The 69,995-nt window shown below is 49.2% G+C and overlaps 3 protein-coding genes across 3 annotated transcripts in view; 1 reads left to right on the top strand and 2 right to left on the bottom strand.

The window, feature by feature from the left end:
- The window catches only part of Ywhag (tyrosine 3-monooxygenase/tryptophan 5-monooxygenase activation protein gamma), a 22,804-nt gene extending 3,175 nt beyond the window's left edge, over positions 1–19,629 (bottom strand). The window contains exons 1-2 of the mRNA XM_048368938.1: positions 19,380–19,629; positions 1–61 (exon numbers count right to left, since the gene is read on the bottom strand). The exon at positions 1–61 is cut by the window's left edge and continues 3,175 nt beyond it. Coding sequence (XP_048224895.1) covers positions 1–61; positions 19,380–19,466 — 148 coding nt within the window. The 5' untranslated portion in view covers positions 19,467–19,629. The remainder of the gene's footprint in view (positions 62–19,379) is intronic.
- A 19,547-nt stretch (positions 19,630–39,176) lies between these two features.
- On the bottom strand, positions 39,177–48,373 carry Ssc4d (scavenger receptor cysteine rich family member with 4 domains). Its single transcript, XM_048351221.1, has 10 exons — positions 48,190–48,373; positions 47,465–47,500; positions 46,927–47,232; positions 45,581–45,658; positions 44,187–44,501; positions 43,733–43,810; positions 42,814–42,888; positions 42,393–42,704; positions 41,516–41,593; positions 39,177–40,128 (listed from the first exon to the last, which is right to left on the bottom strand). Exons 1-10 carry the CDS (start codon positions 48,371–48,373, stop codon positions 39,812–39,814), a joined length of 1,779 nt encoding a protein of 592 aa, XP_048207178.1. The 3' UTR covers positions 39,177–39,811.
- A 7,743-nt stretch (positions 48,374–56,116) lies between these two features.
- On the top strand, positions 56,117–63,629 carry Zp3 (zona pellucida glycoprotein 3). Its single transcript, XM_048351210.1, has 8 exons — positions 56,117–56,407; positions 56,936–57,054; positions 58,353–58,456; positions 58,528–58,705; positions 58,804–58,921; positions 61,660–61,751; positions 61,839–61,975; positions 63,418–63,629. The coding sequence occupies exons 1-8, from the start codon at positions 56,117–56,119 to the stop codon at positions 63,627–63,629; spliced, it is 1,251 nt and encodes a 416-aa protein (XP_048207167.1).
- Positions 63,630–69,995: the final 6,366 nt, after the last annotated feature.

Below are 69,995 nucleotides of genomic sequence, written 5' to 3'. Positions count from 1 at the left end.
TGTAGGCCACAGAGAGGAGGTTTCGCTCCTCATTGGACAGCGGCTCATTCAGCTCAGTCACCTGCAGGAGGAGAAGACAACTTGTTACAGTGCTGATGAGGTCGCAGGCCCAACCACAGCCAACACACCACAATATATCTACCTGAGGATCCAAAGGATTCATAAGCAGAAAGAGAAGAGGCAGGTGAAAGAGTAATGGGAAAACATATCAAGTTCTATCTTAAGATGGCAAGTCAAGTTCGTCTTTACATTGCCAGGCCAACAGTTTTGTCTGGGAGATTCTATGGGACCCTTTAGTCTTTTAGCAACTTGGGGAGAAAATAAGCAATACAGAAGGGAGAGGTAAGCAGACTGTGAAAATCTGATAGCAGGGCCTGAACTCAAGGCCTCAAGCTTTTGCTTAGCTATTTGCTCAGGGCTGGAGCCTTACACTTGAGCCCTGCTCCCCTTCTGACTGGGACAAGAGCATGCTTACTTAGTTAAACTGGTAGTAGTCACTAATTTAATGGTTATATACATGGAGATAATTACACCAGAACACAAACACTTTTCTGTTTGTTGCAAGCAACGCATTTAAAGATTGCTTCGCTTATTACTTAATACCCAGAAAGTGGCATTTACATGAACATCACTTGCTGGTTCTAGTGAGCTAATTTTCCCTCAGCATCACAACTAGAGGAGAGTGAAGGAACTACATCAGCACCAGTGGGGAAAGGGAGTACCAGCACCTGGTGGAAATGCTATTGGGATGAGAGGCTCACTCCTCAGACCACAGCAGCCCTGCCACCTCAACAAGGATAAAGGGTGCCCACTTCTAAGTGTCTGTGGGCAAGCCCTCCCTTTCTCTGGTTCCTTTTTGTCAAATGTATTTCTGCCCCTTCCATGAGACTCTCCAGAGACCAATCCTGATGGGCTCTTGAGCCGGTACCAAGCAAGAGCAGAGGGCATGCTAGGTACTCTTCCCTCCATGCTTTCTTCTCCCCGCAGGGTTGTCTGTCTTACATTACAGTCTCCTAGCTCATCTTCCTGTATTACGTATCTCTTCTCTATTTCATCCTCTTCTCCAGCCTGGCTTGGCCCTCCCTGAGCTACCTCACACCACTGCCCACTGTGAGCCTGAGCCATGAGCACCAGCTGGCAAAGGCCAGGGCTGAGGACCCCTTGGCCCCCAGGCCCTAGTGGCTTCTGGTACAGCAGCTGAACCCTGGCCTGCAGCAGCACAACCTAAAGTCAGTCTGCAATGCCAGGAGAAACTTGCATGCCTGTGGCCACACATATCAAGTTCTGGCCTTTCCCCTAAATCCCACTGGCCTCACTCCAAGAGCCAGGGGCTATTTAAAGCCCCAGTGACCTCACCAGTGCACTACACACCAGGTCTCCTCTTGCAGAGGAGGAGGAGGAGGCTGGGCTCTGGAGACTGGAGGCTGCAGCTGCAAAATGGACATTATGAAACACCACTACCATCTTTAGACAAGGCAACTCAGCCACAGTTGGAACATACTTACATGTGCCCTGCCGGAGAAAAACTAAGCTAGAGGGGAAAACCTTTAGTTCTAAAAGGTCTGCCCAAAAGTAAGGAAGAGTTCCTTAAAACTTCCAACCAGAAGTTATACAACCCCCTTAGAGCTGGGCACTGGTGGCTCTCAACTGTAATAATAATGGCTATTCAGGTGGCTGAGATCTAAGGATTGTGGTTCAAAGCCAGACCAGGCAGGAAAATTCACAAGATTTGTATTTCCCAATTAACCAGCAAAAGCCAGAGTGGAACTGTGGCTTAAGTGGTAAGGCTGTTATTAGCCTTAAGAGAAGAAAAAAAGCTCAGGGCTGAGAATATGGTTTAATGGTAGAGTGCTTGCCTAGCATGCATAAGGCCCTGGGTTCGATTCCTCAGTACCATATACACAGAAAAAGCTGGAAGTGGCGCTATGGCTCAAGAGGTAGAGTGCTGGCCTTGAGCAAAAAGAAGCCAGGTACAGTGCTCAGGCCCGGAGTCCAAGCCCCAGAGAGAGAGGGAGGGAGAGGGAAGAAGGGAGAGAGAAAGAGAGAGAGGGGGGAGAGAGGGGGAGAGAGAGAGAGAGAGAGAGAGAGAGAGAGAGAGAGAGAGAGAGAACTCCTGAGAGCATGTACACACTCAGGGACAGTAACCAGTGCCCAAGCCCTGAGTTCAAGCCCAGGACCAACACACACATGCCCATAGCCACACATGTGAAAAAACAAAAGCATGTCCTTTAGGTCAGAACTGAGGCTGCAACTTAGTGGCAGAGGGCTTGCCTTGAGCTCAGGGACAATGCCCAGGCTGAGTTCAAGCTCCATGACTGACAAAAATAAATAAATAAATCTGGACTGGATGTAGCTCAGTGGCAAAAGCACTTGCCTAGCCAAGTGCAAGGTCCGGGGGTTCCGATCCCAAGCACCAAACAAAACAAAACAAAAACCCTCTAGTAGTATCCCCAAAAAGCTCAACCAAGACAGAAGACAAAAGGAAGAAAGCACCTATGTAACATTTGAGAAAGGAGCTCATGTTACTCATAGTTTCTAAGAATGCAACCTTGTAACCACATGGTCCCCTAATTTCCTATTTTACTACAGCCAAAGGAGAAAAGAAGCCTCTATGTAATTATCTTAGGGGCAAATTTAATTTACATTCGGAAAAGAGTTCTTGCTTAAGCAGGGGCTGGTGGCCCATAACTGTAATCCTAGCTACTCAGGAGGTTGAGACCTGAGGAGGTGGTTCAAACCCAGTACAGGAAAGTCTGTGAGAGTCTTATCTCCAATTAGCCAAAAAAAGGCCAGAAGTGGAACTGTATGTAGCTCAAGTGGTAGGGGGCAAGCATAGAGTGAAAAAGACAAGGAAGAGCTGGAGGCCCTGAGCTCAAGCCCCCAGTACAGCAGAGTTCCTGCTTTGACCAGCACATGAGTCCCTAGGTTCCATCCTCCCCAAGAGGAGATATTCTCCCTTTCTCTACTCTTACTAGTTTAAATGTCTAGTGATTGAAAAATCTCAAATACAAAAAGGATGAAAATGTGTAATTCTCACCAATTTCTTCTTTTTTGTTGTTGGTTGTGAGGCTTGAACTCAGGGCCTGGGTGCTGTCCCTGAGACTCTTTGTGCAAAGCTAGCAACCACTTCTGGTTTTTGAGTGGTTAATTGGAGATAAGAGTCTCCCTGGGACTTTTCTGCCCCAGCCAAGCTTGCAACCCTCAGATCTCCGCTTCCTGAGTAAAAGGCGTAAGCCGCTGGTGCCCAGCTTCACCAATTTCACAAGTAACTCTTCCCAAATCCCAGCTTAGACTAAAGAGTAAGACATTAATGTTATCAAGCTCTTCCCTAAAAGAAATCTTTCCTACCTTAGTAACTTAGAAGATTCTTAGAAAGCTACTATCTAACCTTGAGGCTTGGAATCAGGCTGTTCACAATTTCCTCAGATTTACCATCAAACCTCAAACTGCAATGAATGCATTGTTTAGCTGTTATTTTTTTTCTTTAAACCCAGATTCTAGATATAGTGTCCAGGCTGGCTTTAACTCGTGATCCTCTTGCCTCACATCCTGAGGGCCAAGATTACAAGAATGTACATGTGTGTGTGCGCACACGTGTGCACACACACGTGCAGGCGTGCTGGTCCTAAGGCTTGAAATCAAGACGTGGGCTCTGTCCCTGAGCTTTTTGCTCAAGGCCAGCACTCTACTAATTGAATCACTTCTGGCTTTTTTTTGTAGTTAACTGACTTTCTTGCCCTGGCTGGCTTTATACCACAGGCACCCCACCAGAGGTATTCTTTTCTGTTTTGATTCTTCTCAGTAGTGGGGCTTGAACTCTGGGCATGGGCACTGTCCCTGAGCTCTTCAGCACAAGGCTAGCACTCTATCACTTTAGCCACAGCACCACTTCTGGTATTCTGGAGGTTAACTGGAGATAAGAGTTTCACAGACTTTGCTGCTTAGGCTGGCTTTGAACCGTTATCCTCAGAGCTCAGCCTAAGTAGCTAGGATTACAGGTATGGGCCACCAGTGCACAGCTCAGAGAGGTATTCTTAAGAAAAATAGCAAAATTGCATGGGAAGCTTGGAGATTTTTAACTAGAAAGGCACCAATGGATAATGCTCTAATCCACAATATGTGGACCAAGGTCTTTGAGGAGACAGAAACTAGAGATTTCTTAACAGTGATTAAGTCTGATGTTCTTAACTATCTGACAAAGTGGTTGCTTACACTCACATTACAGATGTGACTCAGAAAATAAACTTGCTAAAGCAAGCATTCTACCAAGGAACCGCATCCTTTGTCCAGAGTGGACATTTTAGAGAAAAGTATACAGAAAAATGCCTGACTTCCTTCACTGTAAACACGGATTGTTCTATTGGACAACTTGCTACATAGTCCAGGCTGGATTCCAACTTGCAATCTCCTACCTTCACCTGCTGAGCACTGGGAGCCCACAGGAATGTACCACCACACCTGGCTTGGGAAACATAAGCTTTAGTGGACAACATGGGCCACTGCAAAAATCACAAATGCTCTTAGGTGGACCTGCATTCTGTGCTGTAGAACAGACTTGCTCCACTATTTCTATGTCTTTGCCTAACACCCTAAACGACATTCCATCTGGTAGCAGTTGGTTTACAGCATAGCTATACCACAGAACCCTACTTACTACTTATTTGTGTATTCATTAGAGTATTTCTAGAAGTCTGCAAGCAGATTGGCTGGGAGGTCGATTAAGGCTGAACTGCACTGGTAAGGGCAGAAGCCAGACAAGAAAACCTCTCCACAATTCACAGTTCACACCTATCATTCAAGTTTTCAACTAATTGTGAAAACCAGTTTTCAATCAAGCTCCAAAACAGTAGTTTTACATAAACAATCTTAGAGATATATACAGCTCAAAAGAGGGTATTTCTTTCTTTTTTTTTCTTTCCTGCCAGTTCTGGGGCGTTAACTCAGAGCCTGGGCACTGTCCCTGGCTTCTTTTTTTGCTCAAGGCTAGCACTCTACCACTTGGGACACAGTGCCACTTCTGGCCTATTCTATATATGTGGTGCTGAGGATCGAACCCAGGGCCTCGTGCATGCTAGGCAAGCACTCTACCGCTAAGCCACATTCCCAGCCACAAACAGGCTATTTCTGAGCTCATCAAATGAACAAATTATAATGACTAGTTTCTTTATAAATGTAGTTATGAAAAGAGCAGGGTTTTATAAAGAATGGTATCAGGTTCCATTTGTTTCAGACAAGGAAATTTTTATGGAAGGGTTGACATTGATGGAGATATCTTGTACTCACTGACTGCCATTATGTGGTCCACTCTGCCAGTGCCCAGATGTCAGGTGGGTCTGGGGCCTTAAGGCTCTATAGAAAACTACCCTTCTTGGCTAAGACTGCCATAGGCTGGGACACCTAGCACAGTGATATTTGCCCCAGAAGGTGAGTAGGCTGCTCCACTCTTTGGGACAGCAGTTTAACTGCTGTGCCTCTTGGCAGAGAGGTGGTAGGTGTCTGTTCTGAGCAGACAAGAGGCAGTACAACTTTAGTGTTCCTTTTTCTCTTCCAGCACTGGGATTTGAACTCAAGGTTTCCTTCCCACATGCTAGGCAGGCTTGACCACTTGAGCCACACTCCCAGCCCTTTTTGCTCTGGTTATTTTTTAGAGGCACCCACTATTCCCCTGGGGTTGGCCTGGACCATGGCACACCAGTTAAGCAAACCTGGCTTCACTGAGATGCATGCTATGGGGCTGAACACTCCACCCCACCCCTCCTACCCCCTCACTGCAAAGAGACAGCCATGACTAATCTGGCTAATAGGGAAGGCTACTAACTAGTGATCCATGCCTAGGTCACCATACTGCTACTCCCCCCCACCCCATTCGTTTTTTGGCAGTTGTGGGGCTTGAATTCTGGGTCTGGACACTGTCCCTGAGCTCTTCATCTCAAGGCTAGTGCTCTACCACTTGAGTCACAGCATCACTTCCAGTTTTCTGGTAGACTTTCCTGCCCTGCTGGCTTTGAACCAGAATCCTCAGATCTTAGCCATACGAGTAGCTAGAATTACAGGCATGAACCACTGGCACCTGGCTCTCCCCCTCCTGCCACCTTTTGCGGTGCCAGTCCTGGGGCTTGAACTCAGGCCCCAAGTGTTTTCTCTGAGCTTTTTGCTCAAGGCAGTGTTCTACCACTTAAGCCACAGCTCCACTCTCACACTTTTTTTTTTTTGCCCCAAGTGGCTTTGAATCTCAATCCTCAGATCTCAGCCTCCTTGAGTAACTAGGATTACAAGTGTGAGCTACCCTTCTTATCCATGCCTCTGGGTTTTCCTAGCAGCTTCACTGTGCCTACCCTATACTGCTCTCTCACTCCACCCAATGGAGCTTGGTGGTGAGTCACCAGTGACTCACCATGCTACTGTAAGGCACTTCTCAGTGTTTATCAAATGACAGCAATCTACAGGCGGATGTACATGGCCCACGTTGTTTGCAGAAACGTTCCTAACAATCCCTCCCAACCCTGTATGCACTTCCTTCCTTTCCCAGTGATCCTGCAGTTCGGCCCATCAAGATGGCAGATCTTTCTCTGCCTCTATGAGCTAAGTCTGGCCAAAAGCACCAGCTAAGGGAGCACTGGCAAGAAAAGGACAGAGGCTTGATAGGTGCTTATGCAGCCCAGGCTTGTGGCTGGAAATACCCCTTCCTTACCGTCCCCACCACAGGAAGAAGCCAGGGAGACCCAAGGCTCAACAGGGCAGGTCTGGAGCAATTGCTCAGCCAACCACACAACCATGATGATATGCTCATTTGGAGTAGTCTGAGAACAGGCACGCAAACTGAAATACATTCCACAGACCCAAACCGTAGCAACTTAGAGCATTTAAAGAAAAATAAGGGCAGTTTACTTGTCTAGATTCCCTTATTGCTCCAGCTTGTCTTATGAAAATATTTTCCACTTTTTTGAAAAAAAAAAAAAAAAGGGCTGGGAATATGGCCTCCTAGTGGTAGAGTGCTTGCCTCATATACATGAAGCCCTGAGATGGATTCTTCAGCACCACATATATAGAAAAGGCCAGAAGTGGCGCTGTGGCTCAAATGGTAGAGTGCTAGCCTTGAAGAGAAAGAAGCCAGGGACAGTGCCCAGGATGCCCAGGACTGGCCCCCCAAAAAAGTTACTCAGGCTCCAATTCAGGACCTCAGCATTTCTGCCTACAACTGGCCCACTACCACTTGAACTGCAGGAAGCCTGACAGGCATGTTGCCATCATAATCACCTGCACCTTTCCAAGCCTTTCCAAGGCCACATGCACTTGCCATGGATTGTTCCCCTGACTAGACCCCTGGGCCCACTTCCATTATCCCAAGGCTAGCCCCCAAACTGGTACACAATAATTAAGTGATACCAACTTTGACAATTTATCCCAAATGACACTTTCTTTAGGATCCTTTCCTTTAACTGGTTGTTGTTGTTGGTGGTGGTGGTGGTGGTGGTGGTGGTGTGTGTGTGTGTGTGTGTCTTTTTTGGTACTGGGCCTTGAACCCAGGATGTTGCACTTTGTGTTTTGCCAGTCCTGGGCCTTGAACTCAGGGCCTGAGCACTGTCCCTGGCTTCTTTTTGCTCAAGGCTAGCACTATGCCACTTGAGCCACAGCGCCTCTTCTGACCTTTTCTATGTATGTGGTGCTGAGGAATTGAACCCAGGGCCTCGTGCATGCTAGGCAAGCACTCTACCGCTAAGCCACATTCCCAGCCACAAACAGGATATTTCTGAGCTCAACAAATGAACAAATTATAATGACTAGTTTCTTCACAAATGTAGTTGTTATGAGAAGAGCAGGGCTTCATGTGTATGAGGCAAGCACTCTTGCCACTAGACCATATTCCTAGCCCCGGATGCTGCATTTTCTAGGCAAGTGCTTTGCCACTGAGCTACATTCCCAACCCCAGAATTTTTTGTTCTTGTTGGTTGCAGGGCTTGAACTCAGGGCCTGGGTGCTGTCCTTGAGCCACAGTACTCTACCACTTCTAGCCTGTTCTGTTTATGTGGTACTGAGGAACCAAACCCAGGGCTTCATGCATGCTAAGCCAGTACTCTACTACTAAGCCACATTTGCAGTGCCCCCAGAATCTTTTAAAGAGAGGGTTTTCCCATGTAGCCCAGGCTGGCCTTCTATCTCAGCCTTGGGATTCTGGGGTTATACATGTTCACTACCACACCTTGCTAGGAAACCTCCTTTGCTGTCCTATGTCTGTGTCTTCTGGCTCCACAGCATTGCGTCTACTTAGTTTTGTGTAATGAACACTCCCACAGATGCTAGCAATGCCCACTACATATCCACATCCTCCCTGATTTTGTGCTAACACCACTCCCCCTCCAGCCTGCTTAGATGCTCATAAAGCACAGTGTCTACAAAATCACTATCCAAGACCAAAAATATAAGCATCTTTTCATCCCTTTCACCTACCCCAAATTCCATTTTTTGAACTCCACACAAAAGCACATTTTGTTTTAATTTTGAAAACAGGGACCCACAACACTGTGCAGGCTGGCCTCAAACTCTTGGGCACACTCCCCCCGCTCAGCCTCGGAGTGGCTGGGATACAGGTCCTTGCTACCATGCCCAGCAAAGTCATACCATTTCTTCTGATGTAAAATGGTGGCAGCATGACTCAAATGGTCAAGCACCATCTAGCAAGCACAAAGCTTGCTCCCACCCCAATATCACAAAACACGTTCTGCCATCTTCCTCTCAAACTCTTACTTACCTCAAATGAAAGCTCAAGTTCTCCCTTGTTAAATGATACAACATACTAAATCATGTGAACAAATGCTGTAACACAAGAAACATTTGTTCTGCCCCATTTAAACCTAGACTACACATCAGTCTCAAAGTCAACTAAAAGAAATTAATATATATGCAGTCGCCAGAGGATTTCGTATGCTTCTGTAAAGAATATGTATTACAATTAATGAAAACAGACCAATAAGCTGGGAGCGGCAGCTAACACCTGTAACCCCAGCAACAGGGAGTCTGTTCAAAATTCAAGGCAAGCCTGGACCTCTCCCTTTTTGTTATTTTTGTGCAAGTCCTGGGGCTTGAACTCAGGGCCTGGGGGCTTTTTTCCCCCTCAAAGCTAGCACTCTACACTTGAGCCACAGCCCTACTTCCATTGGGATTTTTTTTGGGTGGGGGGGGGGTTAGTTTATTGGGGCTAAGAGTATCTCACAGACTTTCCTGCCTGGGCTGGCTTTAAACCATGCTCCTCAGATCTCAGCCTCCTGAGTAGCTTGGATTACCAGGCATGAGCGAATGGCACCTGGCTACAGCACTTCCTTGAGCCTGGGGGGAGACCTTTAAGCTCAAACTTTAGATAAGCATTTTCACATATAAACTGGTAAAAATAACAACTTTGGAAACTATTGGGAAATTAGAGAGGGAAAAGTATATTCCCAAGATGACAGTAAATGTCAAACTAAGGTCAGGCACTGTGACTCACACCTCTAATCCATATTTATATAGAATACTGTGGGATTTTGGGGGGGGGCCTGGACAGAAGCATGAGACTTGTGGTCACTTACGCCTATAATCGTGGCTACTCAGGAGGCTGAGATCTGAAGATCAAGGTTTGAAGCCAGCCTGGGCATTAAAGTCCATGAGACTTTTACCTCCAATTATCCAGAAAACCAGAAGTGGCACTGTGGCTCCTAGTGGCAGTGCTATCCTTGAGTGAAAGAAGCTCAGGGATAGTTCCCAGGCCCTGAGTTCAAGCCCCACAACTGACGAAAACAAACACATACCAAAACTACACTTCCTATGAATGCTAGGCATGTACTCTACCATGTAGTTCTTCTACAGTCAGCCCAATAGTGTCTAACTTAGGTCTTCTGTATTCCTAGGAAGATTTGAGTCAATGTAGAAATCTACAGACATAAATCCCCAACCAAATTTTACCTTTTTTTCTCACTAGTGTCCTGTGACTGGTCAAACTAAACATACAAGCTGAATTTTTTTTTCTTTTGCCAGTCCTGGGGCTTGAACTCAGGGCCTAGGCATTGTTGCTAAGCTGCTTTTGCTCAAAGCTAGCACTCTACCACTTTAGCCACAGCACTACTTCCAATTTTTTCTGTTTATGTGGTGCTGAGGAATCAAACCCAAGGCTTTATCAATGCCAGGCAAGCACTCTACCACTAAGCCACATTCCTAGGCCCAGGCTGAATTTTTACAGCTCCTATTATCATTGCTAGTTCTTAGTATACACATACATGTGTATAAACCCCCCCCCCACACACACACAAAGTGAACAAAGCTAAGATCAAATGTAAGGGCACTGTAAATCCAAGAGATAGTTATAATTCATTAAGCAAGAGCTTTGTAAGAGGGCTGAAGTCTGACACAGTTCAAAGCCAGCTGGGGCAGGAAGATCCACGAGACTCTTATCTCTAATTAACCATCAAAATTAGTTTGGAAGTGGAGCTGTAGTTCAAGTGGTAGCTCAGGGACAGTGCCCAGACCCTGATTTCATGCCCCAGTACTGGCATACAAAGAAAAAGTTTTGGAGAGTAAGTCAACAGAAATGTTTTATGGAATTTTTTTAAATGCAATGTCAGTGTACGAAATTTACTGTATTGTTTTTCCTTCCTTCCTCAGTAGGTGGATCTAGTTGTTATCCTGTAGAACTGTCAAAATGAATAAAAAAATAAATTGGCAGTTTCTCGGCTGCTGTGGTTATTTACTGAAAATATCACAGCTCGGCTATGTTTCTCTTGTTTTGCTACTGTGACAGGGTCTCAGGTGTGGCTGGCCTTGAACTCATGATCGTCCTGTCCCCACCACTTCATGCTGGGGACAAGATTGTACATCGCCAGGCCCAGTACCTTAACACTGGCAGAATGCTGCCCCACAGGTGTGGCACTACTACATCCACCACTCATGACCCACCCAGGCTTCCATTCTCCTGGGAGTACAGGCTGAAGGCACATAGCACTTGCATGTCCACTGAAGGCAGGGCACTGCTCTTAAAGCCAAGGAAAGCAGCAAATGATGTGCTATCTGAATTAAATGCCTTCATCAGAAACTGCATCTTGAGGGTGCCAAATGTGAATGCGAAGAGATTTTGCTGGTAATTGGAGCATCTGTGGTAAATAAGGGGTAATTTTGGCTATACAAAAAGCTATCTTCCAAAATGGTAAATAATCCCAAAGGAGCCAGAAGAGCAAAAACTGTATGTAGACACAGACTAACAACTGCTGTGCGGTGTGGAAGCTGGGACTCGAGGCTGATTAAACCACTCATCCTTGTTCAGTGTGCAAGTTTCCATTAAAGCAAAGAATGGCAGAGTCTTGGGCTGGGAATATGGCTTGCCTCATATACACGAAGCCCTGGGTTCGATTCCTCAGCACCACATATATAGAAAATGGCCAGAGGTGGTACTGTGGCTCAAGTGGCAGAGTGCTAGCTAGCCTTGAACAAAAAGAAGCCAGAGACTGCTCAGGCCCTGAGTCCAAGCCCAGGACTGGCCAAAAAAAAAAGAATGGCAGAGTCTTATAACAAGGGAAAGGGGGAGCTAAAGGGAGGAAAGGGAGAGAGCCTTGTCTCAGACAGGCCATCTACACTCGTACTCTGCTTCACCTTGTTTTCTTTCATGTAGAAAAGGTGCTACTTATTTTGGGGGGATATCAGTACTTGAACTCAGGGCCTTGCATAATGTATTCTCATTTGGCTTTTTTGCTCCCAGCTGACACTCTTTACCACTTGGACCATACCTCCAGTCTGACATTTTGCTGGCTGGAAATGGAATGACACATTTCTTCCTGGGCTCAGCTTTCTTGTTCACGGCTGATGCCATGCCACCTGAGTCACACCTCCAGCCTAGCCTCCAGGTCCCAGCCTCCTGAGAAAGTGTGAGTCACTGTTGACAACAGACTACTTTTTTCTTGTGCCAGTCCTGGGGCTCCAACTCAGAGCCTGGGTGCTATGCCTGAGCTTTTATGCTCTAGACTCAGAATCTCAGGAAAATAGCTTTAAAAATATATATAGGGCCAGGAGTTTGGCCTAGTGGTAGAGTTGCTTGCCTAACATTCACAAAGCCCTAGGTTCAATTCCTCGGTACCACATACACAGAAAAAGCTGGAAGTGGTGCTGTGGGTCAAGTGGTAGAGTGCTAGCCTTGAGCAAAAGCAGCTCAGCAACAGTGCCCAGGCCCTGAGTTCAAGCCCCAGGACTGCCCCCCCCCCTCAAAGAAATGTAACAGGCTTATGCCTGTAATCCTAGCCACTCAGGAAACAGATCTGTGGATCACAGTTCAAGGCTAGCCTGGGCAGAAAAGTCAGAAGTGGAGCTGTGACTCAACTGGTAATATGCCAGCCTTGAGTGAAAAAAATATGGGACAGTACACATCCAGACCCTGAGTTTAAACCTCAGGACTGGCACAATTGAAAAAATAATTAGCCAGGCATGGTGGTTTGTGTCTATACTTAGGAGGCTGAAACAGAAGAATCCTTGAGTGTAGGACTTGGAGGCCAGTCAGGGCAGCAGAACAAGATCCCAAATCCAAAAAATAGAGGGAGAAGAAGGTTTGAGGTGTCACTCAGTTGTACAACATGTGTTGGGCATGTGAGGTTCTAGGTTTAACCCTCAGCACCAGGAAAAAATTTAAGCCTATTTCTACATCATCTAAGTACCAACACCATGGGCATCTTTGTTTCCTAGAGCCAGGACATTTAAAACATGGTAGCTCAGGTGTCCTATTCACTAATTCCTTTTAGAAAGCTGCAGACATTGTAATGAGCTCTACTGCTTCTAATGAAACTTGCCTTCTACAGCCCTCCACGGGCTGCCTCTTGGCACTGCTGCAGCTGTTCCACACTAGGTAAGAGGGTGTGAGCCTGCCTCAGGCCTTCGGGGAGTATTTGGGGGCACTGCAGCCCCCAGTAGTAGTGGCAAAACAGGAGAAAAAAGCCAAGAATTCCCATACCCCTGGACATTGACGCTGTTTTCTCTCCAAAGATGAAGAGGTCAAGAACAATGAGTTTACTTGGGATTTTGTTTTTAACATTATGTTAAAGTCTATAGTGGGGCATTAGTGCCTCACACCTGTCTATAATCCTAGTGAGGATCCTGGTTTGAAGCCAGTCTGAGCAAGCAAATCCAAGAGACTCTTGTTTCAAATTCAAATGGCCTAAGTGGAAGTGTGGCTCAAGTTGTACAGTGCCAGTCTTTAGTGGAAAAGCAAAGCAAGAGCACCAGGCCCTAAGTTCAAGCCCCAGTACAGCACAAAATAGCAAAATGTTGCCAGGAGCCAGTGGCTTATGCCTATAATCATAGCTATTCCGGAGGGTGAGATCTGAGGATTGTGGTTCAAAGCCAGCCAGAGCAGGAAAGCCCATAAGACTTTTATCTCCAATTAATGGCCTAAAAGCTGGACGTGGGACTGTGGGTCAAGGGTATAGTGCTATCCTTAAGCAATACAAACTCAAGGACAGTACCCAAGCCCGAGTTCAAGCTCCAGGACTGGCATGAGCATGCACACACGCACACGCAGTTTTCAGATACACTCTTACAAGTGAAACCTTGCTGTCAATTTGGCTTCCCAGCCACTAGCTCTTGAAAAAGGAGAAAAAGTCATGTATATGTTCTGGGCAAAGTGACACACATCTACAATTCCAGATCTCAGCAGTCTGAGGGCAAGACAATATCAAGTTTGAGGCAAGACAGGGCTAACAAACAATGCAAGACCCTGTCTTTCAAAAGACAGGGGGCTGGGAATGTGGCTTAGTAGTAGAGTGCTTGCCTAGCATGCATAAAGCCCTGGGTTCCATTCCTCAGTACCATATACACAGAAAAAGCCAGAAGTGACATGTTCATTTGATCTGTGGAAGGGAAAGGGAATCACAGAAACAGCAGGACAAAGGATGAACTAATGCAACAATGATATTCACTTGACACTATGTTGTAAATGAACTATACAACTTGTGGGGGCTGGCAAGAGCAAATGAGGAAGCGGGTAACTGTTTAAAAAGAAATGTACTCATTACCTTACTTATGTAACTGTAACCCTGCTGTTCATCACTTTTGCAATAAAGACATTTAAAAAGCTTGTAACCAAAAAAAAGAAAAAGAGCCAGAAGTGATGCTGTGGCTCAAGTGGTAGTGTTAGCCTGCAGCACAAAGAGGCTCAGAGACAGTGCCCAGGCCCTGAAAGTTCAAGCCCCAGAAAGGATCCCTCCCCCACCAAAAAAAATCAAAAGAGCTGATACTGAAAATAGAATTTGAGGATGGTAATATAACAGAAAAAGTTATGAGTTGTTTACAGAAATGAAAAAAGTATGGGGCTGGGAATATGGCTTAGTGGTAGAGTGCTCGCCTAGCATGCATGAAACCCTGGGTTCAATTCCTTAGTACCACATACGCAGAAAAAGCCCGAAGTGGTGATGTGGCTCAAGTGGTAGAGTGCTAGACTTGAGTAAAAGAAGCTCAGGGACAGTGCCCAGGCTCTGAGTTCAAGCTCCAGGACTGGTAAAAAGAAAAGTGTGTGGCTCACACCTACAGTCCTACTCAGGAGGCTGAGATTTGAGGACTGAGGCTCAAAGCCAGCCCAGGCAGGGAAGTCCACAAGAGTATCTCCAATTAACCAACTGCAAACTGGAAGTGGAGCTGTGGCTCAAAGTGGTAGAGTACTAACTTTGATCAAAAGGGCTCAGAGACAGAACTCATGCCCTGAGTTCAAACTGCATAACCAAAAAGAAAAAGAAAATAAAAAGTGATTCCTCCCCCCCCCCCCTTAAAGTGGTCCTTGCCTTTACTTCCATGGCACATGGAGTGTTGTAGGAATACAGACTTATCAGATATTCTGCCAGACAGGTTTGCGGGATAGGTCAGGGCAGAATTCTCACTTGGTGCCTCAGGAGCACACTGGTACCCAATATGCACTTAATATCCATCACTGGATCCCCACCAGCTTTTAGAGCTAGGTGGAACAGCTCCCTCTCCTAGGACCAAAGAGGGGCAACCACCATACATGGGGCTGTCTGTGGCTGAAAATGAGCAAGAACACAGCAACATTTCTATGGACTGGAAGAGTTAATGGGTTCCGACTTCAGATCAATTGCTCTTGTTTGGGTGAACATCATGTGGCTTTAAAACTCTTTTGACTCTTTAAATGGCAGTATAATACAAGCCTGGCTAATTTATGCTGAAAAGGTTCAGATGCTGGAAAACAAAGAGGAAGGGATAACCAATTACCACTGGTATGAGCTGTGCTGGGCACTTCCCAGACACATTCCTGAATTGGTAATCACGTTCTAAAACGCAGCCAGTCATGGCCCAAGACCAGCATTATTTGTTTAAGACAGCATTTTCTTATTTTTTTGAACTAGATTGAGGTGAAAGATACACCCCAGTAGAACATACTAAACACCATTCAGTGGCCTGCATGCAATTTGTCATGTGACAGTGTTCAATAAAAACACTGTCTTCTCTACTCTTATGACAGAGTTCAGCTTAATAATAAATATGGCTTCCTCAAATACTGGAGACAAAGAAGCCCTACCAACACTGTTAACGAGAATGTGGATTGCATTTAACATCTTTTATCTAACAAAATTCAAGACATGGATGGAAGAGATTTTTTTTTTAACCAGAAAATAACAAAATATCCATCTGGGCATTATCCATTGTGATGGCTATCACCTGGAAAGTACCCCCAAAAGAGAACTATTCCAGATACAGGACAGGAATAACGGCTGGCAGGGCTCCACCTGAGAGCTAGAGGCATCATTACTCCATTAGTGATAATGGCTATTGATCCAGCCTCCTGGAAGAGCTGGCAGGAGACATGGAGTACTGCAGATAGGAAGGTTTTATTGTCTATTGATGCCCTGAAATTTGTTTATATACCTAATTATGATGGCCATTTGCCACCCATGCTCCCACTACCTAACTAGATTGATTCAAGCAAACTAGTGGTCTAGAACCTTCCTTCCCCACCATAGCAAGAACCAGTCCCATCTCAGGAGGCTGTCCAAAGGACAAGACAGTTCAGTGGGTAACCTTCCTTGCCAGAGGGACTTATGTTCAAGATCCCTAAAGGGGATGCCTGATACTGCAGACAGTCTCCATTTCCCTCTCCATTCATATGTACCTATGAAGTTTCATCTGTACATTAGACCCACTAAGACATTAGTAATAACTAATGATAGAACAATTCTAAGCCTGTGATAAGTGTTATTTAAAACTATCCCATTTCATATTTTGGACAATGGTTATCAAGGGTAACTGACATTGGAAGAAAAAAGAATTTTGTGTGCTGGTTAACAGGGCTTGAACTCAGGGCCTGGACACTCTTCTTTAGCTTCTTCACTGAAGGCCTACTGCTTGAGCCACTGTTAAGTGGAAACAGAAATGTCACAGAATTTCCTGCCCCAGCTGGCTTCAAACCAGGATCCTCAAATCTTTATAGGAATGAACCACTGGCATGGGCAAAAACAAGTGTGGATAAGGGGAACTAGTAATATTGTCTAACACATAGGAAGCATCTAGGTATTTATGCTTTCCCTAAGTCCAGAACTACCTATCTATATAATATTTATACCCTATTCACCACATAAAACTACCACTCTGCACATTCCAACACTGTCATTACCAGGATAATTCCCCTAAATGCAAATAAAATTTAACCTTCCTATCAAGATCCAGCCTTCCAAAAGAACTCAAGTGCTAAGACTCAACTTTTTTCTTCCTACTTTTCAAGAGGTATGGTTCAACTGGCTGAGCAAATGTCTAGTAAGCTTGAGACACCCTAGGCTCAACTTTTCCCTCCTGGTACTAAGGATTGGATTTGGCTCCTAGACTACACACCAGCCCTAATGACTTTTCTGAAATGGGTAGAAACAGCTGTGTAGTAGTTAGCATTTTTGAAGCACCTCCTATATTCCTTAATAATACTCAACTGTGCAAAAAAAATGAGGGCTAGAAGTAGCCTATTTCATGAACTCAGTTTGATAAAGATCTTTATCTTACAATGTTCTTCCCTCCATAATCAAGGAGCAAATACTAAAAGACAGAATTCCCAATTGCGATCTCAAAGCATATGGTAACAGGTTCCTATTCCCTAATGATACTGAAAAGGAACCAGTAGGAAACCATCATTTTTCATGGTTTTTATTAAAACCTGTCCAGTTAATTACTTGGAATCACCTAATTTATGTCCCACCCTGCACTATGGTCAAAAATATGTTACTGTTTAAAAATTCTTTTATTCCATAATTGCCCAACTTCAAGAACAAGGCATGTCTGAACATATGAAACTACCTTAGGAACTTTTGTTAAAAGACAATTGAGGGCTGGGAATGTGGCTTAGTGGTAGAGCACTTGCCTGGAGTGCAGGAAGCCCTGGGTTCAATTCCTTAGTACCACATAAACAGAAAAAGCCAAAGTGGTGCTGTGGCTCAAGTGGTAGAATGCTAGCCTTGAGCAAAAGAAGCTCAGGGACAGTGCCCAGGCCCTGAGTTCAAGCCCCAGGACTTGCAAAAAAAAAAAAAAAAAAGACAATTGAACATAAGGTAAATTAGGCGTACCTAGAGGTCATAGGGTGAATGAAATTTGAATTTTTTGGACCAATTTTTTTAACTGGTAGAAGATGAAGAACTTGATTTCACCTGACTTATCAGCTACTTTCTGCATTACCTTGGACAAATGCCATTTGCAAACTCCCTAGCAGCCCTTAGGTGCATTGCAGCCTCTGTGTCATTGTATGTGACATCACTGGGTTGTTATGGGCATAGGTGCGAGGGAGGTCACTCGCTTTCCTGTGAAACTAGAAATACGGAAAAAATTAGACTAAATAACATGAATTAAAAGCTATTTCCAATAGTGGATACCTACTAAAGGTCCAACTTGTATCATTTCAACATGAACACATGATAAAACAGCAACTGTAGCAATAGCAGTATTCTCAATTCAGAACCAATTCTTTTCGTTTAAGACAAAAAAAAATTGGTAGCTGGTTTAATTACGAACCCTTGCAAGAACTAATAAGGTTACTTAAGAATTAATCTGCAATATCTCTACTGCTTCATTTAGAGGATTTAACATGAAGGTACACATGCCAGCATTCACTTCACACTGGAAATGCATTTTTAAAATCTTTGTTACATAAGGCAGGAAGTTCGATATTAAGGTAATGGGAAGCCTAAATTTTTAAGTTTCATTTTATAATATTTTATTTTTCCTCTCTTAACATCTCACCATAAGAAAATGGTGCAACACTGGTAGAAATCTGCATCCCAGACAAAAACGTGGCAACTGGAGATTAACCTTATCAGCATGAGGATGCATTCGCTTAAAATTTTTTAGGGCCTCAGATGTATCTAAACAACAACAAAAAAAAATCCCCCACTTAAAGTAACTCCTCCCATCCTCCACCCAGTCTAGGCTCTCTGCAATATGACAAATGCAGAATCTTCTAGAAGGACTTGCTCCTGCCTCCCACTGCCGCTTTTGTTTGCAATATCAAATCCGACAAAATACATATATCTTTTTTCCTTCAACTTCAAGAGCTATTTTCGGCAGATGCGTGCCTGAATTCTAAAGAGAAACAGTATATGTACAAATTGAACCAGTCGGCTCACATTCACAAGCTTTATTTCAAAGGCAAGCAATACCTACCCTTTCTGACACAAAAACATTTAGGGAAAATGGAGATGACATGTGGAGATCGATCAACGAAAACGCCAGCGAGACAAATGTCCCCCTATCCTTCCTAAAAGCCAGTGGGGCTTTGGGGAATGGAGGGAAAAAAAAAGGAGTCTTTTGTTAAGAAAAACGTGAGAGCAAGGTTTCAATTTTGCACTCAGGTTTTCAAAGCGACCCTAAATTATTTCCCCCCCTCGGGGAGGTTCTTTAAAGCATCTGTCAGGGGAAGACAGTGGGGAGAAGATGGGGGGCGGTGGGGTAGAAAGCTGGGAGACCTGCTGAGTGAATGGGAAAGGCGCCGCCCAGACACCAGGGAGAGAAAGAGGAACCGCATCCATGCGGTCCCCCGCCCCCACGCCTGGGCTGGGAGGAGGGGAAGCGGGGCACAAAGGATGCGCACGGCCCCGGCTCAGGTCCCCGCTGGATCCGGAGGCGCCGAGACCCCCGACCCCGCTCCCACCCCCAAACCCCGCCCCGGCCCCAGCCCAAGCCGCCCAGGCCGCCCCACCCGACTCCAGGGACCCCGGAGTGTGGCCGCGTCACCACCCGGGCTCCGGCCGCTATTAGGGTCTTCCCCGGGCCCCCTCGCCGAGTGGCATGGAACGAAGCCCGGAAGAGCCTCCACCCCGCCCCGGTGGTCCCCGCCCGGGTCCGAGCCCTGGGAGAGGCCGGGACGCGGCGGGGGGAGGGGAGCAGACACTCACGTTCTTCATGGCCGCGGCCATGTCGTCGTAGCGCTCCGCCTGCTCGGCCAGCCGGGCTTTCTGCACCAGTTGCTCGCGGTCCACCATCTTTGCGAACTGGATCGGGCCGGAGGAAGGAGACCTGGAGGACGGCTGCGGCGGGGCTGGAAGTCGTGTGCCGGAGGGACCGACTCACGAAGCGAGGTGCTGAGGCGGCGAGAGCTGCGACCGCGGGACCGGGCGCGAGGCGGCTGCGACGGCTTTGCGTGCCGCGGGCGGACAACCCCCTGCGGTCCCGCCCACTCCGCGTGACGTCAGCTCCCGCCCCGCCCGCGCGCCCCGCCCCGCCCCGGGCTCGCCCGGCCCGCTCTGCCCGGGCTTCAGCTTCAGCACCCCAGTAGGCGCAGCTCGCCGGTGTTTTATCCGTGTCCCCTCCCCACGCACTTCTCCGCTGTTGTCCGACGCTTTTCTTTCTTTTTTCAACAGACCCTGGTTCTTTCGCCCCAGCCGCTTCTTCCCTGCCCCCCCACCACACACACACCCTGCCTGTCCTCTGGCACGTGGGCCCCTGGGAGTTGTAGTTCGTCCCGGCGCAGGTGGCCGCCTCGGGGAGACCAAGGACAAAGGGGCGGTCAGGACTACATTTCCCAGCGGGCGTGGCGCGCGGGCGGGGGAGGACCGGGCTGGGAAGGGATGGAGCCCCGCCACCGCCGCCAGGTTCCCCAGTCGGGCAGGCGGGCGCGCTGCGTCCTCCCGGCCAGTGCTGATTCACCGCCCAGCCCCGCCGCCTCCCGGCAGTAGCTAGCGGAAGGCCGGCTCTCAGCCCCGCACAGTATCACAGACTCTTTAACAGTCCTTGTTGGGGAAACGACATCCACCGTCATCCAGAGGGGTCCTGCCCGGGATGGGCGAATTGAAGGCCCAAGTCCTGGCGGATTGGCCGCGCCCCTCCCCCACAACAGAGCTCCAGTCCCCCACTACGCCTTGGTTTTCCTGGGTTTGCCCCTTCCTCCTCTCCGATGTGTTATACTAGAGATTCAGTGCAATGAGAGGCACCTGTGCACACACCCCATAGACAGCACATTTTATTTATCTCATCTATTCCGTTATCTGTTGGGCATCTACTATGTTCCGATTGCTGTTCTAAGCAGTGGGGTACAGTAGTAAGCAAAAAGATAAATCACCCTGCTTAAGAAAATAGGACCGGGCATGGCAGCACATTCCTGTACATTCATGAGACTGAAACAAGAGGATCTTCAGTTCAAGGCCAACTTGAACAATGAGACAAAGGGAGGGAGGGAAGAAGGTTGCTGGAGGCATGACAAACCTGTGGCCCTGAGTTCAAACCAATACTACAAACGAAGAAAACAGGCAAAATAAATTGGTGCAACCTAAAGAAATAAAGAGAAAATAGGCAAAATAAATTGGGAGCCAGGCACCAGCAGATCATGCTGTAATCCTAGCTAGTCAGAGGGCTCAGATCTGAGGGTCAAGTTCAAACCCAGCCTGGTCCGTGAGATTCTTATCTCCAATAAACTACTCAAAAAATGCCCAAAGTGGTGCTGTGGCCCAAGTAGTAGAGTCATGACCTTGAACAAAAGAAGCTCAGGGATACAGTCCAGGCCCAGAGTTCAAGCACTAGGACTGGCAAAATACATACATACACACATACATACATACATACATACATACATACATACATACATACGTGTGTATAAAATAAATTCTAGCAACCTAGGGTATAACTCAGTGATAGTGTGTGCTTAGTTTCCTTGAGGTCCTGGGCTTAATCCTCATCCCACCCCCCCCCAAAATAAGTGCAGACAAATAAATATGTAGAGAATAAGTAAAATCAAAAGAGGTAAAATAGGGGATATGAGTAAGTACAAGAACCTAGAATGAGTTTCAGTGAGAGAACATTCCAGATTCTAAGTGTTCTGTGCTAGAGGAACCCTGTGTTCAGATTAATGCAGAATTGTTAAATATTAAAACTTTTTAAAATATCAGACTCGATAGGAAAAGGACCTTGTAACATTTCTAACGGAATTCTTGAAAGATTATGCATAATACAGAGAATTAATGAAATAATAAGGAATGAATGGATGAATGCACTTTGGGGAAACTGCTCTGAGGAGTATAAAAGATGGGCTCTTCTCCCCCTCCTGTAACACAAGATCTGGCCTGGACTTTCTTACTACACTACCCAGAAAAATGTAGTCCTGCTGGTGAAAAAAAGCCCTCCTACTTCCTTCTGTCTCCTGCAGATGGCTTTCCCACGTCACTCCCTCTTCCTCTCTCATACTCCCTGAAGATCAGATCTTGTCCACTGGGTCCTGGTGCATTAGGAGTATGCAAGAGGGAGGAGTCCTTGCCTCCAGACATGTCAATGATATACCGAGGCACTAGGTATTAAGTCTAATGGTCTTTCTGGTACATTTTAAGTTCTCTCTCTGATCTCCCCACATCTCAGCTCCTTCCCCAACAAATCTACTGTGCTTGAAAAAATAACAAAGAAAGAAGGTCAAGCCAGATCTGCTTGAACAAAGTAAAGCAGACTCAAAGAAAAATTTGTATCAGAGCCAAGCAAGGATATCTTCTGCAGTCTGTATATGGAGGCTTCCTTCCAGTGGTGCAGAGGGAAAGCAAACCTTGCCTTCTTTGTCCTTTGGCGTGTGTGTGTGTGTGTGTGTGTGTGTGTCCATGCGCCCGTGCCTGTGTGCACACTATTACTGGCCCTTGAACTCAGAGCTTAAGAGCTGCTGTCCCTTTCTCAGTCAAGTCTAGCAATGTACCATTTGAGCCACACCTCTTCTTCCAGCTGTTTGCTGGTCAATTGGAAATGAGGGTCTCACTTTCCTGTTTCAAACCATTAGCCTCAGATCTCAGCCAGTGCCAGCTCCCTTTGACGTTCTAAGGCTCTGGGTTTCAAGCTCAAGCTGCCAGCCACCCCTGAGACCTTTCAGAAGGTTGCATCAGAAGCATGGGACATTTCACACAGCAAATGGCTTAATATCCTGCCTTCCAGCTTAATGTCCTGGCTTCTGATTTCACTGCCTAACATGGATTCTCTGGAGCCTCTGGATCTGGGGCCAAGCCAGTCCTCCCTTAGGGTCTCAGTTTTTTCCCCCGGTAAAATGAGATGGTAAACTACCAAAGGGCCAAGAGCCTCTCTGGGGAGCGCTGGGAGTTCTTCTGAGCTGAAACTATTGCCATTCTTTTTGTGTGTGCCAGTCTTAGGACTTCGATTCAGGACCTGGACACTGTTCCTGAGCTTCTTTTGCTCAAGGCTAGTAATGTGCTACCACCTGAGACACAGCTCCATTTCTGGCATTTTCAGTAGCATTTTTGTTTCTTTTGTTGTTGTTGTTTTTGTCAGTCCTAGGGCTTGAACTCGGGGCCTGGACACTATCCCTGAGCTTCTTTTGATCAATGTAAGCACTCTACCACTAAGCCACATTCCCAACCCCTAGGTTTTTTGTTTTGTTTTGAGCACAAAAGTTCAGGGTCAAGGGCTGGGGATATAGCCTAGTGGCAAGAGTGCCTGCCTCGGATACACGAGGCCCTAGGTTCGATTCCCCAGCACCACATATACAGAAAACGGCCAGAAGCGGCGCTGTGGCTCAAGAGGCAGAGTGCTAGCCTTGAGCGGGAAGAAGCCAGGGACAGTGCTCAGGCCCTGAGTCCAAGGCCCAGGACTGGCCAAAAAAAAAAAAAAAAAAAAAAGTTCAGGGTCAAGCTGAACATTGGTGGGCTGGTATTATGGCCTAGTGGCAAGAGTGCTTGCCTCATATACACGAAGCCCTGGGTTCGATTCCTCAGCACCACATATGTAGAAAATGGCCAGAAATGGCTCTGTGGCTCAAGTGGCAGAGTGTTAGCCTTGAGCAAAAAGAAGCCAGGGACAGTGCTCAGGCCCGCCGGAGTTCAAGGCCCAGGACTGGCCAAAAAAACAACAACAAAAAAGCTGAACATTGGTGGCCCATGCCTGTAATTCTAACTACTCAGGAGGCTAAGATTTGAGGATCAAAGTTTGAAACTAGCCAGGCAGGAAAAGTCCAGGAGACTCATATCTCCAAGTAACCACTAGAAAACCACAACTGGTGCTATGGCTCAAGGTGGTAGAGCACTAGCCTTGAAGAAAAAACAAAAACACCTCAAGGACAGGGCAGAGGCTCTGAGTTCAAGACCCATAAAAGACACACACACAGGGCTGGGGATATGGCCTAGTGGCAAGAGTGCTTGCCTTGTATACATGAGGCCCTGGGTTCAATTCCCCAGCACCACATATACAGAAAAGGGCCAGAAGTATCGCTGTGGCTCAAGTGGCAGAGTGCTAGCCTTGAGCAAAAAAGAAGCCAGGGACAGTGCTCAGGCCCTGAGTCCAAGGCCCAGGACTGGCAAAAAAAAAAAAAAAGACACACACACACACACACACACACACGTTCAGTAACAGTACCCAAACCCTGAATTCCAGACCTAGGACAGGCTAAAAAGAAAAAGAGATAAGCAAGCCTGAATTCAAATTCGATCAGGTCTCCTGAACTCCAAGGAGGAAAGTCACCCTTTCCTGTCCTGGTTTCAAGGCTTCACATCTCTTGACATGTATTCAGAAAAGGAAGGACTGACCAGACCTGGCACCAGGGCAACCGCCACCCCCTCTCCAGGGCTGGAGGACATGACCTTTTAAGTGCATCCTCTCTGGCTGAGTTGGCAGGCAAGCAAACCAGCCAGCGACTTGAGCGTCCTACTGTGTAATCATAAATCACCGCAGCCCCAGATCCCCGCTGCTGACTTTCTCCTGCAACTGGAAAGCTGCTGTCCCTGTAGACAGCAGCAAGCATCTTTCCAAGCCAGGCACTACCTTCTTGGGACACTCTCCTGGCATTGCTCTTCCAGGTTCCAGACTAGCCTGCAGTCAGAGGAGAGAATGCCATGAATTCAGCAGACAGGCATGATGGCCCAGGCAACAATCTCACTACTCAAAAGGTTGAAGAAGGGGGGCTGGGGATATGGCCTAGTGTCAAGAGTGCTTGCCTCGTATACATGAGGCCCTGGGTTCGATTCCCCAGCACCACATATACAGAAAACAGCCAGAAGTGTCGCTGTGGCTCAAGTGGCAGAGTGCTAGCCTTGAGCAAAAGGAAGCCAGGGACAGTGCTCAGGCCCTGAGTCCAAGGCCCAGGACTGGCCAAAAAAAAAAAAAAAGGTTGAAGAAGGAGGATCTCAAGATTCAAGTTTCTGCTTGAGTTACATAGCCACACCTTGCCTCAACATAGAAAAAAAAAAAAAGAGGGGGTGCCAATGACATACATCTATAATCCTAGTTACTCGGGAAGCTGAAATCTGAGAATCATGGTTGGAAGCCAGCCAGGCATGAAAGTTCCCAAGACTCTTATCTCCAATTAACCACCAGAAAACCAGAAGTGGAGCTGTGACTCAAATAATAGAGTATAAGCTCTTCAGCCAAAAGCTCAGGGACAGCACTAAGACCCTGAGTTCAAGCCCCAGGATTGGCGGGCACATATATACACACACATACACACACACACACACACACACACACACACACAGAGAGAACTATTTTGAGAGAAGACAGAACATATATTCACATAACTTTTACTATATATTGCTCCATTTTATTGTTCATTTGTTTAGGTGTTTTTGAGATAGGGTCTTGCTATGTAGCTCAAACTGTTCTCAAATTTATAATCTTCCAACCTTAGTCTTCTGAGGGCTAGGATTGTAAGTGTGCAGTACTATACTTACCTCTCTCTCTTTCTCGCTCTCTTTCTCTCTTTGTGACCATGGGTCTTGAACTTAATGCCTGGGCACTGTCCCTGAGCTTTTTCCCTCAGGGCTGGTGCTCTACCACTTGAACCACAGCTCCACTTCCAATTTTCTGATGGTTAATTGGAGATAAGAGTCTTTTTTTGTTTGTTTGTTTGTTTTGCCAGTCCTGGTGCTTGAACTCAGGGCCTGAGCACTGTCCCTGGCTTCTTTTTGCTCAAGGCTAGCACTCTGCCACTTGAGCCACAGCACCACTTCTGGCTTCTTTCTATATATGTGGTACTGAGGAATCGAACCCAGGGCTTCATGTATAGGAGATGACCATTCTTCCACTAGGCCATATTCCCAGCCCTGGAGATAAGAGTTTTATGGACTGTTTGGCCTGGGCTGACTTCAAACCATGATCCTCAGATCTCAGCCTCCTAAGTATCTAGGATTACAGGTGTGAGCCACTGGCACCTAGGTATTCTGGGAGGATCTTTTCTAGGATAGAATCTCAGATCAATCTAGAAAACTGGATCTGAATTTCCAGTAGTGGAGTCTGAGAATCAATAGGTTTTCAAAGCTCTCAGAGAGGGAGGGAGAATTGCTGAAGGAGGCTAGGCTGGGGTGACTGAAAAGGAAGTGGCTATGGAACACCTTCTGGAACTGGCTGGAAGGGCTAGGGAATCTGGCATCTGCTGGCGTTGGTCACTCTGCAGAGTCAGCCAGCACTAAGGCTTCGAGAGTACAAATCCCACTTGGTCACATAATGGGAATTGGCTGACACAGCAGGCAGACAGGAGCCCAGACTGACCAAGGGCTATAGGGAGGCCTGGCCTTCCCAGCGCCAGCTCCCTACTCTAGGGGATTCTGGGGACAGGAAAGGACAAGAGGCACCCTCTCCACCCCAGGTGAGTGCCGATGATCAGAGGCATGGAACCTGCCTTGTCTTCCTAGATCCTTAGTCAGCCTTGTGCCTTCCATGTCCTCCTGGGATCTGGACAGTGCACACAAGGGACAGTAGAGAGACTCAACAACCAGGACAAAAATTCCCCTGCCAGTCTTCACTGGTTTATGTCACCAGGAGTGACAGGAAATTTGTTGTTTTGTACCTCACTCCCCCCACCCTTTAGATGTCCTCAGAGCCTGCTGACCATGATTTTTGGTTCTAGCTTCTAGTATTACAAGAAAAAGGATAATCCAGTTGTATGCTGAAGGCTGAGTTTTGAAGATCACAGTTAGAAGACAACCCCATGTAGGAAAGTCTGTGAGACTCTTATCTCCAGCTAACCACCAAAAGGCTGGAAGTGGAGCTGTGCCTGAAATAGATTGCTAGCCTTGAACAGAAAAGGCTTTGAGTTCAAACCTCTCAATACCAGCAGAAAAATAAATAACTAAATAAATACTGTCCTTCTTTCTTCCCAGTGAGACCAGAACATATGGGAATGGAACCCAGGGCCTCACATGCTTTATTTATGTATTTATTTTTCTCAATCATGGGGCTCGAACTCAGAGCCTGGGCATTGGCCCTGAGCTCTTTTGCTCAAGGCCAATGCTCTACCACTTGAGACACAGCACCAGCCTGGGCTGGCTTTGAACCTTGATCCTTAAATCTTAGCCCTCTCCTGAGTAGCTAGGATTACCCCATTTTTCTCTACATTGGACAGTTTCCAGAAGAGAGAACATTCTTACCATGCCCTTTTCTCCCTCCATGATGTCCATTGCATAATGAGAAGGAACAGATGGTGAGAGGATGGCCGGGACACAGGAACTGAGTGAGCTCTAACCACCCACCACTTTTCCTAAGAAATGTGTGGCCAAAAGCTGGACATGGGTGGCTCATGACTTTAATCCTAGTTACTCAGGAGGCTGAGACCTGAGAACCTCGCTCTGTTCAAAGCCAGCCCAAACAGGAAAGTCTGTGAGACTCTGGACACATGTTAATTGTGTCCAGGAGATACAATCAACCACCAAATAGCTAGAAGTGAAGCTGTGACTAGAGTGGTAGAGCACTAGCCTTAAGTGAAAGAAGTTCAGGGATAGTGCATGGCCTGTGCACTGAATCTGAACCCTAGGACTGGCACAAAAAGAAAGAAAAGAAAAGAAGGGAGCTGGGGCTGGGAATGTGGCTTAGTGGTAGTGCTTGCCTAGCATACATGAAGCCCTGGGTTCAATTCCTCAGTACCACATTAACAGAAAAGTCCGGAGGAGTCACTGTGGCTCAAATGGTAGAGTGCTAGTCTTGAGCAAAACATGCTCAGGGACAGTGTCAATGCACTGAGTTCAAGCCTCAGGACTGGGGAGAGAGAGAGACAGAGACAGAGACAGAGAGAAAGAGAGAGAGAGAGAGAAAGAAGGAGGAGGAGGAGGAGGAGGAGGAGGAGGAGGAGGAGGAGGAGGAGGAGGAGGAAGAGGGGAAAGAAGGAAAGCAGAAGACAGACGCTTGTGGCTCACACCTCTAATCCTAGCTATTCAGGAGGCTGAGATCTGAGGATCACAGTTTGAAGCCAGCCTGGTCAGGAAAGTCTATGAGACTCTTATCTCCAATTAACCACCAAAATGCCAGAAGTAGCACTGTGGTTCAAAGGTAGGGGGCTACCCTTGAGCAGAAAAGCTCAGGGACATTGCCCAGGCCCTGGTTTAAAGCCCCCAAACTGGCATATTCAATCTCTCTCTCTCTCACACACACACATACACACACACACACACACACACACACACACACGGAGAAAGGAAGCACTAGGAGAAGCAAGGGTCCCTGTGTCCCAAGGACCAAAAAAGGACATGGCTCATGGTGCTCATCAAACAATCCCCCAAAGTCACCGTAGGACAAAAGAGGTCTTTCCATGGGCTAGGGTATCACTGTTAACCTTGGCAAGGACCATTTTGGTGGGGCTGATTACAGGTGGCAGTGTGTTAGAGAGGCAAAAAAATGAGGAAGGGACTGGGAATATGGCTTAGTGGTAGAGTGCTTGCCTAGCATACATGAAGCCCTGGGTTCGATTCCTCAGCACCACATAAGCAGAAAAAGCCGGAGGTGATGCTGTAGTTCAAGTGGTAGAATGCTGTCTTTGAGCAAAAGAAGCTCAGAGACAGTGCCCAGGCTCTGAGTTCAAGACACAGGACCAGCAAAACAAAAAAAAAAATGGAGGAAACATTTGTTTTGGGTGTGGTAGTGTATGCCTGTAATCCCAGCTGGGCTGAGAGGCTGGGAAGCTGGGAGGAAGATTCTAATCTGAAGCTGCTCCCAGAAAATGTTTGAGGACCCCATTTGAAAATAAACCAAGAAAAGGCTGGAGGGTGAGGGCTCTGGGGTGAGGGTTGGGGGGAGGGGAGAGGGGCACGTGGATCTGTTCCAGTGATGGAGGCCAGGAATGCTGGAACGCATTGGCTTTGGGGGACATGGAAGGGACGTTCCCATGAAGCTGTGTCTCTAAGAAATGGAAGCTGAAGTCATCTGCTGAGTCATGGTAGGAGGAGGGGAAGAGGCCAGAGAACAGGCTGACTTCTGCAGGAGCCTCCTGAGAAAGTGGAGAAGCCTGCCAGAGGATAGGGTCCAGCAGGACCACTCCATTCACCCAGCTCTAGGTGGGGTGAGCCTTGAGAAGGTCAAGGTCAGCCCTTCTCAAGGTCAGTGATGGCAGACAGGGAGTCCAACAGCTCCCAGGAAAGAGTCCAGAGTTGATTGCTAGACCAGGTGGGGAGGGAGGAGGAGAAGGTGAACAGGGGGACAAGGATGGGGGCCTGGGGACACTGATGAAAAACAGGCAGTAGGAGTGCCAGAGGCCCAGGAGAGGAGTGTCTCAGTTCTGGAAGGTTCTGCAAGACACCCCTCCCCTGAAATTTCTGGGGAGTGTGACCTGGCTGACATGGATATGGGACCAGATTTTGAGAAGATTCTCACCCTGAGAAGCTCTCACAGGGATGCTGTGTCCCGTGCTTTGAAACTGGAGACTCCTCCTGCACCGTAAGTAAGGCAGGACCCTAAACATTATAACCAGAAAAATCGGGCCAGTGCCTGTAACTCTCGTTACTCAAGAGGCTGAGATCTGAGGACCAAGGTTCAGAGCCAGCAGGAAAGTCTGTGAGACTTCTTATCTCCAGTTAACCAGCAAAAAGCCAGATATGGAGCCCTGGCTCCACTAGGTCGCTTCTTTGCCATTTTTTTGTCCAGAGGCTTGTACAGATGACTGAGAGATACCAGAGGTGGGAAGAGGGCAGTGGATTCCACTGGATGAGCTGAGGTTACTTTTGGGGGAAAAAAAAACTAATAAAAGAGTAATGACAGAGAAGCAAACAACAGTGGTAGAAACAGAGAGAGTAAGGGGGGGGGGAGGATGTGACAGGACAGACAGGAAGACAGATTGCTTGAGATGGAGACGGGGGAGAAGGTGCTGAGCATGCTGGCCACAAGCCAAGAGTCATCCTGGAAGCTGCTGGGCTGGCCCCAGTCAGGACAAGATGGATGGATGGTGCTTTGGGAAGGCACAGCCAGCAGGCTTCCCTGAGAACAACCTATCACAGAAAGCCCAACCCAGTGACTCTGTTTCCCCAGAGACAGGCTGAAGATGCCCTCAAGGGCTCCTTCAAGGGCAATACAAAGCTGTACCCAGGCCTGCTTTGAGGTATAGACTCCAGTTTTGTCTTACTAGTTGGGCGGTTTGGAACACACTGAATAATTTTTTTTTTTTAAATTTGTGTGTGCTAGTCCTGGGCCTTGAACTCAGGGCTTCACAATTTTGCTTAGCTTTTTTTGTTCAAGGCTAGTGCTTTACCACTTGTACTGTACCTCCACTTTCAGCCTTTTGCTAGTTAATTGAAAGTAAGAGTCCCTTGGATTTGTCTGCTCAAGCTGGTTTTAAACCCAATCCTCAAATCTCAGCCTTCTGAGTAGCTGGAATTATAGGCATAAGCCACTACCATCCTACTTCTTGAAGATCTTGATTCTTTTTCTTTTTTCTTGTTTTCCAGTCCTGGGGCTTGAACTCTGGGCCTAAGCACTGTTCCTGAGTCCTTTTTTACCAAGGTTAGCACTCTACCACTTGAGCCACAGCTCTACTTCTGGGTTTTTGGGTGACTTATTGAAGAGTCTCATGACTTCCCTGCTTGGGCTGGCTTCCAATTGCAATCCTCAGCTCTCAGCCTCCTGAGTAGCTAGGATAATAGCCATGAGGGACTGGCACCTGACAACATCTTGATTCTTTTTTTTTGGTAGGTCCTGGGGCTTGAACTCTGGGCCTGGGTGCTGTCCTTGAGCTCTTCAGCTCAAAGCTAGCGGTCTACCACTTGAGCCACAGCGCCACTTCTGGTTTTCTGGTGGTTAACTGGAAATAAGAGTCTCAAGGACTTGTCTCCTCAGGCTGGCTTTGAACTGCAAATCTCAGATCTCAGCCTCCTGAGTAGGGTTACAGGCATGAGCCACCAGAGGCCAACTAAGATCTTGATTCTTATATGCAAAATGGGAATGACCACCCCAATCCTCAGGGAGTCTGACCCGGGTTCACCTGTGCCATGGACCTAAGCAAAGTTGAGGCCAAGGAGAGCTTGGAGGTGGCAGGTCTAGCTCAAGTGATAGAGCAATTACCTTCCCAGTACAGGGCTCTAAGTTCCATCCTGCTACCATGAAAATGCAGTAACAACATTCCCCTTTGGGGATACTTCAAAAATCTGAACAAGCAGTTTGGACTGAGAAAGACAGTGAGCGTAGATTGTGATAGCAGCTCCCAAAGCTGCACAAGTGATAAAGACCCTACTAATTAAAGAATTAAGGGCGGGTTACCAGAGGCTCTTGACTGTAATCCTAGCTACTCAAGAGGCTGAGATCTAAGAATTACAGTTCAAAGCCAGCACAAGTAGCAAAGTCTGTAAGACTTTTATCTCCAATTAATCACCAAAAAGGTAAGAAATGTAGCTGTGGCTCAAGTGGTCAAATGCCAGCCTTGAGGGAAAAAGTTAAAGGTGCCCAGGCCTTGAGTTCAAGCCCTGTGATTGGGACACACACACCTCCGTTTCCTCACTTGCAAAGTAAGTTTCACTTTCCAGGGAGGCCAAATGAACCAATTTGAACCAATTTTCCCAGCAAAGTCCCCAGGCAAGCCCCACGGATGTAAAGCTCAGCCACAGACGTGGGCTGTTACTAATAATACAGAGGCTGGACTCAAGCAGCTGTGGGCGCCCTTCTGCTTAGCTTGAATCAACTCCAATGTGGGCAGCCAGACTCCGGTGGGAAGAGAAGCTAGTGAGAATCCAAGCCTGCCTCTAGCCGAGCATGGGAGGCTCAAGCCTGTAATCCTACTCAGGAGGCTGAGAGCTGAGTATGGTGGTTCCAAGCTGGCCTGGGTACTAAAGTCCATGAAACTCTTATCTCCAATAAACTCCCAAAGAAGTTGGAAGTGGAGCTATGGCTCCAGTGGTACAGTGGTATCTTTTAGCAAAAAAGCTGAAGGTCGGCCCTCAGGCCTTGAGTTCCAGTGTCAGAACCAGACATACACACACACACACACACACACACACACACACACACACACACACAGAGGTCTGCCTCCAGTTTAGGGTGGATGACCTCGGCAGGTTGGTCCTTTTTCTGAGCATCAGTTTCTCCACCTGTCAGGGATAATAATCTTTTCTTGATTGACAGGATCAACTCTGAGGACCACAAAGGCCCCATAATCGGTATGTCCCCTCCCCATTGCTGGAGTGTCTGTGCGGCTGCTGAAAAGTCTCAGTGTAAAAAGCATGGCTGTGCGGGACGGGGGTGGGAATAACTCCTTTTGTAATCGGGCTTTTATTGTGCACTAGCTTTGCCATCTTGTCAGGCCCTCAGAAAAACAAGAGGAGGTTCTGGCGGACTCTCGGGGAGGAGAGGGAAGGGCCCTCACCCTTAGCCCCGCCCTACCCGCACTCTGCACTTCGCTGTGATTGGCTGCGTCAGTTCGGAGGCTGTCCTATCAAGAGGCTGCCTCGGAGATCGGGGTGGGGCTTCGATTCCCACGCGGAAGGCCGTACTTCCGCTCGGTTCTGCTCGGCGCTCAAGCGGTGACTCAGCAGGGGGGCGTGGTCCTACTGGGCGAAGGGCCGGCCCCGCCTAGGCCTGTCAGAGGGAGGGTGTCGGGCCCTGCCGGGGTCCAGTCGTGAGGGGTCAGTCCCACCCAGGCCACTGCGGTGTGGACCCAATTGCGGCCTGAGGTGGGGGTGCGGAGACCAGGCCCTGGATCCCCCCTTTTCCTTCCTTTCCCTCTTCTCCCTTCCCTTTCTGCCCTTCCTTCCTTCCACCCTCCCCCCCCCTTTCTCTTTCTCCCTTTCTTTCTTTGTATTGGTCTTGGGGCTTGAACTCCGGGCATGAGTGCTGTCCCTGAGCTTTTGTGCTCAAGTGGTGCTCTACTACTTGAGCCACAGCTCTACTTTCTGGCTTTTTTGTGGTTAATTGGAGGTAAGAGTCTCATTGACCATGGTGGCTTTGAACTGTGATCCTCCAATCTCAGCATCCTGAGTTGCTAGGATGACAGGTTAGAAACTAGCCTAGGCAGGAAAGTCCTTGAGATTCAATTTACTGCCAAAACATCTGGAAAGTGGAGTGGTTGAACACTGCCTTGAGCAAAAATCTCAGGAAGGGCTGGGAATATGGCCTAGTGGCAAGAGTGCTTGCCTCGTATACATGAGGCCCTGGGTTCGATTCCTCAGCACCACATATACAGAAAATGGCCAGAAGTGGCGCTGTGGCTCAAGTGGTGCTGAGGCTAGCCTTGAGCAAAAAAGAAGCCAGGGACAGTGCTCAGGCCCTGAGGGCATGGCCTAGGACTGGCCAAAAAAAAAATCTCAGGAAAACCACTGAATTCAAGCCATGAGACTGATACCAAAAGAAGGGAGGGAGGGAAAAGGGAAAAAAGAAAAGAAAAAAAAAAAACTCCTGAAAGGAAGGAGAAAAGAAAGACCTGAAAACTTGGCTCAAAGATTTATGACCAGCTTCCTTACCTGCATAGGCCCAGTTCAAGCCTTAACACTTTTTTTTTTTTTTTGTGCCAGTCCTGGGGCTTGGACTCAGGGCCTGAGCACTGTCCCTGGCTTCTTTTTGCTCAAGGCTAGCACTCTACCACTTGAGCCACAGTGCCACTTTCCACATTTTCTGTTTATATGGTGCTGAGGAATCCAACCCAGGGCTTCATGTATACAAGGCAAGCACTCTACCACTAGGCCATATTCCCAGCCCAGCCTTAACACTTTTAGGGGTCCTCCTGGACAACTCCCTCACCAATCCCTAGCAGCATACTTGCCTTCTTTGTGGCAGTAATCACCAGCTCTGATGAGGTTATTTTTAACTTGTTTTTTTGGTGGTACTGAGAATTGAAATGGAGGCCTTAGGCTTGAGTCATGTCCCTAGTCCTTTTGCTTTTAGTTTGTTTTTCATTTAGGATCATGATACAACCATGCCGGATGCCAGCCTTAGTCCTTGATCTTCCTACCTCCAACTCCTTAGTAGCTGGGATTAAAAGTGTGTACAACCTCTCACACAGCCTTTTTTTTTTTTCTGCCAGTCCTGGGGCTTGAACTCAGGGCCTGGGAGCTGTCCCTGAGCCTCCTTGTGCTCCAGGCTAGTACTCTACTACTTGACCTGTTATGGGGTAAGAAATGTTACAAGGTTTGAGGGAGGGGATTCCCTGTCCCTCCAAGAGTCCACCACTCAGAGACAGTCTCAAGTAAAAAGATGGATTTATTGGGGAAGCAAAAAGCGAACTGACCGGCCAGGGACACAGTACAGACTCGGGAGCTGATACCGTGACCCCGAGCAGTCCTCAAATTGGGGTTTATAAAGGTGAAAGCATTGCACAGATGTAGGGGCTTGACGCAGGGGGTACAGCAGGCAACAAACAAGCTAAGCCATTTACAGGAGCAGAATTTTGGGGTCAGGTTGACCTAATCTTCTCCCCCCAACATTTCCTACCATGTTTCCCTAGTCAAGATGGAGTCAGCTCTGCACCCTACAAAAGACCCACAGCACCACTTCCAGCTTTTTCTGAGTAGTTTATTGGAGATATGAGTCTCATGGACTTTCCTGCCCAGGCTGTCTTCAAACCGCAATTGTCAGATGCAAGCCTCCCGAGTAGCTAGGATGACAGGCATGAGCCACCGGCTAGCCTTCTAATTTTAAAATAGTTGATGACACATCTTCTCTTGAAGGTCACCTCTGAACAATGCAAAGAACCTTGTATGTGAAGACCTAATATATGTGAGGTCCTGTGCACAAAATTGGGCACAACAGAACCTTCAAAGACATAACCCCAGTCCCCCTATCCTTGGGCTAGTGGCGGATACAGGCCAGATGGCAGTCTCAGGTGCTAGCTGAGGATGGTCGGGGGGTGGGGGGCATGTTACAAGGCATAATGGGAAGTCATGACCCAGGCTAGGTCAGTGAAGGCCTTCTGGAGGAAATGAGAGCTGAAACTTGAGGCTAAATAAGACTCAATTAAAGGGAAAGAGGAGAGGGAGATGTGTATTCCAGACAGACAGAACAGGGTGTGCAGAGGCCTGGGAAGCAAGCCCAGACATTAGAGGAAATGAAAGTACTTCAGCCTGGTTCTGTCCTGGCAGTAAGTGGCAAAGGAAGATGCTGAAGACAAGACATAACCAGACCATATAGACTGTAAACTGAGCTAAGGAGTTGAGGATAAGCAGCGGGGAGTTGTGGCAGAGGTTTAAGCAGGGGAGTGACACCATCAGCTTTGTCAATAAGGAAGTTTATTGCTCCTGTGGTATGAGGAATGATAGAAAAAGTCATGGTAAGAAATTTGGGGGCCAGGTGCTGGTGACTCATGCCTGTAATCCTAGCTACTCAGGGGGCTGAGATCTGAGGGTGATGGTTCAAAGCCAGCACAGGCAGGACAATTTGTGGGACTTTTACCTCCACTTGACTAACAAAAAGCCCTAGGTGGAGCTTTGGCTCAAGAAGTATAGTGACAGCTTTTTTTTTTTTAGGGGGGGGGGGGGCGGGGGAGTGGTTATGAGGCTTGAAGTCACAGCCTGGGCATTGTCCCTGAACTCTTTATGCTCAAGGCTAGTGCTCTACCACTTTGAGCCACAGTGCCTCTTCCAATTTTCTGGTGGTTAATTGGAGATCAGTTAGACTGGGGATATGGCCTAGTGGCAAGAGTGCTCGCCTTGTATACATGAAGCCCTGGGTTCGATTCCTCAGCACCACATATATAGAAAATGGCCAGAAGTGGCGCTGTGGCTCAAGTGGCAGAGTGCTAGCCTTGAGCAAAAAGAAGCCAGGGACAGTGCTCAGGCCCTGAGTCCAAGCCCAGGACTGGCAAAAAAAAAAAAAAAAAAAAAATTGGAGATGAGTCTCAGAAACTTTTCGGCCCCGCTGGCTTTAAACCTCAGTCCTCAGATCTCAGCCCCCTGAGTAGCTAGGATTACAGGCATGAGCACCCGGCTTAGTGCCAACTTTTTTGCTCAAGAGAAGTGCCCAAGCCCTGAGTCCAAGCCCAAGGATCAGCACAAAAGAAGAAAACCAGCCATGTGCCAGTAGCTCATGCCTATAATCCTAGCTACTCAGGAGGCTGAGATCTGAGGATCACAATTCAAAGCCAGTCTGGGCAGGAAAGTTTCTGAGACTCTTATATTCAATAAACATCTCAGAAAAGGCTGCAATGGGTGCTGAGGCTCAAGTGGTAGAGTGCTATTAGCAAAAGAATCTCAGGGACAGCACCCCAGGTCCTGAGTTCAAGCCCCAGAACTTGAAAAAAAAGAAAACCAAAACACATCAGCGGGCTCTGCCTCACATCAAAACAATATAGCTGGGGCTGGGGATATGGCCTAGTGGCAAGAGTGCTTCCCTTGTATACATGAGGCCCTGGGTTCGATTCCCCAGCACCACATATACAGAAAATGGCCAGAAGTGGCTCAAGTGGCAGAATGCTAGCCTTGAGCAAAAAGAAGCCAGGGACAGTGCTCAGGCCCTGAGTTCAAGGCCCTGGACTGGCAAAAAAACCCAACAATATAGCTAGCTGCATGTGCAGCTTCATAATACAGAGCTTAGCTACCACACACAGCATCCCAGGTTCAATCCCCAATACCCTAAAACAATGCTTGCCTAACACGCATTAGTCCCTTTGCCAGACCTTGACATAATTCTCCAAATTCTTAAGCTTTTCTCTCTCCAGTTCTCCAGCTTTCATCTGTCCAATGACACCGTGGGTATTAAGAAGCTCCCTAATAAATGGAGAGCTATTCTTGCCAGAAACTGATGGAATTGGAAAGCTGGAAGCCAAAATGTCCACCTCACTCTCTGGCCAAGCGCCAGGAGCCAGGTTTGAAGACAGAGAAGCAGAACAGCCCCCAAAGATACCCACATCCTAATCTCTCCCTCAGCTTATGAATCTATTCCTTTTGTGGCTAATGGGATTCTGTGGAGATGATTAAGTTAAGCACCTTGAGACAGGATCATTGTCCTGGATTACCTAAGTGCACTTAACATAATTACTGGAGGGCTTGACAGATTAAAAGAAGGGAAGGGGGCTGGGAATATGGCCTAGTGGTAAAGTGCCTGCCTTGTATACATGAAGCCCTGGGTTCGATTCCTCAGCACCACATACATAGAAAAAAAGCCGGAAGTGGCACTGTGGCTCAAGAGGTAGAGTGCTAGCCTTAAGCAAAAAGAAGCCAGGGACAGTGCTCAGGCCCAGAGTCCATGCCCCAGGACTGGCAACAACAACAACAACAAAAACTAAAAACAAATAAACAAAATAAAAGAAGGGGTTAGTTCACTGGTACAGACCATGCCTCCAAAACATGAGCTCCTGGATTCTGTCCCCAGTGCCGCAAAAAATTGAAAAAGATGTGGCCAGGTAGCCGGGGTTCACACCTGTAATCCTAGCTACTCAGGAAGCTGAGATCTGAGGATCCTAGTTCCAAGTCAGCCCAGGCAAGAAAGTCTATGACATTCTTCAATTAACCACCAAAACCAGCAGTGGAGTTGTGGCTCAAGTGGTAGAGTGAGAGCCTTGTGCAAAAGAGTCAAGCAAGAGCGCAAAGCTCTGAGTGCAAGCTCAACACACACACACACACACACACACACACACACACACAATCTGAGTGATGCAATTCCTGGCGCAAAGGCATGGAATAAAGGTAGCTTCTGGAAGCTGGAAAAGGTCAACTAGTAGGTAGATTCTTCCTTAGAACCTCCATTAAGACCACTTCTCGGGCTGGGAATATGGCCTAGTGGCAAGAGTGCTTGCCTCCTACACATGAAGCTCTCGGTTCGATTCCCCAGCACCACATATATGGAAAACGGCCAGAAGGGGCGCTGTGGCTCAGGTGGCAGAGTGCTAGCCTTGAGTGGGAAGAAGCCAGGGATGGTGCTCAGGCCCTGAGTCCAAGGCCCAGGACTGGCCAAAAAAAAAAAAGACCACTTCTCTGCTGATATTGCGCACGTGTGTGTGCATGCATGCATGCCTGTACTGGGTATTGGAGTTAGAGTCTGCGTGCTATTTTTTAGCGTTTTTGTTCTAGCCTAATGCTCTACTATTTGAGCCCCAACTCCACTTTCACCTTTTTGTTGGCTAATTGGGGATAAGCCTCCCTCTGATTTGTGTACATGTCCTCAGACCTTAGCCTCTTGAGTAGCTGGATTACAGTCCTGAGCCTTAGGCACTGGGCCAACTAACACCTTATATTGAGACCAAAGAGACCCATTTCAGCCTTGTGACCTGGAAGACGGTGAGTCTGCATCATATCGGACATTTGTTCTAGGAGTAATCAACACAGATGCTGCAGGCTGGCCCAAGGGACAGAGGTTGACAGTTGGGCAGCTGACACCCACCCTGGGGCTGAGAGGCTCAGGGACGATGGACAGTTTCTAGAACAAGGTTGAGCAGAGGCTGGGTGTGTGCATATGATGTCACAAGGGCAGCCTTGAGGAAACTCCAGCATTGGTTAATTTCCCATCTGTTTCTCTTCCCACCACCTCTCAAGAACTTTCCTTAGCCTGGTTCTGGTGGCTCACACCTGTATTCCTAGGTACTCAGGAATCTGAGATATGAGGATCCTAGTTTGAAGCTAGCTCAAGCAGAAAAATCCCTAAGATTCTATCTTCAATTAACCACCAAAAAAGCCCAAGTGGAGCTATGGCTCAGGTGGTAGAGCACTAGCCTTGAGGACAAACGATCAGCGCCCAGATCCTGAGTTCAAGTCCCAGTACCAGTGCACGTACACACACACATATATACACACAACCCTTTTTGTTTTGTTTTTGTTGCCAGTCCTGGGGCCTGGACTCAGGCTATGACCACTGTCCCTGGCTTCTTTTTGCTCAAGGCTAGCACTCTACCTCTTGAGCCACAGCGCCACTTCTGGCTTTTTTCTATATATGTGGTGCTGAGGAATCGAACCCAGGGCTTCATGTATACGAGGCGAATACTTTACCACTAGGCCATATTCCCAGCCCCCCCCCCCAACCCTTTTTATCTTCCAGTCACCTTGAGCAAACCCCTCTCTTCACTGGCTGTGAATTTGTGTCCGTGTTAAAAGACAGAGGAGAGCCAGGTGCTGGTGGCTCATGCCTGTAATCCTAGATACTGAGGAGGCTGAGATCTGGGGAATGCAGTTCAAAGCCAGCCCAGGCAGGAAAGTCCATGAGAATCTTATCTCCAGTTAACCATCAGAAAACCAAAGTGGTGCTGTGGCTCCAAGAGCTCAGAGACAGTGCCTAGGCCCAGAGTTCAAGCCTCACAACCAGCCCTTCCTGCCCCCCCCCCCCCCCCCACCAGCCAAAGGGGAAAAAAAGGGACAGAGGAATGGCCAGAGAATTCTAAGTGACTCTAGCAATCTGCCCAGTGAGTCAGTGTTTCCTGCATGTGAAGTGCCTGTTTGTGGCTGATGGTCGGGGGCTGCCACCTGCCTGCCACCATCCACTATCTGGTTTCCTCCTGAGAGTTCTGCCTGGAGTCTTTCTTGCATCCCCAAATCATGCACAGCTACTCAAACAAGGAGCTCTGGGAAAAGACAGGGGACAATGCTTTATTGAATTGGCACCTATGAAGGGGTGGCTACAGCCTCCCCTTTCCCCCCTTCTCCAGTCATCTTTGCAAATGGGAGGCTCCATGCTAGGGACAGGGTAAATTGGAGAGGTGGGCCCAGCTGTTGGGAGGAGCCACTGTCCCAGCTTGGCACCCTTCAGTTCCCTTGTCCAGCTGAGCACCATCAGAATCCAGGCCCTCACTGAGTAGGGTGGGGCAATGACCCAGGTTCTTCAGCCCCAGTGAGTATAAGGAATGAGCTGTCAGGCTCTCCTGCCTCTCTTCTTGGGGATCCCAAGATAAGTCAGGGAAAAGGAACATAACCCATTTACAGAGAGCCCCTGAGCCACCCAGATATAGAGGAAGGCAGGTTCAGGGTGATTGGAAGAGAAACCTCAGTAAAGAGGAGTTAGAGTAAGTACTCTTTCTCCTATTTTTTTTTGTTTGTGCTGAGAATAACATGAACACTTTCATTGCATTGGGCTGAAAATAGTCGATATGTGGATAGGTGTACTGTCAGGCTCCTCCAAGCAGGACTATACTGAACAGGTAGGTGGCCTGTCTTCCAGACAAAGGAGGGATGGGCAAAGTGAACAGGAGAAGTCACAGGGGGCTTCCTGGAGAAGGAGCAGGCTTCCTGAAGAGAGGCAGGCTCCAGAGTTAATGGGGTCATGATGGCTGGCACAGGACACTGGCATCCTCGCTGTGGTCACAGTTGTGGACATCCCAGCGGATGTGAGAACAGAGAAGCAGGGTGCTCTCATCTCCGCGGCACTTGACATTGTCCAGCAGGATGGGGCCTCGGCCTGGGCCAAAGTGTGCCTCTCCAGGGGCTGCCAGGGCCTGGCCACAGCCCAGCTGGCGGCACAAGACACTGGCTGCCCGTAGGTCCCATGCATCATCACAGATAGTACCCCACCGTTGCCCTAGGAAGAGCTCTACACGCCCTTCACACCGGTGGGTGCCACTGGCCAGACGTAGGTGCCCTGCATGGAGACAAAGCCTGGGGTCAAAAGGGGGCTGCTTTGTGCCAGGCACCACCACATTACACCAGGTAAAGGGTGGTTAGAGGAGGGAAAGGACTGCCCTTTGAAGCCCTCCCTGGGGACAGATAAATGACATTATATTAGGACAGGCAGCAACATGGGTCAGGGAGATTCAGGACTGGAAAGAAGACATAAACTCAGCCAGGAGACTTTGGCTCAAGTCTGTAATCCTAGCTACTCTGGAGGCTGAGATCTGAGAATTCCAGTTTGAAGCCAACCTAGGTAGGAAATTCCATGACTCTCCTCTCCAATTAACCACCCAATAGCCTGAAGTGGAAGACCTGTGGCTCAAGTGGTAGAGCATTGGCCTTGAACAAAAAAGCTAAGGGATAACACCAAGGGCCTGAGCACAAAAAGAAATAAATAGAAGAAGAAGAAACAAATATATAAGCTGAGTAGTCTCTAGTCCTCTGCTCACCATCCCACTGCCTTAGGCCAGGTTAGTTGTTTGGAGATCCTGAAGGTTCTAGTATGTCCCTTGTAAGTCACTGGAGTTTATTTTCCATCCTCTGGACTCCCTGAGCTAAATTCCAAATTCTTTTTTTGTGGGGATGGGCAGGTAGGAGGATAGGTGAATAGGTAGGTGGATGGGGTTTGAACTCAGGGCCAAGTGTTCGTTTAGCAAGTGATCTGCCACTTGAGTCATGTCATTTTTTTTTTTTTTGCTTTAGTTATTGTTCAGGTAGGTTCTCCAGACAGACCTCAGACCATGACTCTCCTAACTAGACTCTTGTGTAGTTAGGATCTACAGCTACGTCACCCTAAGTGGCTTAATGATTGAAATGAGACTTCACCAACTTTTTGCCTAGCTTGGCCTAGATGAACCTTGATCCAAGGTTCCAAATTATTTCATTGCTTTCCTGAGGACAGAAACCTTATTCCTCCATTTTGACCTCAGCTATAGGCACCTTTAGATTGCTTGTTTGTTTGTTGCCAGTCCTGGGGACTGGACTCAGGGCCTGAGCACTGTCCCTGGCTTCTTTTTTGCTCAAGGCTAGCGTTCTACCACTTGAGCCACAGTACTACTTCTGGCCATTTTCTATATATGTGGTGCTGGGGAATCGAACCCAGGGTTTCTTGTACACAAGGCAAGCACGCTTGCCACCAGGCCATATTCCCGGCCCCTAGATTGCTTTAGTTTAAGGGTCCCTTCCTTCTTCCTGAACACTGTACCTTTGATTAATGAGACAGGAGGCCAATACAAAAGTACCAGGGTTCCAGGACGTGCCACAAATCTGCTAAGTTGCTGTAACTCAGGATATGACTTAACCAAACCCATCCTAGCCGGATGGTTTCACCTGGCTTTCAGGTGGGTGTGGGCACCTACCGTCCCTAGGCCGAGGAGTGGGCACCCGGGTGGTCTCTGAGCCATCCTGTTGGACATGCAGTCCCAGCTCCTCTGGGCCTGGCTCATGAAAAAGAAAATGTCATATGGAGGAATCTGTTTGCTAGGGCCGGGGCACCTCCTGCCTTCTCCAGGGAAGCCCACTGCAGGGGCAGAAAAGACTGCACAGCACCACCAAGAGGCAGCTTCCCACCTTGTGAAGAAAAATGGGAGTTGTGCTAATTTGTCCTTGGGGTCCAAGGCAGGTCCCCCTGTGGCCAAGGCTTTGGGGATGATCAGGAAGGCTTCCTAGGCATAATCCACCAAATGAGGGTTTTCAGGCGTCCATCAAGAAACTAGAAGCATTTGACATTCTGATCCTCCCTTGGTGTTTCCCTAGTCGTACTAGAACTTCACCAGGAAGCGATCGGCCCCGCCCTTCACTCCCAAGTCTGGGCCTACCCCACGTCTGGGGGTCACCCGGCCCTCCCAGACTCCAGGCTTTCGCCCTAGGGCCGCGCCCTACTCTCTCACTGCGGAGAGTTCCCTGCCGGCCCCACCTCAGCTGCGCAGCCGCAGAACACAGGAACCGCCCGCAGCTCATTTCGGCCGGATACGCCCCGCTGCAGTGCAGCAGAGCCCCGCCCACTGTACCAGACCACACCCCATGGCGCAGCAGAGCGTGCGACACGCGGCCCCGCCCACTCTCCAGATCCTACGTCCATCTACACAGCAGAGCGTGCTGACGCATAGCCCCGCCCACTTCTCCAGACACCGTGCCACTCAGCACCCCGGGGCGTGCCCCTGGAGGCCCCGCCCTCTCGTCATCAGACTCCGCCCCCTTGGGCCCGCCTTCCCCGGGGCTCCGCCGCAGCCTCACCTGCGCACAGTGCGCCTGCGTCCTCGTGGTGACCGCAGTTGTGCTGACCCCAGCCCAGGTGGAAGCAGTCGCTCAGGCGTGCTTCGGTGCCCGTACAGCCCACGTTGTCCAGCAGCACAGGGCCCCGGCCGTAGCCGAAGTGACCGAGGCCGGTGGCGCCCAGCGCAGGCCCGCAGCCGGCTTCACGGCAGGCCACGCGCGCGTCCGCGAAGTCCCAGTCATCGTCGCACACGGTGCCCCAGCCCCCAGCGTACAGCACCTCCACGCGGCCGCGGCACGGGCCCGGGCCACCCACCAGCCGCAGCCGCCCGCCTGCGGGGCGCCCGGGGCCAGAGGGGCTGGGCTGGGGCGGCCTGCTCCCAGGCAGAGCCCGGGCCCCCCAGCCCACCCACTCACCCTCTCCACGGAACCCTCCACTTACTTTTTTTCCCCGAGGCCCAGGTGGCTGTGGTCAACAGTACCGTTTCCCCTGAAAGCTGGGCACCCACGGGGGTAGCTGCAGAGACAGGGCAATCTAGGGTGATTGAAGGTCCCCAGGAGGTCTTCCATCCTGCAGCAGGGCCAGGGAATCTCTACTGGGGTTCCCCCCACCTGCCACACCCTCAGCCTAATTCTGCTGACACTGAATCCTAATTCCTGATATCCTAATTGGGGGGGAGGGTAGTACTGGGATATGATCTCAGGACCTGTGCACTGTCCCTTAGCTTTTCACTCAAGCCTGACACTCTACCACTTGAGCCACACCTTCACTTCTGGCTGTCTGGTTGGTTAATTGGAGATGAAAAGTCTTTGAACTGTCATCCTTAGTTGTCAGTTTCCTGAGCAGCTAGGAGGATAGGCCTGAACCACCCACACTGTCTTCTCAAACAATTGAAGGTCATAAGGGAGCCATCTGCTCTGCAGCAGAGCCTTGGAGACCTGTATTGGAACAGTTCCAACTATACCATCCCTATTCCCTCACCCTCAATTCTGCAGTCACTAAATCCTAGTTCTGGCAATATTCTAATTTTAATCCAAGTGACAGCCCCAGCCCTAATTCCAAAAGCACCTCTAACCCTGACTCATCATGTTAGCCTTCTCACAAGGAAGGCCTCTCCATCCCCAGCACCAGTCTCACATTTTACTGGAGCCCTTTGAAAAAAAAACCTCTTACTACCTCCTCTCACCAGGCTGAATTATGCAGAGCTCTGGATTTCATCCTTGTTCTATCTGTTCCTGGCTCTCACCCACCTCTAACAGCTGGTCCAAAGCTGGGGCCTATTCGGCCTTTTCCTAAGAAAGCCTTTCCAGTTTCCAGCTTTACCCACTTTGCTCCTACCATTCTAAGGTGGTCTCTTTACCTTCTGGCTCCGTATGCCAGGCCCAGTCCTCTCTCATGGCTGAGGGTGACAGTGCTGTGAGAGTTGGAGGTCCCAGGACTAGATTTGGAGAGAAGAGAGCAAGGTCAGAGGCTGAGATTTCAGATTCCTGGTCAACCATGGGCTGTTGAGGAAGAAAGAAGGCTCTCTCCCAGAAGGAACAGATTTTTCTTTCCAGGGCTGGGGGCTCAACCCAAGCAGGGATCCAATCAGGACTGCCCTGTTTGGCAATATATTTATGTACTTCATTTTTTTATACAGGGCTGTCACAGACATGCTGTAATTTTGTTATACAGGTGTGGAATGGGTCACAGGGAGTAGTGGGATAGAGCAAGCCTTTAAGGCTTAAGCAATTGGGGAGTCGTCCTTGGAAAGCCAGAAGGCAGCCGAGGCCCCGCCCCGCCGCAGACCACCCCCCTCCCTTCCAGCCAGGCACCTGCACAGAGCGCGCCTGCGTCCTCGTGGTGGCCGCAGTTGTGCACGCCCCAGCCCAGGCTCTGGCAGGCAGCCAGGCGGGGCTCGCCACCCTCGCAGTGCACGTTGTCCAGCAGGATGTGCCCCGTGCCGTAGCCGAAGAAGGCGTTGGTGGTGGCAGCCACGGCCGCCCCGCAGCCCAGCTGGCGGCAGACCACGGCAGCATCCGGCAGTCCCCAGTCGTCGTCGCACACAGTGCCCCACAGGCCGCCGTGCAGGATCTCCACTCTGCCCTGGCATGGGCCGGCGCCCCCCACCAGGCGCACGCTGCCCTCCCCTGGGGACGGCGGGCAGAGATGAGGGGGGCGGATCCGATTCCACCGGGATCTGCCGCCCACCCCAGCCTTGGTGTCCCAGGCCTTCACCCTTGCCTCCTCAGGCCGTGTGTGTGTGTGTGTGTGTGTGTGTGTGTGGCTTGAGGGCTCTCAAGGCAGCCAGCGCCCGCTGTGACACTCCTGCCTAAAACCAGCCCTCCTCACCCCTGCCCTGCCTGCTTAAAACCAGCTCTCACCCCTGCTCAGCTTGCTCATTGACTTCTGCCAAAGAAAACCTTTCCCTCGGGGCTGGGGATATGGCCTAGTGGCAAGAGAGCTTGCCTCCTATACATGAGGCCCTGGTTTCTATTCCCCAGCACCACATATACAGAAAACGGCCCGAAGTGGCGCTGTGGCTCAAGTGGCAGAGTGCTATCCTTGAGCAAAAAGGAAGCCAGGGACAGTGCTCAGGCCCTGAGTCCAAGGCCCAGGACTGGCCAAAAAGAAAAAACCTTTCCCTCTGTGAAGCCCTCCTTAATGTGTGTGTGAGAGAAGCAGGGGAGAAAGGGGGAGAGAAGAAATGGGGGGGGGGGAGAGAAGAAATGGGGGGGGGAGAGAAGAGATGGGGGAGGGAGGGTAGGTGAGAATATTGGGCTTGCACTCAGGGCCTGAGCACAATCCCTGAACTTTTTCTCCCAAGGCTGACACTCTACCACTTGAGCCACAGCTGCACTTTTTTGGCTTTTTGGTGGTTAATTGGAGATAAGAGCCTCACAGATTTTCCCACACAGGCTGGCTTCAATCCTCAGATTTCAGCCCCCTGGTAGTTAGGTTTATAAGCATAAGCCATCAGCACTAGGCTCAGTTTTCCTTCATAAAGGTTGGGGTGCTCTCTTCTCCGCTGGTTCCTTTGCCCCTTTAACTGTCCTTTAATAGAGGGAGAGATGTTGATCTCCCACTCTCCCACCACTACCACCACCACCACAACCCTGCACACCTTACTTACTCTGTCTAGCCTTTCATTTATAATCTGTTCCTGCACCACCTAAAGTGTGGGAGACCCATAAAAACCCAGGTAGTGTGATGCATTACCCTTTCTTACCTTTCCCATTCTGAGAAACTGTAGGGGGTGCACTACTGGTTAAGGCTTTCCTCATGGGCGGCTGCGTGGGCAAGAATTCTGAGGAGGCAGCAGGGTGGGAGAAAGAATACAGGATCTTTGGATTGATTCTCCATCCTCTTCATGCAAAGAAGGGACCTGGTCACTTCTACAGTGCCTGATTCCAGTGCCTCTGGTCACATGACTGGTCAAAGCCAAGAACCCAGAAGAACCCGAGGAGAGATATGATAACAAAAAGGGCCACCAAAATCCTTTTTTTTTTTTTTTTTTGCCAGTCCTGGGGCTTGGACTCAGGGCCTGGGCACTGTCCCTGGCTTCTTTTTGTTCAAGGCTAGCACTCTACCTCTTGAGCCCCAGTGCCAATTCCAGCTTTTTCTATTTATGTGGTGCTGAGGAATCGAACCCATGGCTTCATGCATGCTAGGCAAGCACTCTGCCACTAAGCCATATTCCTAGCCCCCAAACCCTTGTGTGTATGTGTATGTGGGGTGTGTGACAGGTTTTTGCTACTTAGCCCAAGCTTGTCTGAAACCTGAGATCTTCCTACTTTAACCCCCAAAGAGCTGGGATTACAGGTGTGTACCACCACAACTAGCTTCTAAAATCATTTTATCTTTCTTTTTGTCAGTTTTGGGGCCTGAGTTCTGTCCCTAAGCTCTTTTTTGCTCAAAACTAGTGCTCCACCACTTTTAGCCACAGTGCCTCTTCCAATTTTCTGGTGGTTAATTGGAGATAAGAGTCTCACAAGCCTTCCTGCCCAAGCTGGCCTTGAACCATGATCCTCAGATCTCAGCCTCCTGAGTAGCTAGGATCATAGGCATGAACCACTGGCACCCAGCTCTAAACTCCGTTTAAGCATCACTTATAGCAGTTCACAGCCTCCTGTAATTTATTCTTGTTAAAATGTGAAATTTCAGGCCCTGGACCAGACCTGCAAAATCAGAAACTCTAGATGGGGCTATGATTATGTTGTTATAAACCCTATAAGCTTGAAAACTAGAACTAGTTCTATGCCCAGAAGCTCATATGGCCACTATGACCCCAATGATTTTTTTTTTTCTGGTTAACTGGAGATCAGGATCTCATGGACTCTTCTATCTTGGCTGACTTTGAACTGAGATCCTCAGATCTCAGCCTCCTGAGTAGCTAGAATGACAGGTGTGAGCCACCAGCACCTGATTAATCTGGGGATTCAGCCTGGGAACTTCCCAGCACCAGCCAGTAGTAGCTTCTCACTCTTCATGAACATGCGGAACACCAGGGAGTCCCTTGTCTGTCTAGCAGACAGCCCTGCTACCTACCCTAATGGGCCCCAGTACTTGGCTCACCATTGCACAGGACGGCCACATCCTCATAGTGAAAGCAGTTGTGGACGCCCCAGCCTCGGCTGCCACACTCGCTCAGCGCAGCTTCCTGCCCGCGGCACTCCACATTGTCCAGAAGGATGGGGCCTCGGCCCTGGCCAAAGGCGAGGGGGCGAGGCACGGGCAGTGCCAGGCCACAGCCCAGCTGACGGCACACCACGTTGGCATCCACCACGTCCCAATCGTCATCGCAGACGCTGCCCCAAGAACCGCCATGCAGGACCTCCAGGCGCCCCCGACAGCGGCTCGGGCCCCCCACCAGCCTTAGCTCTGCAAAGAGGGTTCAGCTGGCCACCAGGGGGGAGCAGGGGGCCTAAGCTGTAGGACGCCCACTGTGCCAGGAGCTTTGGGGTCTGTCCCTCTTGTGAGATGGGGAGGCTGGGAAATGCCAGGTGTGGAGGCATATAGATTCTCTGAGGGCAGGTTAGCACCCCAGGTCTTCTGACTGAGGCTCTGAATACCTGAGGTAGGTGACGGTGAGGAAGGGAGAGGTGGCACCTACCTGGAAAGGGCAGTAGACTGGTCTGGAGGGCACTGGCTAAAACAATGAGGAAGAGCATCCTTTCACTGCCTGGCCTCCAGGACAGGAGACCTTCTCCCCCCTCCATCATCCACTCCTCCTTCGCCTCCTCCTCCATCATTCTCTCCTCCTCCCTCTCCATCATCTCTTCTTCCCCTTCCCCTCCTTCATTATCCCCTCCTCTTCTCCCTCCCCCATCATCTTCTCCTCTCCCTCTTCCATCACCCCTTCCTCCTCCTCCCTTCTTCATCTCCTCCTCCTTTCCCTCCTCCATCATCCCCTCCTCCTTTCCCTCCATCATCCTCTCCTCCTCAGTCCACTTCTCCCCCCTCCTCCATTTCTCCCCTCCATAATCCCCTCCCCCCTTCCCTCTTCCACCATCCCCTCCTCTTGAACTTTTGCCTTTCCAAAGCCTTACCACCTCTTTCTGGGACTATTCCATTACTCCTCACAGGCTACCTCAAATATGCCTGCTTGAGATCTAGATTTGTTCGTCCATCTCTATGGCAATCTCAGCCCCTCTCTAGACATATTTAGCTGTCACCACCAGTGCTGAGCCTTCCACGCCTCAAAGTCAAGCTTGTTCTGAGCTGGAAAGACCATCAGGATCCAGATCATTCATAGCCTCCCTCCCTCTGTCCATCCTTGGACAACTGGGGAAACAGAGCTAGAGAGAGAACTACTAGGGGCTGGCTGGGAGCACTCACCCAGTGGCAGGAGGAAGAAGAAGGACAGAGCCGGAGAGAGGGGCAGCGGTGGTAGAGGTGGAGGGGCAGCACCACCCTCATCCCCAGGCCTCCACCCTCTGCTCCCCTCATCCAGCTGGGAATGGAAGGACATTTCTGATTCCTGGCGCATCCAGCTGGTGGATGGTCTTTCAGGGGGTCCCATCCAGAGGCCAGGAAGAGGTCACAGCTGGAACATCTGGAATTCAGGATGCTCATCATTTACTTTCAGTGAGAGGGTCAGCTTCACTGGAAAAGGATATTCCCACTTGGGCAGGAACACAGCTGGTTGCTAAGGGTGATGGAAGGATGGATGGGGGTGTGGCTCTGTGGTTGAGAACTTACGGAGCTCCATCCCCAGCACTATGGGAAGAAGGAAGCAAGGAAGGGAGGAGAGGAGAGGAGAGAAGAGGAGAGGTTTGGCTAGAGTCTAGATACTGTAAAGAAGGTAATGGGTTGGAGATCAGGTCAGACAGATTGGGTACAGCCATCGCCTGAACAAGGGCTGATTTTACCTTCCAGGGATGCATGCCGGATTTGTTTGTTGAGATTGAGTCTTGACAACTTTTTACCATCCTGGCCTCAAATGTTGATCTACCCAATTTGAATCTCCCAAATATCTAAGATTATCGGTGAGAGTCACCATACACTCATAGGGACTTCATTTATTTATTTTGTTAGTCATGGGGCTTGAACTCAGGACCTAGATGCTGTCTCTGAGCTTTTTTTTTTTTTTTTTTTTTTTTTTTTTTTTTTTTTTTTGGCCAGTCCTGGGCCTTGGACTCAGGGCCTCAGCACTGTCCCTAGCTTCTTCCCACTCAAGGCTAGCACTCTGCCACTTGAGCCACAGCGCCGCTTCTGGCCGTTTTCTGTATATGTGGTGCTGGGGAATCGAACCTAGGGCCTCGTGTATCCGAGGCAGGCACTCTTGCCACTAGGCTATATCCCCAGCCCGTCTCTGAGCTTTTTTATTCAAAGCTAGCTTCTACCACTTTGAGCCACAGTGTCTCTTCCCATTTTCTGGCCCTTAATTGAAGATAAGTCTCACGACTTTTCTGTTTGGGCTAGCTTCAAATTGCGATGCTCAGATCTCAGTCCCCTGAGTAGCTAGGATTATAAGCTAGAGCCACTGGTCCCTGGCTTGTGACTTTTAAAAATTGTGGTCCTAGGGGTTGAACCCAGGGCCTCTCACATGTTAGGCAATTGCTCTGCTACTGAGTTGCACCCTCAACCCCAAGATTTTTTTTTTTTTTTTTTTGGCCAGTCCTGGGCCTTGGACTCAGGGCCTGAGCACTGTCCCTGGCTTCTTCCCGCTCAAGGCTAGCACTCTGCCACTTGAGCCACAGCGCCGCTTCTGGCCGTTTTCTGTATATGTGGTGCTGGGGAATCGAACCCAGGGCCTCGTGTATCCGAGGCAGGCACTCTTGCCACTAGGCCATATCCCCAGCCCAAGATTTTTTTTTTTTGGCCAGTCCTGGGACCTGGGCTCAGGGCCTAAGCACTGTAGCTGGCTTCTTCCCCCCCCCCCCCCCCCCCCCCCCCCCCCCCGCTCAAGGCTAACACTCTGCCACTTGAGCCACAGCGCCCCTTCTGGCCATTTTCTGTATATGTGGTGCTGGGGAATTGAACCCAGGGCCTCATGTATACGAGACAAGCACTCTTGCCACTAGGCCATATCCCCAGCCCGACAACCCCAAGATTTAAAAAAAAAAAAACAAAAAACCCTACCAAACTCTTTTTGGCAGGTGCCAAGTGGCTCATTCTTGTAATCCTAGCTGATACTCAGGAGGTTGAAATCTGAGGATCCCAATTTGAAGTCAGCATGGGCAAGTAAGTTCATAAGATTCTTTTTTTTTTTTTTTTTTTGGCCAGTCCTGGGGCTTGGACTCAGGGCCTGAGCACTGTCCCTGGCTTCTTTTTGCTCAAGGCTAGCACTCTGCCACTTGAGCCACAGTGCCACTTCTGGCCATTTTCTGTATATGTGGTGCTGGGGAATTGAACCCAGGGCCTCATGTATACGAGGCAAGCACTCTTGCCACCAGGCCATATCCCCAGCCCCAGTTCATAAGATTATTATCACCAATTACCCAGCAAAAAGCCAGAAGTGGTGCTGTGGCTCAAGTGGTAGAGCACTAGCCTTGAGCAAAAGCAGCTCAGGGACAGTGCCCAGGCCCTGAGTTCAAGCTCTGGGACAGGCACAAAAATAAAACAAACAGAAAACACAATCAGCATTTCAGTACCTTCCCCATGTGTGTACCCCTTCCTTTCAAACTTGAGGGGAGTGTGACACTAGGTACTCCTTCCATGGACTGGTTGGTTGGGGGGTCAGATGGAGGATGGCTCAGAAGCTGACATGACTCATAAGACTCTCAGAAGAGAGGAAGGACAGACACAAAGACAGATGGAGGCCCAGCTGGCTGCTGTGGGCGGTGTGGGTGTGTGGGGAGGGGCATGTAGCTGCCTTCCAGCCACTCTGAACAGAAACATGACAGGAGGACGGTCTGGGTAGCATGGAGGAAGTGGGAGGTGCCCAGGACACTGTACCCATCCCAGGAAGATCTCTCCTCACCCACGGCTCCCCATTTACCCTGGCTTTGCCTTCACCTTGGCACAGTGGTAGTCAGGATTGGGGCGGGGGAAATGAAAGTCTATCTGGCTGCAGACATGAGGTTTTCAACACTCCATTCATGGGGGCCAGTGGAACAAAGCCCTTTTGTTTCTCTGCCTGAACTGGGGACAGCTGGGAGATGGGAATGGAGAATTGTTGAGAAAGAGGGGAACAAGCTCAGGCCCCTCTTTGCTGGTGGGGACACAGTTTTTTTTTGCCTCCCAGGCCACCCACTGCTAAAGGCATTTGGGATACTGCATCCTAGACTTGATCAGCACCTCTCCTAGGAATATGGAGACAGACAGCTTCCAAAGAATCTTCCAGAAATCCTCAGGTGCCCTCACTGCAGCCCAGGAGCCAGGAAGAAAACTCTGAGCCCATCTTCCATGAACTTCAAATTCCAGGGCTCCCCAGAGCTCTCCAGGGGCCTGTAGAGATTGTCCCCCACCCTCACTTTGAGTCCACTCTTTCAGCCTGCTTATACCCTGGGGACATTGGCCAAGATGAGCCGTTGCTCATTCCTAGATGAGCTCCATCCCTCCTAGAGGCACCTGCTGGATGGCCTCATTGTGGGACAGATAAACAGTAAGTAGTACAGATAGAACTTTCCAGGTCCCACTCTTCTTCTCTATAAAATGAGCTTGGTAATGCCCTTGCCTCCTAAAATCACTGTTCTTAATGTTTTGCTCAAAGCTGGGAGTTAGTGGCTCATGCCTGTGATCCTAGCTACTCAGGTGGTTGAGATCTGAGGACTGCAGTTCAAAGCCAGCCTAGGCAGGAAAGTCTGTGAAACTCTTATCTTCCACTAATCACCAAAAACAAGCTGGAAGTAGAGCTGTGGCTCAAGTGATAGAACACCCAGCCTTGAATGAAAAAGCACAGAGACAGCACCCAGGTCCTGAGTTCAAGCCACAAGATTGGAACAACAACAACAAAAAGATTTTGCTCTGCGTCTGGCCCACTATTAGTGTAGGAAGTATTCCCATTCACCCTCATCTGAACTGTGGAACCTCAAAGGCAGGACCAGATTTTTAATGGTAGCATCTGGAATAAGTTCCTTGGGAAATGTGTGTTGAATGATGAATAATATTTTGTTGGAGAATCACAGAAGGAAATTAAACATGTCTCTAAATTGTCTAAAGACAATTCTGAATCTTCTGACCAGTAATGAAATGCCCCCCCCCCTTTCTCTCTCTCTCTCTCTCTCTCTCTCTCTCTCTCTCTCTCACACACACACACACACACAGTAGCAAAAGTGAAGGAGTCATACCTTGGGGGAATGTTGTTCTGGGCTCCCTCTATTCTTCTCCAGTCAATCCAAGCTCCTTACTCTTGATAGTTTAGGAGGGGGAAGGACCCCCCCAAGTGTAAATCAATGCAGACCTTTCTTCCTGTCTTTCCAAAGCTGGAAGGAAGGCATAGACAAGGTCGCTATCCATGGAGGTGGCTGGTGGCCCCAGCCTGTCCCCACACGACCTTAGGGGCCTTGGAGGTGGCCTGCACAGCGGGGAGCTGCCCCAGGAAGGGCACCTAGCTGGAGAAGCCACGAGGGCGTGGCCTCGCAGGGGCGTGGTCTACAAGAGGGGCGTGGCATCGCAGGGCTGGGGAGCCCCTCCTCTTCCCGTTCTAGGACTCAGGTTGCAAAAAAGCCTGAACATGTCTCCATCTTTTCTAAGGCAGCTTGGTTGATCTGAAACAATCCCGATCTTGATGGGGCCCTGACCTGGTCTCTGACCTCGTCTGAGCTGGGTGTTTGGACGCAGGGTGACTGGAGGTGTTTCAGGAGAAGTGTCCCTCACTATCTCAGCACTCCCCATCTTTTCCCTCCCTCCCTCCTTCTCTTTCCTTCCTTCTTTCTCCTGTATGGGAATTGAACCCAAGACCTTGCACAGCTAGACAAGTGCTCTACCACCAAACCATATTCCCAAGCTCCTAGTATTTTCTCATGGACCAATAGTGGGACTTGAACTTAGGGCCTTGAGTACTTCTTTAGGCTTTTTTGCTCAAGGCTGGTGTTCTACCACTTAAGCCACACTTTCAGTTCCAGCCCTTTGTGGTCAGTTGGAGATAAGAATCTTAAGGGTGCTGGTGGCTCGCACCTATAATCCTAGCTCAGGAAGCTGAGGTCAGAGGATCCTGGTTCAAAGAAGAAAGCCCACTCTTATCTCTAATTAACCACCAGAAAACCAGAAGAGACACTGTGGCTGGCTCAAAGTAGTAGAGTACTAGCCTTGAGCAAAAGACCTCCTAGCCCTTAGTTCCACCATTGGAAAGAAAAAAAAGTCTCATGCACTTTCATGCCTAGGCTGGCTTCAAATTGTGATCCTCAGATCTCAGCTTTCTGGGTAGCTAAGATTACAGGTGTGAGCCACCAGTGTCTAGCTGATTTGTTTGTTTAAAGGTCTCAATTGTTTTATAAGAGCACAAAATAAAAGCCCACAAGCAGGGCTGAGGATGTGGCTCAATGGCAGGCAGGGCACCCAGCACCACACACACACACACACACACACACACACACAAATAATAAGAAATGACATCAGCAGTGGCAGTGGAGGTCTGTAACTCCAGCACTTGGGAGGCTGAGGCAGGAGCAAATCAAGTGGTAGAATGCTTGCTAAGCATACAGGAGGCCCTGGGTTCAATCCCTAGTATTGGACAATAAAAGAAGTTGTCTGGGTATGTTGCTCAGTGTAGATCATCTGCTTTCTAGACATGAGGCCCTGCATTCAACCCTCAGTAACAAAAGAAAAATAAACTGGCTCCCACCTGTCATCCTAGCCGCTCAGGAGGCTGAGGATCTGAGGACTCTGAAGCCAGACCAGGGCAGAAAAGCCCATGAGATTCTTCTCCCCAATGAATTGACAAAAAGCTAGAAGTGGGGCTGTGGCTCAAGTGGTAGAGTGCTGACTTTGAGCAAAAAACGGTAAGGGACAGTGTCCAGGCCCTGAATTCAAGTCCCGGAACCAGCAAAAACAAAACAAAACCTACTAACTAAAGAAATATCCAGGGCTTGGAATATGGCCTAGTGGTAAAGTGCTTGCCCTGTATACATGAAGCCCTGGGTTCGATTCCTCAGCACCACATATATAGAAAAGGCCAGAAGTAGCACTGTGGCTCAAGTGGCAGAGTGCTAGCCTTGAGCAAAAAGAAGCCAGGGACAGTGCTCAGACCCTGAGTCCAAGGCCCAGGACTGGCAAAAAAAAAAAAAAAAGAAATATCCATTATCATTTGGATATGGTGGTACATACTTATGTACCTGCAATCACACACTCAGAAGGCTAAGGTAGGAAGAGGAGGAAGGGAGAAAGGGCTTTAAAACATCATTAACTTTTTAATTCTACCCCTTCTGAGTTTCTTAACCCAGGACCTATACAGAGAAGGCCATGTAAGAGTGCTGTACTCAGTCCTTCAACAAGTCCTGCCAGGATTGCTGTAGTAGACTCTTTTTGTTGGTGGTGGTGGTTGTGGGGCTTGAACTCAGGGCCTGGACACTGTCTCTGAGCTCTTTTTGCTCAAGATTAGTACTCTACCACTTTGAGCCACAGTGCCACTTCTTGTTTTTGAGTGGTTAATTGGAGATAGGAGTCTCACAGAACTTTTCTGCTCTGGCTGGCTCTGAACTATAGTCCTCAGATCTCAGCTTCCTGAGTAGCTAGGATTACAGGCGGGAGCCACCTGTGCCCAGCTTGCTATGACTGACTCGTTTCCCCAGTGCCTCTGCACAGCCACAGCTGACCATTCATCCATCAAAATGCCCTTGGTGGCTCTCCTCAAGGGCAAAGGCTAACATTGCAGACAGGCACCTTTGGGGTCTAGCCCCTCCTCTTCTAAGCAGCAACTCACTCCAAGGGACAGAGGTGAAACTCCTAGCATTTGAGCATCTCCCTGGATGCTCCATGTCTGTCCATGCTTGATCACACATGTGCCTCTGCCTGAGCAAACCTCCCCACCCCTCCATCCAGTTCAAGCTCTCCGTGGAGCCATGTGGCCCTCCAATGTATTCAGCCAAAGCCTTTATCTCTGGATGCCTGTACTAAGGTCAAAATTAACCCAGGGGCCTGGAGTTGACCTCCAGTGTCACACACATGAAGCCACGCATGGCAGGTGTGGTAGTAAAACATCTCTAATCTCAATGCTTGGGAAGCCAAGAGAGGAGGATGGCAAGTTTGAGACCAACTTAGACTACATAGTGAGGCCCTCTCTCAAAAATAAATGAACTGGGCACCATGGGTTCTCATATCTGTCACCCTAGCTACACAGAATTCTGGGATCTAATGGTCAAAGTTCAAAGCTAGCCTGGGCAGCCCAAACCAGAAACCAGCAAAAAGAAGTAGAGGTGTGGCTCAAGTGGTAGAGCACCAGCCTGAGAGGAAAAACTGTTTGGAGGTGAGAAGCCCTGAGCATAAGCCCCAGTGCTGGTACAATATAGATAGGTAGATAGATAAATGGATGGACAGACAGACAGATAGATGGATAGGAGAGAGATAGGGAGAGAGAGAAAGAGAGAGAGAGCGAGTGAGAGAGAGCGAGAGAGTGTGCACACCAGGTGCCAGTGGCTCATGCCTGTAGTGTTAGCTACTCAGAAAGCTGAGAAATCCAAAGCTAGAAAGTGAAGAAAAGTCTTCCAGACTCCATCTGCAAAATAACCAGCAAAAAGCTGAACTGGAGGCATAGCTTAAGTGGTAGAGCACCAGCCATGAACACAAGCAAGCGGAGGCAAGCCTGAGGCCCTAAGCTCAAGCCCTGGTGCCACCCAAAGAAATAAAAACAAACATGAATTCATTAATTGGAATCTGACTTGCAGGAGTTAAGATATATGACCCACAGAGTATTCAAGTGATACTTATGATTAGGCAGGGGCCACACAATCCCTGGTCTAATTGCTGCCTCCTGCTGCAGAGCATTGATGCAAGCTCCCTGCCATCCCAGATTGAATCATGGCATCCTATGTCTCCCACAGAGAGGTGAGACCTCTTAGGCCCCTGGCTGGGCTGCGAGCCTCCTTATATACATATCGGGTGCTCCTGCCCCAACTAGGAAAGGGGTGAGAATTGAGGACCCATCAGGCTGCCCCTACAAACATGAATTCAAATCTTTTGAGCCACAGACCAGATTCATAGGGTCGGTTTGGGAGAGGGCTGAGGGCCTGCAGGTGCACAAAACCCCCTAGGTGTGGCTGGTGATGGGCTCCACTGGGAAGGGAGGCAGCTGGGGGCCCAGGTGGAAGCCCCTGCCCCAAGGGGTATAAGATGGCTGGCTGGTGGCCTCTCTCTCCTCTGCCTGAGCGATCTTGTCGGTATGATGGGGCTGAACTACAGGTTCTTGCTGTGCCTCCTGCTCTGGGGAGGTGTGGAGCAGTGCTGTCCCTACCCCATCTTGCTCTCCCAGGCTGGGCCCCCTGGGCCTGTGGAGGTGGAGTGTCTGGAGGCTCAGCTGGTGGTGAAGGTCAGCAGAGACCTATTCGGTACAGGAAAGCTGGTGCAGCCAGCCGACCTCAGCCTGGGCCCCGAGCGCTGTCAGCCCCTGGTCTCCCTGGACAGCGAAGTGGTCAGATTTGAAGCTGGACTGCATGAATGTGGCAACAGTGTGCAGGTGTGTGTGTGGGCTTATCTTGGGGAACTTCTTACTTCAGAGGGGGAATGTGGGAGGCGGCTGCCAGTGGGGGTGGGGCTGGTGGTTAAGGGGCGCATGACTTGGTTTGGGCAGCCAGGCACCAGAAGCTCAAGCCTGTAATCCTAGCTACTCAGGAGGCTGAGGATTGTGATGTGAAGGCAGCCAGAGGCAGAAAAGTTCAGGAGACGTGTATCTCCAATTAAACCATCTAAAAGCCAAAAGTGGGCAGTGCCTCAAGTTGTAGAGAACTAGCATTAAGCAAAAAAAAAAAAAAGCCAAGTGAGAGCTTGAAGTCCTGGGTGCAAGCCTCAGGCCTGGAAGAAATGGAAAAGGCTGACAGGCAAAGATGCTTGCCGGCCACCTCCTTACTGGACAGCTGCAGGGCAGGATGATGTTTCAAAAGCTTTGCTCTTCTGCTGAAGTGTAAGCACCCCTCCTCCCCCGGGATACTGGACATGGCCTGAAGCTGCAGGTAGGCCAGTAGTGTTAACTGTCACCTCTATTCAGCTGATGGACGACGCCCTGGTGTACAGCACTTTCCTGCTGCACGACCCTCGCCCCGCAGGAAACCTGTCCATCCTGAGGACCAGCCGTGCACAGGTCCCCATCGAGTGCCGCTACCCCAGGTCAGTTCCCTGCAGGATGGGCAGATGCCACCCCTGGCTGTAAGAGGCACTGGCAGCTGTGGTGGGGGGAGCGGGATGATTACAATCATTATCACACACCAAAAACACCCCCCTACACACACACTGCCTCTTGACTGAGACCCAAGCTGCTCAGCACTGGCTCTCTATCAGGCTATGTTCAAAGCCAGGCCTCAGTGGCTCACACCTGTACGCCTAGCTACTCAGGAGGCTGAGATCTGAAGGCTGAGGCTGAAGCCAGCTCAGGCAGGAAAGTCCATTGAAAATCTTTGTTTTTTTGCCATTCCTGGGCCTTGAACTCAGGGCCTGAGCACTGTCCCTGGCTTCTTTTTGCTCAAGGTTGGCACTCTGCCACTTGAGCCACAGAGCCACTTCTGGCCGTTTTCTATATATGTGGTGCTAGGGAATTGAACCCAGGGCTTCATGTATATTCCCAGCCCCCCATTGAAAATCTTAACCTCTGTTAAGCAAAAAAGCTAGTTAACTGGAGATGAGGCTAAAGGCTGAGGCCAAAGTGGTGCACACCTGTAGTCCCAGCTACTCAAGAAGCTGATAGCAGAATTGCTTGAGCCTAGGAGTTCAGGACCAGAACCTGGATAACAAAGCAAAACTGTTTTTAAAAGAAGTGGGGGGCAGGGGATGTGGCCTAGTGGTAGAGTGCTTGCCTAGCACGCATGAAGCCCTGGTTTCGATTCCTCAGTATCACATAAAAAGAAAAAGCCAGAAGTGGTGCTGTGGCTCAAGTGGTAGAGTGCTAGCCTGGAGCAAAAGAAGCTCAGGGACAGTGCCCAGGCCCTAAGTTCAAACCCACCACTGGAAAGAAAAAAAAAGGCCAACGTGTCTCCCAAGTTTGGAGGATATCCTCCTTATAACTCTTGTCTCCATACTGAGTGAATAAACCCCATACCTATACCTCCAGGGCAAGGGTCACAGGGAACAGACTTGTCTTTGACTCCAGACAAAGCTGTGGTTCCAGGTATATTCCTGTCTTCATCCTGGACCCAGATGGCCTCCCAGTTGAGGGCTGGGCTGCCCTCAGGTGAAGGAATTCAGGAGGGTTAAGGGTCAGCCTTGGGCTTCTAATGCTTCCTCTGTTGATGGGGCCACGGTTGAAGACTAAAGTGGGTAGAAATGGGACACCTGGGCTGGGGGTGTAGCTCAAGGGGCAGAGTGCTGCGCTGGCATATGTGAGGCCCTAAATTCAATCTCCAGAACTACAGGAACAAGGAACATCCCCATACTGTGGACCTAGTTGAGGTGTCCCCTGACTTCTCTCCCAGGCAAGGCAATGTGAGCAGTCATGGCATCTTGCCCACCTGGGTCCCCTTCTGGACCACCATGTCCTCGGAGGAGAGCTTGATGTTCTCTCTGCGTGTGATGCAGGGTAAGTCGGGGGTCTAGAGAATGGGGGAGGCCCCCTCCAGTCTCTTTAATTCCTAGCTTTGTCGTCCCCAGAAAACTGGAGTGCTGAGAAGTCATCTCCCACATTCTACTTGGGTGAGGTGGCCCATCTTCAGGCAGAAGTTCACACCAGCAGCCATTTTCCCCTGCGACTGTTTGTGGACTACTGTGTGGCCACCGCCACGCCGGACTGGAGCTCTTCCCCTTACCACGTCCTCGTGAACTTCCATGGGTGAGGCTGGGCCACTTTTCCAGGGAGCTTTACTACAGACAGCCGGAGAGCCTCTGTCCCCAGCTCTTAACCCGATTCCACCCTGGTTGCCTTCCCAGCTGCCTAGTGGATGGTGTCTTTGGTGGCTCCTCTGCATTTCAAGTCCCCAGACCTGGGCCGGAGATTCTCCAGTTTACCATGGATGTGTTCCACTTTGCCAATGACTCCAGAAACACGGTAACAACATGACTCAAATAGCCTGGGATACAGCTGGATTCTGGGTCCAGTTTAATATTTAACTCCTCAGTGTTCTCCTTACCTGACTCTCCTTAGCTTTGTTCATGGGTCTTCTAAGCTAATGAGGCCCGAACTCCTAAGACGTGGGTGAGAGGAAGAGATCTGAGATCTGAGGATTGGAATTTGAAGCCAGCCTGGGCAGAAAAGTCGCTTATCTGCAATTAACCAGCAAAAAGGCAGAAGGCCAGGTGTGGCTCAAGTGTTAAGAGTGCTAGCCTAGAGTGAAAGAGCTCAGGGCCAGTGCCCAGGCCCTGAGTTCAAGCCTCAGGATTAGTGTGAGTACGTGCACACACACATATACACACACAGCTATGGGGGAACTACTTTGGGACCTTCCCAGTTAGAAGCAGGAGAATGTGCCAGAGGGAAGCTGAGTACAAAGAGTTCTCTTCTTTTTTTTTGCCAGTCCTGGGGTTTGGACTAAGGGCCTGAGCACTGTCCCTGGCTTCTTTTTTGCTCAAGGCTAGCACTCTACCAGTTGAACCACAGTGCCATTTCTGGCCTTTTTGTATATATGTGGTGCTGAGGAATCGAACCCAGGGCTTCATGTATATGAGGCAAGCACCCTTCCACTAGGCAATATTCCCAGTCAGAAAGAGTTGTTCTCCAGGGAGGCCTTGCTCTTGTTTTTAAAGACAGATGGATGGATAGGTAGCTGGAAGTATGGGAAACTTAGACTGAATTCTAGGGCTTCAGTTCTAAAATGGTTTTTCTGCAGGTGCACTTAGCCACTAGGGGGCAGTCAAGGCCCATGGCCAGAAGGTGGCGGGATCTCTGTAGTCTACTGGTGAACAAGGGATGTTGAAAAGCTGTTTGGGGGAACTCTGGGAGATGGACCAGGTCAAATTGAGCTGGAGCTGGGTCAGAATTCCTGACCCCGGGTGCTCTGTGGGAGGTTCTAGGAACCATGCAAGATGGTTGATTTCAAGCCATTCATCCCAGCAGGAGCTCATCTTGCTAGTTAAGGGTCAAGCAGCATTTCCCAGAGGTTGAGGGTGGGCCTGGTGAGGCTGGGCATAGGGATAGAAAAGGCATATGCCAAGCCTGGTGCTGGTGGCTCACACCTGTACCCCTAGCTACTCAAGAGGCTGAGATCTGAGCATTGCAGTTCAAAGCCAGCCCAGACAGGAAAGTCTATTAGACTCTTTAGTCTCTAGTTAACCACCAAAAAGCTGGAATTGGAAGTCTGTCTCAAGCAGTAGAGTATAACATTGACTGAAAAAGCTAAGGGAGAGTGCCCAGGTCCTGAGTTCAAGCCCTGGAATCATTAGTAAAAAAAAAAAACAAAACACAAACCCAGGCTGGGAATGTGGCTTAGTGGTAGAGTGCTTGCCTAGCATGCATGAAGCCCTGGTTCAATTCCTCAGCACCATATACACAGAAAAAGCTGGAAGTGGTGCTGTGGTTCAGGTGGTATAGAGTGCTAGCCTTGAGCAAAAGAAGCTCAGGGACAGTGCCCAAGCCCTGAGTTCAAGCCCCAGGATTGGCAAGACAAAAAACAAAAACAAGGAGATTTGGAGCTCAGGAAATCAAACCCCACTATCTTAAACAGAAACATCAGAGGAATTAGTAGCACAAAACATGTGTCCAAGGACTCTGGGTCACAGAAGGGACAGGACCCTGTCCCTAGCAAGGACATCATTGAATTATTGTCACAGTCAAATGGTAGGTGCTCTTAGCCTGCTAGAAAGATGTTCACCATGTTGGTCACCTGGAACAGGGTGAGGAGACAGCGATGCTTGATCACTGCCTTATTATGGATTACAGGGCTCAGCATGCCCAAGAGATTAAGATGCCAGGTGCTGGTGGCTCACGCCTGTAATCCTAGCTATTCAGGAGGTTGAGAGCTGAGGATCATGGCTCAAAGCCAACCTGGGCAAGAAATTCCATGACTTTATTTTTTTTGTCAGTCCTGGGGCTTGAACTCAGGACCTGGACACTGTCCATGAATTTCTCTTGCTCAAGGCTAGCACTCTACCACTTGAGCCACAATGACACTTCAGGGTTTTTCTGTTAATGTGGTACTGAGGAATTGAACCTAGGGCATCATACATTCTAGGCAAGCACTCTACCACTGAGCAATATTTCCAGCCTCTGTGAGACTCTTTTATCTCCAATTAATCACGAAAGTGGAGATGCTCAAAAGTGGTAGAGCCAAAGAGCCAGGGACAGTTCTGAGTTCAAGTCCCATGACCAACCAAAAGACAAAACCAAAGATGATGGCTCCAATCTAAACAGAAGTTTTCTGATTTGTTCTGCCAGCTCTTGGAGCAAGTCAACTTCTGGATCATCTTGGAGATTGGTGCTCTTAAGAGCTAAGAGTTGAGAATTAGCTTGATGGCCTAGCAGAGTGGTACATGCCTGTAGTATCAACTACTCAATATGTGGAGGTAGGAGGGTCCAGTTAAGTGGAGATTAAGAAACTCTTCAACACTCTTCCTGCCTGGGCTGGCTTTGAACCTTGATCCCTCATATCACAGCTTACTGGATTACAGATTTGATCGCTGGTGCCTTACCCAGGGCAAATGTTTGAGATTTAAAAAAAAACAACCCAAATGCAAAAGTGTTGGGCTATCATCACTCACAAGCATGAAGACTTGAGTTCAATCCTCAGTACGGCAGTGGCTCATTGGCACAGCCTACAACTCAGTCCCCTGACAGCTACTGTTTTCTTTCAGATTTATATCACCTGCCACCTAAAGGTCATTCCAGCCACCCAAGCCCCAGATCCAGTCAACAAAGCCTGTTCTTTCAGCAAGTCTTCCAACAGGTGAGGGGACCCAAGCCTTTGCGACTGAGGTAGAGCCCGTTCTGAGACTACTTATAATTCTGAGCTTCCCGGTCTTTCTCTTTCCAGCTGGTCACCAGTAGAGGGCACCGCAGACATCTGCAAATGCTGTGACACTGGTAATTGTAGCAGGGCAAACCAATCCAGTGACATGAACCATGGGAAGACCAGGGTGCCCAACGTAGCTTCAAGAAAGCGCAGACACAGTAGGTCACATGCTGGGCTATCGACTGCCTTCCCTTCTCTGGTTCCAGGGCACCCGCTGTTACTTAGGATGCCCTTCCTTTCCTTTGTCTCTCATTAAGGCTGTTTACTGAGGGAGTGTGCTTACTGAGTATAATAAAAATCTTGAAGCCAGGTGACCGTGGCTCACACCTGTAATCCTAGCTACTCCGGAGGCTTGAGATCTGAGCCTTGCAGTTCAGAGCTAGCCCGGGCAGGAAAACCGGAGACTCTTATCCCCAATTAATCACACACAAAAAAGCCATAAATAAGGGCTGTGGCTCAAGTGAGAGTACCAACCTTTAGCAAAAACACTAAGGAACAGCACCCAGGCCCTGAGTTCAAGCCTCAGCACTGGCATGCACACAGTTTAATTTGGAGAGTCTGAGTCTCTTCCCCAAGAGAGGATGCCAAGTATACCGGCTCTCCTTGCCAAAGCATGGGAGCAGGGACCTGCAGACCCATAACCGAATTCCTGCTAAGGGAAGGGTGGCCTTGAAATCTGGGTGTGGTGGTCACATTTAAAATCCCAGCAGTCAGGAAGCTAGAGGACAGAGTTCAAGGCCAGTCTGTGCTCCATATTGAGCTCCTATCTACCACCCTACTCCAGGTTGGGGTTGTCAGCAATCCCCTGCCTCAGGTTCTCAGCTCCTCCCATTAGCCCACAGATATACCCATACCTAAACTCCCTGCCCTAGAGTTATAATGGGCCACTCCCACTCACCATTCAGACCTAGCTAGTTTCCCTTTAGCCCCAGAGCTACATAAGTAAGCTACCACCTGAATAAGGTCTGAAGCCAGCCAGCTGCTATGTTGCTCCCTCTCCCCTGGTAGATATGGCCCCACTAATCTCCTTATAAACCTTCCTCTCCTGTCCTTGACTATCTGTCTGGTCCCCTGGGATGGTTGGGACAGATCCTTTCAGGGGTGTGGCTAAGCAGAGCTCTGTGTGTGTGTTGGTTCTGGGGCTTAAAAACGGGCTAGGCAATCCCTTAGCTAATGCTCTACCATTAGAACCCTACCTCTACTTTGAATTTTTTTTTTTTTTTGCCAGTCCTGGGCCTTGAAATCAGGGCCTGAGCACTGTCCCTGGCTTCTTTTTGCTCAAGGCTAGCACTCTGCCACTTGAGCCACAGCACTACTTCTGTTTTTCTGTATATATAGTGCTGAGGAATTGAACCCAGGGCTTCATGTATGTGGGGCAAGCACTCCACCAGTAGGCTATATTCCCAGCCCTCACTTCGACTTTTTGCCTTTATTGCATTTCTCACACATGTCTGCCCAGGCTTGCTTTGAGCTTCAGTGCTTAAATCTCAGCCTTCTGAATAGCTTGGATTATAAATAGGAACTCCTGGCTCTTAGCACTTTTATTTTTTTTAAGCAAAAAACATGACCTTCCTTTTCCTGTGTCCTGTTCTTCTTACAGTGACAGATGAAGCTGATGTCACTTTGGGGCCGTTGATCTTCCTGGGGAAGGCCGGAGACTACAGCGTGGAGGGTTCCACCTCTCCTGCTCGCACCTCCATGGCACTGGGCTTAGGCCTGGCCACTGTGGCATTTGTCACCATGGCTGTAATCATCGTGGGTCTGGCCAGAGACTGTCACACTGCTTCCCATTCTGTGTCCACTTCCCAATAAAAAGAGAACTGGCTCTGAGTGTGTCCATGGCTTTCATGTGGTATTTGGTGGATGCCGCCCACTGGGGCGAATGTTCTGTCAGGCAGTGCCCTGGTCTCCAGGGAGCACCACCTGACCTCCAGGGAGAAGATACCTGTCTAGAATGGCTTCACAATCTAGTCTCCATGGAGGCCCAGATAGCTGTAGAGGACAAGGGCACAATAGGCCCAAGGCAGCCTGGTTTCTTTTTTTTTGTTTTGTTTTTTAATTTAACTTTATTGTCAAGGTGATGGTCAGAGGACTTAGTTTCAAGTACATTTCTTGTTAACCCCCTCCCTCGCTTTTCTCCCCCCCCCCCCCAGCCTGGTTTCTAAGCTAGCCAGCTAGAGTTCTGTGGCTGTGAGGGGGGGAGGGGAAGGGAACAGGAAGGAAAATGGGAGCTATGTCTCCCTTCCCTAAAAGCAGCAGGCAATTACCTGCCTAGCTGAGGCCTGAGGTGAGGGGTAGCTGGCTCCCCCTCCCCAAGGCAATGTAATCTCTACTCCTAGCCTGGGTCAGTGTTAGGGGTACTCTGGGTGGGGCAGGAGGGGCACCTTTGATAGTAACAGACTTTTGGGAGTCTGGGAATCTACCTTTTGTCAGTTGTGGGGCTTCAATTTGTAATGGGGTCCCCCCAAGGGAGGGACCACATGTAAGGGGGCCTGAGGGGGGAAATCTCCCATCCCTACAAGAGTCCACCACTCAGTCTCAAGTAAAAAGATGGATTTATTGGGGAAGTAAAAAGTATACTGACCGGCCATGGTCATGTCCCAGACTCGGGAACCACATGCCCCAGGCCATGCTCAGGGTTGAGTTATAAAGGCAAACACCACAAGGTCAAGATTGCTACACACAGGTAGCCAATGAGGTTACAACACTTACAGAGCATGCTAGGTCACAGACAGGTGGCCGATGGAGTTACAATCTGCCTCACAGTAACTGTTTGAACCAACCTATCATGTTAGGCTTGGCACACGAATTTGGCGGGGCTCACATGATGTGGGTGGATAGGCCTACTCATGGAAAGGCACAGGTTTAATCTTGAGCATTCACAATCTTATCACAGAGAAGGGGAACTTCCCTGGATAGGGCGGGGGAGATCTTAGTGAAGATGGAGTCGGCTTCTGCTCTCTTTAATCTGAGATGGAGTCAATCTGACATTGTAATGTGGGGGTCAGATCTGGTCAACAAAAGAGGACAGAAGCTGACTCCATTTCCACTATCTCCCCAGCCCCTCCAGCTCAGAGGCCTAGGAAGATTTCCCTTTCCCCGTAACCTGGTTTATCCCACAACCAAGAAAGTCCTCGCCTGTTGGGGACTCAGTTTTGGCCTTGGTGGGGGAAGGGCGCCAAGAGCTAGACGCTGCCCTTCCCCCAGCCCTGGGACAGTGTGGGAGGGAGCCCCTCCCACCTTCCGGCCTCAACCGGAAAAGAAGCCCCCCGCCCCTGGGGGGCAAACACGTGTGTGCCACCATGATAGGGTTGTCCAGCCCACAAAGGAAGTTTCATGACATCACCTGATGGGCAGCCCGGCTTAGCCAATGGCCCAAGTCCTTCCCTTTCCCGCCATTACCGCTATATAAACCCCCCTCCCAATTAAATCCTTTGAGACTCATTCAACCATCCAGCCGTCTCCCCGTTATCTTTGTCCTGCGGTTCCTGACACATTATGGGGGGCCGAGGAAGGGATTTCTGCATCCCACTTCAGCCTAGAGCAGTCCAGAAAGGACTCGCCTTACTCCTTCTGCCGGTCTGAGGGGTAGGGCGGAGTTTCTTCCATAAAATCGAGGTTCAGGCATTCCCCCCCTGGGAGATGTGGGGGGAAGGGGTCCCAGAGATCCCGACACTCACCCTCATGGGAAATGAACACACCCCTAGACAATGAGTCAGAGACAGAATCTACAATAGATTCAGAGCAAGACTTAGGGTGGTTTAGTGTCCTGAGGCCAGGATGCTTTTGATAGCTCAAAGTGTGGGCTGAAGATATTGGCACCTCTTGGGAGTTTGTTAGACATGAAACAGTCATAGGCTGGAGACCTAACACCAGAGGATCGGTGGGTTAGGCCATCTGTCCCAATATGCCACAGATGCACGAGGCAGGTGCTGATGGCCGTCATCCTAGATACCTGCAAGCCTGCGATCTGAGAATAGAGGTTCAAAGTCAGCCTGGGAAGGAAAGTCTGAGACTCTCATCTCTAATTAGGCCTTGATTACCCCCCCCTCAAAAAAGCTAAACATCACAGAGGCTTTGAGTTCAAGCCCCAGGACTGGCACATGCATGTGCACGTGTGTGCATGCATGCATGCTCGTGTGTGTGTGTGTGTGTGTGCACATGTGCACATACAAAGTTTGTAATGAAGGGCAGAAAAATATTTCACAGTCCAGGAAGAGGCAAAGTGAATGAACAAGTGAGTGCATCTTTCAGAGGGAGATGTGAGCTTTGGATGTAAATAGAATGGAGGTGGGGTCAGGTGTGTTTAATTATTAAACCGTGGGTTACAGGCAAAGTGCAGCCGCTGATCATTATCTGGTTATCTCTGTCTTCACTGGTAGGGATTAGTCTGGTTCCCAGGGCCCCTTGCCTCCTGGCTCAGGGGTGCAGCCTCATTATAGGCAACTGTCCTGGGGGTGGGGGAGGGCTTCTAACACCGGGCTCTGATCCTTTCCTTCCAGGTAGCTTCAGTCAGAAAGATATTATTCAAGCCGGCACCAGTGGCTCACACCTGTAATCCCAGCCACTGTGGAAATTGAGATTTGAGGATCTCTGTTCAAAGCCAACCTGGGCAGCAAAGTTCCATGGAACCCTTATCTCCAATTAATCAGCAAAAAAGTCAGAAGTGGAGCTGTGGCTCAAGTGATAGAGTGCTAGCCATGAGAAGAATGCCAAGTGCAATGGGGTCCTCCCAAGGGAGGGGACCACAATGTAAGGGGGTCCGAGGGTGGGGGGATTCCCCATCCCTCCAAGAGTCCACAACTCAGAGACAGTCTTGAAGAGTTAAAGTTGGGCATAACAGTCTCAAGTAAAAAGATGGATTTATTGGGGAAGCAAAAAGTATACTGACCAGAGGGTCAGCCCTTTCAGGCTGAATCTCCACGTCCCCCCCTGGGGAGACGTCAAACGTCTAATTGTGGGGGACACTCGGATCTGCGTGCTGCTCCTGCCAGCGGGAGGGCAGAGCGTGTCCCGGTCGGGCCAAGCTGAGAAGAGATAGGGCTGCCGAAATCCCCGCACATCCCCAGACCCCCTTACGTTTAAGAGACGACACTCGACATGGAGATTCCAGGGGAGCCGTGTGATGGTCTACCAGCTTTCAAAGGGTTTTATTCAAGGGAGGGGTTTATATAACAGTAATGGCGGCAGGAAGAGGAGGGACTAACTGGGTATTAACGATTGGCTAATGAACTGTTCATCACGGTGATGTCACGGAACTTCATCTATGGGCGGAGACCACAGCCCCCCCAAGGACCAGGCCTCTGGGGTCTCCAGCGCCATTATATGACATGTGCTCGCAGATGAGAGGCGGGGCTGGTTTGGCATCTCTTCTGGAAGGACCTGGAAGGGAGTGGGAGGGTCAGCAGCCAAGCAGCCCCTGGGCGGGAGAAGGGGCCTGTCTCTTAGGTATAGCCAGACCAACAGTGCCCCGGGGGCTGGGGATATGGCCTAGTGGCAAGAGTGCTTGCCTCGGATACATGAGGCCCTGGGTTCAATTCCCCAGCACCAACACACATACACACACACACACACACACACACACACACACACACACCCAGCAGGGCTAAAGACATGACTCAAATGACAGAGTGTCAGCTGAGAACACAAGCTGAACAAGTGTGAGGCATTGAAATCAAGCCCTAGTAACACACACACACACACACACACACACACACACACAGTTTGGGTGGACACTTGCTGGAGGGCAAGAAAATCCCCCAGAAGAGGATGAGCCACAGATCTACTTCTGGCTTTTTGCTGGTTAATTGGAGATAAGAACCTTACAGCCTTTGCTGTCCAGCTGTTTTGAACTGTGATCCTCAAGATCTCAGCCTCCTGAATACTTAGGATTACAGGCAAGCCTTCAGGCTCCTGCTTAACTATTGAACAGTCCTGGTACCACAATCCTAGATGATCACTATCTCAGACCTTGTTTTGGGAGTAGGTTTGGAGAAGTTGTTCTAAACTCATGATAATCAGGATAAACAAGTCTTGATGTCTCCTGCAGCCTTTGTTGTCCCTCAGGGTAATTCCTGCTAATGATGTTTATCTTTCTGAAGGTTAAAATGTGTACTGTGAAATTGATATAGTTACTTAAATCTCAATAAAGAAAAAAGATATTAAGTTAAACATTTCATGTATAAACTAAAAAAAATACACGTTTGTGTGTGTGTCAAATAAAATATCACCTTTACCTTATGCAGCCAAAAAAAAGTCAATTTATCCCACTTGAAAGAGGATGAAAATGCATTTATAGTATGGATCAATTAAAAAAACAAAAAACACTTTGGGATGGGAATATGACCTAGTGGCAAGAGTGCTTGCCTGCCTTGTATACATGAATCCCTGGGTTTGATTCCTTAGCACCACATATATAGAAAATGGCCAGAAGAGGTGCTGTGGTTCAAGTGGTAGAGTGCTAGCCTTGAGCACAAAGAAGCCAGGGACAGTGCTCAGGCCCTGAGTTCAAGCCCCAGGACTGGCAAAACAACAAACAAACAAAACCCCAACACTTTACAAAAAAATATGTTATTGGTTCATGATCCATCCTGTCCTTTCCAGATTCCCAGCTGGATTGCAAAGTGGCTGCCAAGAAGAGTGGTTTAGAGAAGAGATAGCCCCTCTCTCAAGAACTGGAGGTCAGGGCTGGGAGTATGGCCTAGAGGCAAGAGTGCTTGCCTCCTACACATGAAGCTCTCAGTTCGATTCCCCAGCACCACATATATGGAAAACAGTCAGAGGGGGCGCTGTGGCTCAAGTGGCAGAGTGCTAGCCTTGAGCAAGAAGAGGCCAGGGACAGTGCTCAGGCCCTGAGTCCAAGGCCCAGGACTGGCCAAAAAAAAAAACCAAAAAACAAAACAAAAAAAAAAAAAACTGGAGGTCATGGCATGAGTGTAGCTTTCTATGCTTCCTGCTATGAATACCATCTGTTCTGGGTGTTGTAACATCCTGAGAAATTGTCCTTCAGTCAACTTTTCTTCTATTTCCTCCGTGGAAAGAGGAAGTGTCCTGTGGGGACGAAGTGTGGGGAGGGAGTCTCCAGCAAGGATGTCAAAGGCCAAAGGCCAGTTTCCCCACCTCTCGGTGGAGCCATACTGGTGTAGAAAGGACTTGACAGGGGGCTGGGAATATGGCCTAGTGGCAATGAAGCCCTGGGTGATTCCTCAGCACCACATGCATAGAAAAGGCCAGAAGTGGTATTGTGGCTCAAGTGGCAGAGTGCTAGCCTTGTGCAAAATGAAGCCAGGGACAGTGTTCAGGCCCTGAGTTCAAGCTCCAGGACTGGAAAAACAAAAGAAAACAAAACAAAATAAGGAGTTGACAGGCAGCTGATTGTGTATGTGCACCTCATGTGTCAGTGTCTATGTGCTGGTACTAGGGCTTTGAGCCCTCATTTGGCTTTTTCTGATCAAGGCTGATGCTCCACCACTTTGTACCTCAGTCCTCAAATCTCAGCATCCTAAATTGCTAGGATTACTGGCATGAACCACCAGTGCCTGCCCATTGGAGATAAGAGTATAATGGACTTTCCTGCCTGGGCTGGATTCAAACCTCGACCCTCAGAGCTCATTCTCCTGAGTAGGTAGGATTAAAGGTGTCAACACCAGCACTTGGCCCAACAGTTGTTGTACTATCCATTACTGAAACTTCTGCTCATGGAACCGTTTCCTACACTTGGTTGTAATGGAGTCCGCCCAAGGGAGGGGACCACAGTGTAATGGGGTCCGAGGGTGGAGGGATCCCCCATCCCTCCACTCAGAGACAGTCTCAAGCAAAAAGATGGATTTATTGGGGAAGCAAAAAGTATACTGACTGGCCAGGATCATGGCCCAGACTCGGGAGCTGGGACCACACCCCGGGCCACACTCGGGGTTGGGTTATAAAGGCAAACACCACATGGTCAAGCCTGACACACACAGGTGGCCAATGAGGTTACAACACTTACAGAGTATGCCAGGTCACACACAGGTGGCCAATGGAGTTACAATCTGCCTCATGGCAACTGTTTGAACCAACCTATCATGTTAGGCTTTGTTGGGGACTCAGTTTTGGCCTTAATGGGGGAAGGGCGACAAGAGCTCCTGAGAAGCTGCCCTTCCCCCAGCCCTGGGACAGTGTAAAAAGCTAGCCCCTCCC

The sequence above is a fragment of the Perognathus longimembris genome, chromosome 1, assembly GCF_023159225.1.
Source record: "Perognathus longimembris pacificus isolate PPM17 chromosome 1, ASM2315922v1, whole genome shotgun sequence".
Lineage (NCBI taxonomy): Eukaryota > Metazoa > Chordata > Mammalia > Rodentia > Heteromyidae > Perognathus > Perognathus longimembris.
The sequence above is the reverse complement of the archived record's forward strand: the minus strand, read 5'-3'. Positions and strand labels throughout refer to the sequence as shown.

Coding starts and splice junctions, on each gene's coding strand:
- Ssc4d (XM_048351221.1), bottom strand. CDS start 48,373: ATGGGACCCCCTGAAAGACCATCCACCAGCTGGATGCGCCAGGAATCA. Junction 47,501..48,189: donor CTTCTTCCTCCTGCCACTGG/GTGAGTGCTCCC, acceptor TCATTGTTTTAG/CCAGTGCCCTCCAGACCAGT. Junction 47,233..47,464: donor CAGTCTACTGCCCTTTCCAG/GTAGGTGCCACC, acceptor CCCTCTTTGCAG/AGCTAAGGCTGGTGGGGGGC.
- Zp3 (XM_048351210.1), top strand. CDS start 56,117: ATGGGGCTGAACTACAGGTTCTTGCTGTGCCTCCTGCTCTGGGGAGGT. Junction 57,055..58,352: donor ATCGAGTGCCGCTACCCCAG/GTCAGTTCCCTG, acceptor CTTCTCTCCCAG/GCAAGGCAATGTGAGCAGTC. Junction 58,922..61,659: donor CCAATGACTCCAGAAACACG/GTAACAACATGA, acceptor GTTTTCTTTCAG/ATTTATATCACCTGCCACCT.